Source organism: Megalopta genalis, chromosome 10 (genome assembly GCF_051020955.1).
Source record: "Megalopta genalis isolate 19385.01 chromosome 10, iyMegGena1_principal, whole genome shotgun sequence".
Classification (NCBI taxonomy): Eukaryota; Metazoa; Arthropoda; class Insecta; order Hymenoptera; family Halictidae; genus Megalopta; species Megalopta genalis.
In genome coordinates, this window is record NC_135022.1 from 6,056,843 (window position 1) to 6,128,931 (window position 72,089).

At 31.6% G+C, this 72,089-nt stretch overlaps 1 protein-coding gene across 1 annotated transcript; it reads left to right on the forward strand.

Annotated features, from left to right (window-relative positions):
• Nucleotides 1-48,281: 48,281 nt before the first annotated feature.
• Nucleotides 48,282-56,419, forward strand: LOC143260170 (uncharacterized). Its single transcript, XM_076524889.1, has 3 exons — nucleotides 48,282-48,418; nucleotides 53,963-55,835; nucleotides 56,405-56,419. Exons 1-3 carry the CDS (start codon nucleotides 48,282-48,284, stop codon nucleotides 56,417-56,419), a joined length of 2,025 nt encoding a protein of 674 aa, XP_076381004.1.
• The last annotated feature ends 15,670 nt before the right edge of the window (nucleotides 56,420-72,089 follow it).

Here is a 72,089-nt window from a genome sequence, read left to right on the forward strand (position 1 = left end):
ATTAGAATTAGGTATTGAGTACGAAATCTAATGACAGAAAATGGCACTTTACTCTTGTGATTTTTCGGTTTTTTCAATTTTCTGAAAAAACCTATCATTAGATTTTCTTCAAAGTACGATATTCCTGCTTAAATAACGTTTTTACATAGGGATTGGGCATTTAGAACGAAATCTAATGTCAGAAAATGACACTTTACTCTTGTGATTTTACGGTTTCTCCAATTTTCTGAAAAAACCTATCATCAGATTTTTTAAATACGAGAATCTTGCTTAACTAACGCTTTTACATTAGAATTAGGTATTGAGTACGAAATGTAATGTCAGAAAATGTCACTTTACTCTTGTGAATTTTCGGTTTTTTCTATTTTCTGAAAAAACCTATCATTAGATTTTCTTCAAAGTACGATATTCCTGCTTAAATAACGTTTTTACATAGGGATTGAGCAGTTAGGACGAAATCTAATGTCAGAAAATGGCACTTTACTCTTGTGATTTTTCTTTTTTTTTCAATTTTCTGAAAAATCCTATCATTAGATTTTCTTCAAAATACGATATTCGTGCTTAAATAACGTTTTTACATAGGGATTAAGCATTTAGAACGAAATGTAATGTCAGTAAATGGCACATTACTCTTGTGATTCTTCGGTTTTTTTCAAATTTCTGAAAAATCCTATCATTAGATTTTCTTCAAAATACGATATTCGTGCTTAAATAACGTTTTTACATAGGGATTAAGCATGTAGAACGAAATGTAACGTCAGAAAATGGCACTTTGCTCTAGTGATTTTTCGGTTTTTTCAATTATCTGAAAAGACCTATCATCAGATTTTTTAAATACGAGAATCTTGCTTAACTAACGCTTTTACATTAGAATTAGGTATTGTGTACGAAATGTAATGTCAGAAAATGTCACTTTACTCTTGTGAATTTTCGGTTTTTTCAATTTTCTGAAAAAACCTATCATTAGATTTTCTTCAAAGTACGATATTCCTGCTTAAATAACGTTTTTACATAGGGATTGAGCAGTTAGGACGAAATCTAATGTCAGAAAATGGTACTTTACTCTTGTGAATTTTCGGTTTTTTCAATTATCTGAAAAAACCTATCATTAGATTTTCTTCAAAGTACGATATTCCTGCTTAAATAACGTTTTTACATAGGGATTGGGCATTTAGAACGAAATCTAATGTCAGAAAATGACACTTTACTCTTGTGATTTTACGGTTTCTCCAATTTTCTGAAAAAACCTATCATCAGATTTTTTAAATACGAGAATCTTGCTTAACTAACGCTTTTACATTAGAATTAGGTATTGAGTACGAAATGTAATGTCAGAAAATGGCACTTTACTCTTGTGGTTTTTCTGTTTTTTTCAATTTTCTAAAAAATCCTATCATTAGATTTTCTTCAAAATACGATATTCGTGCTTAAATAACGTTTTTACATAGGGATTAAGCATTTAGAACGAAATGTAATGTCAGTAAATGGCACATTACTCTTGTGATTCTTCGGTTTTTTTCAAATTTCTGAAAAATCCTATCATTAGATTTTCTTCAAAATACGATATTCGTGCTTAAATAACGTTTTTACATAGGGATTAAGCATGTAGAACGAAATGTAACGTCAGAAAATGGCACTTTGCTCTTGTGATTTTTCGGTTTTTTCAATTATCTGAAAAGACCTATCATCAGATTTTTTAAATACGAGAATCTTGCTTAACTAACGCTTTTACATTAGAATTAGGTATTGTGTACGAAATGTAATGTCAGAAAATGTCACTTTACTCTTGTGAATTTTCGGTTTTTTCAATTTTCTGAAAAAACCTATCATTAGATTTTCTTCAAAGTACGATATTCCTGCTTAAATAACGTTTTTACATAGGGATTGAGCAGTTAGGACGAAATCTAATGTCAGAAAATGGTACTTTACTCTTGTGAATTTTCGGTTTTTTCAATTATCTGAAAAAACCTATCATTAGATTTTCTTCAAAGTACGATATTCCTGCTTAAATAACGTTTTTACATAGGGATTGAGCAGTTAGGACGAAATCTAATGTCAGAAAATGGCACTTTACTCTTGTGAATTTTCGGTTTTTTCAATTATCTGAAAAAACCTATCATCAGATTTTTTAAATACGAGAATCTAGCTTAACTAACGCTCTTACATTAGAATTAGGTATTGAGTACAAAATGTAATGTCAGAAAATGGCACTTTACTCTTGTGATTTTTCTGTTTTTTTCAATTTTCTGAAAAATCCTATCATTAGATTTTCTTCAAAATACGATATTCGTGCTTAAATAACGTTTTTACATAGGGATTAAGCATTTAGAACGAAATGTAATGTCAGAAAATGGCACTTTGCTCTTGTGATTTTTCGGTTTTTCCAATTTTCTGAAAAAACCTATCATTAGATTTTCTTCAAGACACAATATTCTTGCTTAGATAACGTTTTTACATAGGGATTAAGCATTTAGAACGAATTCTAACGTCAGAAAATTGCGCTTTACTCTAGTGATTTTTCGGTTTTTTCTAATTTCTGAAAGAATCAATCATTAGATTTTCTTCAAAGTACGATATTCTTGCTTAAATATCGTTTTTACATAGGGATTAGGCATTTAGAACGAAATCTAATGACAGAAAATGGCACTTTACTCTTGTGATTTTTCGGTTTTTTCAATTTTCTGAAAGAATCTATCATTAGATTTTTTAAATACGACAATCTTGCTTATATAACAATTTTACATTAGAATTAAGTTTTTAGAACGAAATGTAATGTCAGAAAATGTCACTTTACTCTTGTGAATTCTCGGTTTTTTCAATTTTCTGAAAAAACCTATCATTAGATTTTCTTCAAAGTACGATATTCCTGCTTAAATAACGTTTTTACATAGGGATTGAGCAGTTAGAACGAAATCTAATGTCAGAAAATGGCACTTTACTCTTGTGAATTTTCGGTTTTTTCAATTATCTGAAAAAACCTATCATCAGATTTTTTAAATACGAGAATCTTGCTTAACTAACACTTTTACATTAGAATTAGGTATTGAGTACGAAATGTAATGTCAGAAAATGGCACTTTACTCTTGTGATTTTTCTGTTTTTTTCAATTTTCTGAAAAATCGTATCATTAGATTTTCTTCCAAATACGATATTCGTGCTTAAATAACGTTTTTACATAGGGATTAAGCATTTAGAACGAAATCTAATGTCAGAAAATGGCACTTTTACTGTAGTGATTTTACGGTTTCTACAATTTTCTGAAAAAACCTATCATTAGAATTTTTAAATACGAGAATCTTGCTTAACTACCGATTTTACCTTAGAATTAAGTATTTAGAACGAAATATAATGTCAGAAAATGGCGCTTTACTCTAGTGATTTTTCGGTTTTTTCAACTTTCTGTAAAAACCAATCATTAGATTTTCTTCAAAGTACGATATTCTTGCTTAAATATCGTTTTTACATAGGGATTAAGCATGTAGAACGAAATGTAACGTCAGAAAATGGCACTTTGCTCTTGTGATTTTTCGATTTTTCCAATTATCTGAAAAAACCTATCATTAGATTTTCTTCAAGACACAGTATTCTTGCTTAGATAACGTTTTTACATAGGGATTGAGCAGTTAGGACGAAATCTAATGTCAGAAAATGGCACTTTACTCTTGTTAATTTTCGGTTTTTTCAATTATCTGAAAAAACCTGTCATCAGATTTTTTAAATACGAGAATCTTGCTTATCTAACGATTTTACATTAGAATTAGGTATTTAAGAACGAAATATAATGTCAGAAAATGGCACATTACTCTTGTGATTTTTCGGTTTTTTTCAATTTTCTGAAAAATCGTATCATTAGATTTTCTTCCAAATACGATATTCGTGCTTAAATAACGTTTTTACATAGGGATTAAGCATTTAGAACGAAATCTAATGTCAGAAACTGGCACTTTTACTGTAGTGATTTTACGGTTTCTACAATTTTCTGAAAAAACCTATCATTAGAATTTTTAAATACGAGAATCTTGCTTAACTACCGATTTTACCTTAGAATTAAGTATTTAGAACGAAATATAATGTCAGAAAATGGCGCTTTACTCTAGTGATTTTTCGGTTTTTTCAACTTTCTGTAAAAACCAATCATTAGATTTTCTTCAAAGTACGATATTCGTGCTTAAATAACGTTTTTACATAGGGATTAAGCATTTAGAACGAAATGTAATGTCAGAAAATGGCACATTACGCTTGTGATCTTTCGGTTTTTTCAACTTTCTGTAAAAACCACTCATTAGATTTTCTTCAAAGTACGATATTCTTGCTTAAATATCGTTTCTACATAGGAATTAGGCATTTAGAACGAAATCTAATGACAGAAAATGGCACTTTACTCTTGTGATGTTTCGGTTTTTTCAATTTTCTGAAAAAACCTATCATTAGATTTTCTTCAAAGTACGATATTCCTGCTTAAATAACGTTTTTACATAGGGATTGTGCATTTAGAACGAAATCTAATGTCAGAAAATGGCAGTTTACACTTTTGATTTTTCGGTTTTTTCAATTTTCTGAAAGAATCTATCATTTGATTTTCTTCAAAGTCCGATATTCTTGCTTAGATAATGTTTTTACATAGGGATTAAGCATTCAGAACGAAATCTAATGTTAGAAAATGGCACTTTACTCCTGTGATTTTTCGGTTTCCTCAATTTTCTGAAAAAACCTGTCATCAGATTTTTAAATTCGAGAATCTTGCTTAACTACCGATTTTACCTTAGCATTAAGTATTTAGAACGAAATGTAATGTCAGAAGATGGCGCTTTACTCTAGTGATTTTTCGGTTTTCTCAAATTTCTGAAAAATCCTAACATTAGATTTTCTTCAAAATACGATATTCGTGCTTAAATAACGTTTTTACATAGGGATTAAGCATGTAGAACGAAATGTAACGTCAGAAAATGGCACTTTGCTCTTGTGATTTTTCGGTTTTTTCAATTATCTGAAAAAACCTATCACCAGATTTTTTAAATACGAGAATCTTGCTTAACTAACGCTTTTACATTAGAATTAGGTATTGAGTACGAAATGTAATGTCAGAAAATGTCACTTTACTCTTGTGAATTTTCGGTTTTTTCAATTTTCTGAAAAAACCTATCATTAGATTTTCTTCAAAGTACGATATTCCTGCTTAAATAACGTTTTTACATAGGGATTGTGCCTTTAGAACGAAATCTAATGTCAGAAAATGGCAGTTTACACTTTTGATTTTTCGGTTTTTTCAATTTTCTGAAAGAATCTATCATTTGATTTTCTTCAAAGTCCGATATTCTTGCTTAGATAATGTTTTTACATAGGGATTAAGCATTTAGAACGAAATCTAATGTTAGAAAATGGCACTTTACTCCTGTGATTTTTCGGTTTCCTCAATTTTCTGAAAAAACCTGTCATCAGATTTTTAAATTCGAGAATCTTGCTTAACTACCGATTTTACCTTAGCATTAAGTATTTAGAACGAAATGTAATGTCAGAAGATGGCGCTTTACTCTAGTGATTTTTCGGTTTTCTCAAATTTCTGAAAAATCCTAACATTAGATTTTCTTCAAAATACGATATTCGTGCTTAAATAACGTTTTTACATAGGGATTAAGCATGTAGAACGAAATGTAACGTCAGAAAATGGCACTTTGCTCTTGTGATTTTTCGGTTTTTTCAATTATCTGAAAAAACCTATCACCAGATTTTTTAAATACGAGAATCTTGCTTAACTAACGCTTTTACATTAGAATTAGGTATTGAGTACGAAATGTAATGTCAGAAAATGGCGCTTTACTCTAGTGATTTTTCGGTTTATTCAATTTTCTGTAAAAACTACTCATTAGATTTTCTTCAAAGTCCGATATTCTTGCTTAGATAACGTTTTTACATTGGGATTAAGCATTTAGAACGAAATCTAATGTCAGAAAATGACACTTTACTCTTGTGATTTTTCGGTTTTTTCAATTTTCTGAAAGAATCTATCATTAGATTTTTTAAATACGACAATCTTGCTTATATAACAATTTTACATTGGAATTAAGTTTTTAGAACGAAATGTAATGTCAGAAAATGTCACTTTACTCTTGTGAATTTTCGGTTTTTTCAATTTTCTGAAAAAACCTATCATTAGATTTTCTTCAAAGTACGATATTCCTGCTTAAATAACGTTTTTACATAGGGATTGAGCAGTTAGGACGAAATCTAATGTCAGAAAATGGCACTTTACTCTTGTGAATTTTCGGTTTTTTCAATTATCTGAAAAAACCTATCATCAGATTTTTTAAATACGAGAATCTTGCTTAACTAACGCTTTTACATTAGAATTAGGTATTGAGTACGAAATGTAATGTCAGAAAATGGCACTTTACTCTTGTGATTTTTCTGTTTTCTTCAATTTTCTGAAAAATCCTATCATTAGATTTTCTTCAAAATACGATATTCGTGCTTAAATAACGTTTTTACATAGGGATTAAGCATTTAGAACGAAATGTAATGTCAGAAAATGGCACATTACTCTTGTGATTCTTCGGTTTTTTTCAATTTTCTGAAAAATCCTATCATTAGATTTTCTTCAAAATACGATATTCGTGCTTAAATAACGTTTTTACATAGGGATTAAGCATGTAGAACGAAATGTAACGTCAGAAAATGGCACTTTGCTCTTGTGATTTTTCGGTTTTTTCAATTATCTGAAAAAACCTATCATCAGATTTTTTAAATACGAGAATCTTGCTTAACTAACGCTTTTACATTAGAATTAGGTATTGAGTACGAAATGTAATGTCAGAAAATGTCACTTTACTCTTGTGAATTTTCGGTTTTTTCAATTTTCTGAAAAAACCTATCATTAGATTTTCTTCAAAATACGATATTCGTGCTTAAATAACGTTTTTACATAGGGATTAAGCATTTAGAACGAAATGTAATGTCAGAAAATGGCACTTTGCTCTTGTGATTTTTCGGTTTTTCCAATTTTCTGAAAAAACCTATCATTAGATTTTCTTCAAGACACAATATTCTTGCTTAGATAACGTTTTTACATAGGGATTAAGCATTTAGAACGAATTCTAACGTCAGAAAATTGCGCTTTACTCTAGTGATTTTTCGGTTTTTTCTAATTTCTGAAAGAATCAATCATTAGATTTTCTTCAAAGTACGATATTCTTGCTTAAATATCGTTTTTACATAGGGATTAGCCATTTAGAACGAAATCTAATGACAGAAAATGGCACCTTACTCTTGTGATTTTTCGGTTTTTTCAATTTTCTGAAAGAATCTATCATTAGATTTTTTAAATACGACAATCTTGCTTATATAACAATTTTACATTAGAATTAAGTTTTTAGAACGAAATGTAATGTCAGAAAATGTCACTTTACTCTTGTGAATATTCGGTTTTTTCAATTTTCTGAAAAAAACCTATCATTAGATTTTCTTCAAAGTACGATATTCGTGCTTAAATAACGTTTTTACATAGGGATTAAGCATTTAGATCGAAATGTAATGTCAGAAAATGGCACATTACGCTTGTGATTTTTCGGTTTTTTCAACTTTCTGTAAAAACCACTCATTAGATTTTCTTCAAAGTACGATATTCTTGCTTAAATATCGTTTCTACATAGGGATTAGGCATTTAGAACGAAATCTAATGACAGAAAATGGCACTTTACTCTTGTGATGTTTCGGTTTTTTCAATTTTCTGAAAAAACCTATCATTAGATTTTCTTCAAAGTCCGATATTCTTGCTTAGATAATGTTTTTACATAGGGATTAAGCATTTAGAACGAAATCTAATGTTAGAAAATGGCACTTTACTCCTGTGATTTTTCGGTTTTTTCAATTTTCTGAAAAAACCTGTCATCAGATTTTTAAATACGAGAATCTTGCTTAACTACCGATTTTACCTTAGCATTAAGTATTTAGAACGAAATGTAATGTCAGAAGATGGCGCTTTACTCTAGTGATTTTTCGGTTTTCTCAAATTTCTGAAAAATCCTAACATTAGATTTTCTTCAAAGTACGATATTCTTGCTTAGATAACGTTTCTACATAGGGATTAAGCATTTAGAACGAATTCTAATGTCAGAAAATTGCGCTTTACTCTAGTGATTTTTCGGTTTTTTCTAATTTCTGAAAGAATCAATCATTAGATTTTCTTCAAAGTACGATATTCTTGCTTAGCTAACGATTATACATTAGAATTAGGTATTGAGTACGAAATATAATGTCAGAAAATGGCGCTTTACTCTAGTGATTTTTCGGTTTTTTCAACTTTCTGTAAAAACCAATCATTAGATTTTCTTCAAAGTACGATATTCTTGCTTAAATATCGTTTTTACATAGGGATTCGGCATTTAGAAAGAAATCTAATGACAGAAAATGTCACTTTACTCTTGCGAATTCTCGGTTTTTTCAATTTTCTGAAAAAACCTATCATTAGATTTTCTTCAAAGTACGATATTCCTGCTTAAATAACGTTTTTACATAGGGATTGAGCAGTTAGGACGAAATCTAATGTCAGAAAATGGCACTTTACTCTTGTGAATTTTCGGTTTTTTCAATTATCTGAAAAAACCTGTCATCAGAATTTTTAAATACGAGAATCTTGCTTAACTAACGCTTTTACATTAGAATTAGGTATTGAGTACGAAATGTAATGTCAGAAAATGGCACTTTACTCTTGTGATTTTTCTGTTTTTTTCAATTTTCTGAAAAATCCTATCATTAGATTTTCTTCCAAATACGATATTCGTGCTTAAATAACGTTTTTACATAGGGATTAAGCATTTAGAACGAAATCTAATGTCTGAAAATGGCACTTTTACTGTAGTGATTTTACGGTTTCTACAATTTTCTGAAAAAACCTATCATTAGAATTTTTAAATACGAGAATCTTGCTTAACTACCGATTTTACCTTAGAATTAAGTATTTAGAACGAAATATAATGTCAGAAAATGGCGCTTTACTCTACTGATTTTTCGGTTTTTTCAACTTTCTGTAAAAACCAATCATTAGATTTTCTTCAAAGTACGATATTCTTGCTTAAATATCGTTTTTACATAGGGATTAAGCATGTAGAACGAAATGTAACGTCAGAAAATGGCACTTTGCTCTTGTGATTTTTCGATTTTTCCAATTATCTGAAAAAACCTATCATTAGATTTTCTTCAAGACACAGTATTCTTGCTTAGATAACGTTTTTACATAGGGATTGAGCAGTTAGGACGAAATCTAATGTCAGAAAATGGCACTTTACTCTTGTGAATTTTCGGTTTTTTCAATTATCTGAAAAAACCTGTCATCAGATTTTTTAAATACGAGAATCTTGCTTATCTAACGATTTTACATTAGAATTAAGCATTTAGAACGAAATCTAAAGTCAGAAAATGGCGCTTTACTCTAGTGATTTTTCGGTTTTTTCAAATTTCTGTAAAAACCTATCATCAGATTTTTTAAATACGAGAATCTTGCTTATCTAACGATTTTACATTAGAATTAGGTATTTAGAACGAAATGTAATGTCAGAAAATGCCACTTTACTCTTGTGATTTTTCGGTTTTTTCAACTTTCTGGAAAAACCTATCATTAGATTTTCTTCAAAGTACGATATTCTTGCTTAAATAACGTTTCTACATAGGGATTAAGCATTTAGAACGAATTCTAACGTCAGAGAATTGCGCTTTACTCTAGTGATTTTTCGGTTTTTTCTAATTTCTGAAAGAATCAATCATTAGATTTTCTTCAAAGTCCGATATTCTTGCTTAGATAACGTTTTTATATAGGGATTAAGCATGTAGAACGAAATGTAACGTCAGAAAATGGCACTTTGCTCTTGTGATTTTTCAATTTTTCCAATTTTTTGAAAAAACCTATCATTAGATTTTCTTCAAGACACAATATTCTTGCTTAGATAACGCTTTTACATAGGGATTAAGCATTTAGAACGGAATCTAATGTCAGAAAATGACACTTTACTCTTGTGATTTTACGGTTTTTCCAATTTTCTGAAAAACCTATCATCAGATTTTTTAAATACGAGAATCTTGCTTAACTAACGATTTTACATTAGAATTAGGTATTGAGTACGAAATATAATGACAGAAAATGGCACTTTACTCTTGTGATTTTTCGGTTTTTCAAAATTTTCTGAAAAAACCTATCATTAGATTTTCTTCAAAGTACGATATTCCTGCTTAAATAACGTTTTTACATAGGGATTGTGCATTTAGAACGAAATCTAATGTCAGAAAATGGCAGTTTACTCCTGTGATTTTTCGGTTTTTTCAATTTTCTGAAAAAACCTGTCATCAGATTTTTAAATACGAGAATCTTGCTTAACTACCGATTTTACCTTAGCATTAAGTATTTAGAACGAAATGTAATGTCAGAAGATGGCGCTTTACTCTAGTGATTTTTCGGTTTTCTCAAATTTCTGAAAAATCCTAACATTAGATTTTCTTCAAAGTACGATATTCTTGCTTAAATAACGTTTCTACATAGGGATTAAGCATTTAGAACGAATTCTAACGTCAGAAAATTGCGCTTTACTCTAGTGATTTTTCGGTTTTTTCTAATTTCTGAAAGAATCAATCATTAGATTTTCTTCAAAGTCCCATATTCTTGCTTAGATAACGTTTTTACATAGGGATTAAGCATGTAGAACGAAATGTAATGTCAGAAAATGGCACTTTGCTCTTGTGATTTTTCGGTTTTTCCAATTTTCTGAAAAAACCTATCATTAGATTTTCTTCAAGACACAATATTCTTGCTTAGATAACGTTTTTACATAGGGATTAAGCATTTAGAACGAAATCTAATGTCAGAAAATGACACTTTACTCTTGTGATTTTACGGTTTTTCCAATTTTCTGAAAAAACCTATCATCAGATTTTTTAAATACGAGGATCTTGCTTAACTAACGATTATACATTAGAATTAGGTATTGAGTACGAAATATAATGTCAGAAAATGGCGCTTTACTCTAGTGATTTTTCGGTTTTTTCAACTTTCTGTAAAAACCAATCATTAGATTTTCTTCAAAGTACGATATTCTTGCTTAAATATCGTTTTTACATAGGGATTAGGCATTTAGAAAGAAATCTAATGACAGAAAATGTCACTTTACTCTTGTGAATTCTCGGTTTTTTCAATTTTCTGAAAAAACCTATCATTAGATTTTCTTCAAAGTACGATATTCCTGCTTAAATAACGTTTTTACATAGGGATTGAGCAGTTAGGACGAAATCTAATGTCAGAAAATGGCACTTTACTCTAGTGAATTTTCGGTTTTTTCAATTATCTGAAAAAACCTGTCATCAGAATTTTTAAATACGAGAATCTTGCTTAACTAACGCTTTTACATTAGAATTAGGTATTGAGTACGAAATGTAATGTCAGAAAATGGCACTTTACTCTTGTGATTTTTCTGTTTTTTTCAATTTTCTGAAAAATCCTATCATTAGATTTTCTTCAAAATACGATATTCGTGCTTAAATAACGTTTTTACATAGGGATTAAGCATTTAGAACGAAATCTAATGTCAGAAAATGACACTTTACTCTTGTGATTTTACGGTTTTTCCAATTTTCTGAAAAAACCTATCATCAGATTTTTTAAATACGAGAATCTTGCTTAACTAACGATTTTACATTAGAATTAGGTATTGAGTACGAAATATAATGACAGAAAATGGCACTTTACTCTTGTGATTTTTCGGTTTTTTCAATTTTCTGAAAAAACCTATCATTAGATTTTCTTCAAAGTACGATATTCCTGCTTAAATAACGTTTTTACATAGGGATTGTGCATTTAGAACGAAATCTAATGTCAGAAAATGGCAGTTTACTCCTGTGATTTTTCGGTTTTTTCAATTTTCTGAAAAAACCTGTCATCAGATTTTTAAATACGAGAATCTTGCTTAACTACCGATTTTACCTTAGCATTAAGTATTTAGAACGAAATATAATGTCAGAAGATGGCGCTTTACTCTAGTGATTTTTCGGTTTTCTCAAATTTCTGAAAAATCCTAACATTAGATTTTCTTCAAAGTACGATATTCTTGCTTAAATAACGTTTTTACATAGGGATTAAGCATGTAGAACGAAATGCAATGTCAGAAAATGGCACTTTGCTCTTGTGATTTTTCGGTTTTTCCAATTTTCTGAAAAAACGTATCATTAGATTTTCTTCAAGACACAATATTCTTGCTTAGATAACGTTTTTACATAGGGATTAAGCATTTAGAACGACATCTAATGTCAGAAAATGACACTTTACTCTTGTGATTTTACGGTTTCTCCAATTTTCTGAAAAAACCTATCATCAGATTTTTCAAATACGAGAATCTTGCTTAACTTACGATTTTACATTAGAATTAGGTATTGTGTACGAAATATAATGTCAGAAAATGGCGCTTTACTCTAGTGATTTTTCGGTTTTTTCAACTTTCTGTAAAAACCAATCATTAGATTTTCTTCAAAGTACGATATTCTTGCTTAAATATCGTTTTTACATAGGGATTAGGCATTTAGAACGAAATCTAATGACAGAAAATGGCACTTTACTCTTGTGATTTTTCGGTTTTTTCAATTTTCTGAAAGAATCTATCATTAGATTTTTTAAATACGACAATCTTGCTTATATAACAATTTTACATTAGAATTAAGTTTTTAGAACGAAATGTAATGTCAGAAAATGTCACTTTACTCTTGTGAATTCTCGGTTTTTTCAATTTTCTGAAAAAACCTATCATCAGAATTTTTAAATACGAGAATCTTGCTTAACTAACGCTTTTACATTAGAATTAGGTATTGAGTACGAAATGTAATGTCAGAAAATGGCACTTTACTCTTGTGATTTTTCTGTTTTTTTCAATTTTCTGAAAAATCCTATCATTAGATTTTCTTCAAAATACGATATTCGTGCTTAAATAACGTTTTTACATAGGGATTAAGCATTTAGAACGAAATGTAATGTCAGAAAATGGCACATTACTCTTGTGATTTTTCGGTTTTTTTCAATTTTCTGAAAAATCCTATCATTAGATTTTCTTCAAAGTCCGATATTCTTGCTTAGATAACGGTTTTACATAGGGATTAAGCATGTAGAACGAAATGTAATGTCAGAAAATGGCACTTTGCTCTTGTGATTTTTCGGTTTTTCCAATTTTCTGAAAAAACCTATCATTAGATTTTCTTCGAGACACTATATTCTTGCTTAGATAACGTTTTTACATAGGGATTAAGCATTTAGAACGAAATCTAATGTCAGAAAATGACACTTTACTCTTGTGATTTTACGGTTTTTCCAATTTTCTGAAAAAACCTATCATGAGATTTTTTAAATACGAGAATCTTGCTTAACTAATGATTTTACACTAGAATTAGGTATTGAGTACGAAATATAATGTCAGAAAATGGCGCTTTACTCTAGTGATTTTTCGGTTTTTTCAACTTTCTGTAAAAACCAATCATTAGATTTTCTTCAAAGTACGATATTCTTGCTTAAATATCGTTTTTACATAGGGATTAAGCATTTAGAACGAAATCTAATGACAGAAAATGGCACTTTACTCTTGTGATTTTTCGGTTTTTTCAATTTTCTGAAAGAATCTATTATTAGATTTTTTAAATACGACAATCTTGCTTATATAACAATTTTACATTAGAATTAAGTTTTTAGAACGAAATGTAATGTCAGAAAATGTCACTTTACTCTTGTGAATTCTCGGTTTTTTCAATTTTCTGAAAAAACCTATCATTAGATTTTCTTCAAAGTACGATATTCCTGCTTAAATAACGTTTTTACATAGGGATTGAGCAGTTAGGACGAAATCTAATGTCAGAAAATGACAGTTTACTCTTGTGAATTTTCGGTTTTTTTCAATTATCTGAAAAAACCTGTCATCAGATTTTTTAAATACGAGAATCTTGCTTAACTAACGCTTTTACATTAGAATTAGGTATTGAGTACGAAATGTAATGTCAGAAAATAGCACTTTACTCTTGTGATTTTTCTGTTTTTTTCAATTTTCTGAAAAATCCTATCATTAGATTTTCTTCAAAATACGATATTCGTGCTTAAATAACGTTTTTACATAGGGATTAAGCATTTAGAACGAAATGTAATGTCAGAAAATGGCACATTACTCTTGTGATTTTTCGGTTTTTTTCAATTTTCTGAAAAATCCTATCATTAGATTTTCTTCAAAATACGATATTCGTACTTAAATAACGTTTTTACATAGGGATTAAGCATGTAGAACGAAATGTAAGTTCAGAAAATGGCACTTTGCTCTTGTGATTTTTCGGTTTTTCCAATTTTCTTAAAAAACCTATCATTAGATTTTCTTCGAGACACAATATTCTTGCTTAGATAACGTTTTTACATAGGGATTAAGCATTTAGAACGAAATCTAATGTCAGAAAATGACACTTTACTCTTGTGATTTTACGGTTTTTCCAATTTTCTGAAAAAACCTATCATCAGATTTTTTAAATACGAGAATCTTGCTTAACTAACGATTTTACATTAGAATTAGGTATTGAGTACGAAATATAATGACAGAAAATGGCACTTTACTCTTGTGATTTTTCGGTTTTTTCAATTTTCTGAAAAAACCTATCATTAGATTTTCTTCAAAGTACGATATTCCTGCTTAAATAACGTTTTTACATAGGGATTGTGCATTTAGAACGAAATCTAATGTCAGAAAATGGCAGTTTACTCCTGTGATTTTTCGGTTTTTTCAATTTTCTGAAAAAACCTGTCATCAGATTTTTAAATACGAGAATCTTGCTTAACTACCGATTTTACCTTAGCATTAAGTATTTAGAACGAAATGTAATGTCAGAAGATGGCGCTTTACTCTAGTGATTTTTCGGTTTTCTCAAATTTCTGAAAAATCCTAACATTAGATTTTCTTCAAAGTACGATATTCTTGCTTAAATAACGTTTTTACATAGGGATTAAGCATGTAGAACGAAATGTAATGTCAGAAAATGGCACTTTGCTCTTGTGATTTTTCGGTTTTTCCAATTTTCTGAAAAAACCTATCATTAGATTTTCTTCAAGACACAATATTCTTGCTTAGATAACGTTTTTACATAGGGATTAAGCATTTAGAACGAAATCAAATGTCAGAAAATGACACTTTACTCTTGTGATTTTACGGTTTTTCCAATTTTCTGAAAACACCTATCATCAGATTTTTTAAATACGAGAATCTTGCTTAACAAGCGATTTTACATTAGAATTAGGTATTGAGTACGAAATATAATGTCAGAAAATGGCGCTTTACTCTAGTAATTTTTCGGTTTTTTCAACTTTCTGTAAAAACCACTCATTAGATTTTCTTCAAGGTACGATATTCTTGCTTAAATATCGTTTTTACATAAGGATTAGGCATCTAGAACGAAATCTAGTGACAGAAAATGGCACTTTACTCTTGTGATTTTTCGGTTTTTTCAATTTTCTGAAAAAACCTATCATTAGATTTTCTTCAAAGTACGATATTCTTGCTTAAATAACGTTTCTACATAGGGATTAAGCATTTAGAACGAAATCTAATGTCAGAAAATGGCAGTTTACACATGTGATTTTTCGGTTTTTTCAATTTTCTGAAAAAACCTATCATTAGATTTTCTTCAAAGTACGATATTCCTGCTTAAATAACGTTTTTACATAGGGATTGTGCAATTTAGAACGAAATCTAATGTCAGAAAATGGCAGTTTACTCCTGTGATTTTTCGGTTTTTTCAATTTTCTGAAAAAACCTATCATCAGATTTTTCAAATACGAGAATCTTGCTTAACTACCGATTTTACCTTAGCATTAAGTATTTAGAACGAAATGTAATGTCAGAAGATGGCGCTTTACTCTAGTGATTTTTCGGTTTTCTCAAATTTCTGAAAAATCCTAACATTAGATTTTCTTCAAAGTACGATATTCTTGCTTAAATAACGTTTTTACATAGGGATTAAGCATGTAGAACGAAATGTAATGTCAGAAAATGGCACTTTGCTCTTGTGATTTTTCGGTTTTTCCAATTTTCTGAAAAAACCTATCATTAGATTTTCTTCAAGACACAATATTCTTGCTTAGATAACGTTTTTACATAGGGACTAAGCATTTAGAACGAAATCTAATGTCAGAAAATGACACTTTACTCTTGTGATTTTACGGTTTTTCCAATTTTCTGAAAAAACCTATCATCAGATTTTTCAAATACGAGAATCTTGCTTAACTAACGATTTTACGTTAGAATTAGGTATTGAGTACGAAATATAATGTCAGAAAATGGCGCTTTACTCTAGTGATTTTTCGGTTTTCTCAACTTTCTGTAAAAACCAATCATTAGATTTTCTTCAAAGTACGATATTCTTGCTTAAATATCGTTTCTACATAGGGATTAGGCATTTAGAACGAAATCTAATGACAGAAAATGGCACTTTACTCTTGTGATTTTTCGGTTTTTTCAATTTTCTGAAAAAACCTATCATCAGATTTTTTAAATACGAGAATCTTGCTTAACAAGCGATTTTACATTAGAATTAGGTATTGAGTACGAAATATAATGTCAGAAAATGGCGCTTTACTCTAGTAATTTTTCGGTTTTTTTAACTTTCTGTAAAAACCACTCATTAGATTTTCTTCAAAGTGCGATATTCTTGCTTATATATCGTTTTTACATAGGTATTAGGCATTTAGAATGAAATCTAGAGACAGAAAATGGCACTTTACTCTTGAGATTTTTCGGTTTTTTCAATTTTCTGAAAAAACCTATCATTAGATTTTCTTCAAAGTCCGATATTCTTGCTTAGATAACGTTTTTACATAGGGATTAAGCATTTAGAATGAAATCTAAAGTCAGAAAATGGCACTTTGCTCTTGTGATTTTTCGGTTTTTCCAATTTTCTGAAAAAACCTATCATTAGATTTTCTTCAAGACACAATATTCTTGCTTAGATAACGTTTTTACATAGGGATTAAGCATTTAGAACGAAATCAAATGTCAGAAAATGACACTTTACTCTTGTGATTTTACGGTTTTTCCAATTTTCTGAAAACACCTATCATCAGATTTTTTAAATACGAGAATCTTGCTTAACAAGCGATTTTACATTAGAATTAGGTATTGAGTACGAAATATAATGTCAGAAAATGGCGCTTTACTCTAGTAATTTTTCGGTTTTTTCAACTTTCTGTAAAAACCACTCATTAGATTTTCTTCAAGGTACGATATTCTTGCTTAAATATCGTTTTTACATAAGGATTAGGCATCTAGAACGAAATCTAGTGACAGAAAATGGCACTTTACTCTTGTGATTTTTCGGTTTTTTCAATTTTCAGAAAAAACCTATCATTAGATTTCCTTCAAAGTACGATATTCTTGCTTAAATAACGTTTCTACATAGGGATTAAGCATTTAGAACGAAATCTAATGTCAGAAAATGGCAGTTTACACTTGTGATTTTTCGGTTTTTTCAATTTTCTGAAAGAATCTATCATTTGATTTTCTTCAAAGACCGATATTCTTGCTTAAATGACGTTTTTACATAGGGATTATGCATTTAGAACGAAATCTAATGTCAGAAAATGGCACTTTACTCCTGTGATTTTTCGGTTTTTTCAATTTTCTGAAAAAACCTGTCATCAGATTTTTAAATACGAGAATCTTGCTTAACTACCGCTTTTACCTTAGCATTAAGTATTTAGAACGAAATGTAATGTCAGAAGATGGCGCTTTACTCTAGTGATTTTTCGGTTTTCTCAAATTTCTGAAAAATCCTAACATTAGATTTTCTTCAAAGTACGATATTCTTGCTTAAATAACGTTTCTACATAGGGATTAAGCATTTAGAACGAATTCTAACGACAGAAAATTGCGCTTTACTCGAGTGATTTTTCGGTTTTTTCTAATTTTTGAAAGAATCAATCATTAGATTTTCTTCAAAGTCCGATATTCTTGCTTAGATAACGTTTTTACATAGGGATTAAGCATGTAGAACGAAATGTAATGTCACAAAATGGCACTTTACTCTTGTGATTTTTCTGTTTTTTTCAATTTTCTGTAAAATCCTAACATTAGATTTTCTTCAAAGTACGATATTCTTGCTTAAATAACGTTTCTACATAGGGATTAAGCATTTAGAACGAAATCTAATGTCAGAAAATGACACTTTACTCTTGTGATTTTACGGTTTTTCCAATTTTCTGAAAAAACCTATCATCAGATTTTTTAAATACGAGAATCTTGCTTAACTAACGATTTTACATTAGAATTAGGTATTGAGTACGAAATATAATGTCAGAAAATGGCGCTTTACTCTAGTGATTTTTCGGTTTTTTCAACTTTCTGTAAAAACCAATCATTAGATTTTCTTCAAAGTACGATATTCTCCCTTAAATATCGTTTTTACATAGGGATTAGGCATTTAGAACGAAATCTAATGACAGAAAATGGCACTTTACTCTTGTGATTTTTCGGTTTTTTCAATTTTCTGAAAGAATCTATCATTAGATTTTTTAAATACGACAATCTTGCTTATATAACAATTTTACATTAGAATTAAGTTTTTAGAACGAAATGTAATGTCATAAAATGTCACTTTACTCTTGTGATTTTTCGGTTTTTCCAATTTTCTGAAAAAACCTATCATTAGATTTTCTTCAAGACACAATATTCTTGCTTAGATAACGTTTTTACATAGGGATTAAGCATTTAGAACGAAATCAAATGTCAGAAAATGACACTTTACTCTTGTGATTTTACGGTTTTTCCAATTTTCTGAAAACACCTATCATCAGATTTTTTAAATACGAGAATCTTGCTTAACAAGCGATTTTACATTAGAATTAGGTATTGAGTACGAAATATAATGTCAGAAAATGGCGCTTTACTCTAGTAATTTTTCGGTTTTTTCAACTTTCTGTAAAAACCACTCATTAGATTTTCTTCAAGGTACGATATTCTTGCTTAAATATCGTTTTTACATAAGGATTAGGCATCTAGAACGAAATCTAGTGACAGAAAATGGCACTTTACTCTTGTGATTTTTCGGTTTTTTCAATTTTCAGAAAAAACCTATCATTAGATTTTCTTCAAAGTACGATATTCTTGCTTAAATAACGTTTCTACATAGGGATTAAGCATTTAGAACGAAATCTAATGTCAGAAAATGGCAGTTTACACTTGTGATTTTTCGGTTTTTTCAATTTTCTGAAAGAATCTATCATTTGATTTTCTTCAAAGACCGATATTCTTGCTTAAATGACGTTTTTACATAGGGATTATGCATTTAGAACGAAATCTAATGTCAGAAAATGGCACTTTACTCCTGTGATTTTTCGGTTTTTTCAATTTTCTGAAAAAACCTGTCATCAGATTTTTAAATACGAGAATCTTGCTTAACTACCGCTTTTACCTTAGCATTAAGTATTTAGAACGAAATGTAATGTCAGAAGATGGCGCTTTACTCTAGTGATTTTTCGGTTTTCTCAAATTTCTGAAAAATCCTAACATTAGATTTTCTTCAAAGTACGATATTCTTGCTTAAATAACGTTTCTACATAGGGATTAAGCATTTAGAACGAATTCTAACGACAGAAAATTGCGCTTTACTCGAGTGATTTTTCGGTTTTTTCTAATTTTTGAAAGAATCAATCATTAGATTTTCTTCAAAGTCCGATATTCTTGCTTAGATAACGTTTTTACATAGGGATTAAGCATGTAGAACGAAATGTAATGTCACAAAATGGCACTTTACTCTTGTGATTTTTCTGTTTTTTTCAATTTTCTGTAAAATCCTAACATTAGATTTTCTTCAAAGTACGATATTCTTGCTTAAATAACGTTTCTACATAGGGATTAAGCATTTAGAACGAAATCTAATGTCAGAAAATGACACTTTACTCTTGTGATTTTACGGTTTTTCCAATTTTCTGAAAAAACCTATCATCAGATTTTTTAAATACGAGAATCTTGCTTAACTAACGATTTTACATTAGAATTAGGTATTGAGTACGAAATATAATGTCAGAAAATGGCGCTTTACTCTAGTGATTTTTCGGTTTTTTCAACTTTCTGTAAAAACCAATCATTAGATTTTCTTCAAAGTACGATATTCTCGCTTAAATATCGTTTTTACATAGGGATTAGGCATTTAGAACGAAATCTAATGACAGAAAATGGCACTTTACTCTTGTGATTTTTCGGTTTTTTCAATTTTCTGAAAGAATCTATCATTAGATTTTTTAAATACGACAATCTTGCTCATATAACAATTTTACATTAGAATTAAGTTTTTAGAACGAAATGTAATGTCATAAAATGTCACTTTACTCTTGGGAATTTTCGGTTTTTTCAATTTTCTGAAAAAACCTATCATTAGATTTTCTTCAAAGTACGATATTCGTGCTTAAATAACGTTTTTACATAGGGATTAAGCATGTAGAACGAAATCTAGTGACAGAAAATGGCACTTTACTCTTGTGATTTTTCGGTTTTTTCAATTTTCAGAAAAAACCACTCATTAGATTTTCTTCAAAGTGCGATATTCTTGCTTATATATCGTTTTTACATAGGGATTAGGCATTTAGAATGAAATCTAGTGACAGAAAATGGCACTTTACTCTTGAGATTTTTCGGTTTTTTCAATTTTCTGAAAAAACCTATCGTTAGATTTTCTTCAAAGTCCGATATTCTTGCTTAGATAACGTTTTTACATAGGGATTAAGCATTTAGAATGAAATCTAAAGTCAGAAAATGGCACTTTGCTCTTGTGATTTTTCGGTTTTTCCAATTTTCTGAAAAAACCTATCATTAGATTTTCTGCAAGACACAATATTCTTGCTTAGATAACGTTTTTACATAGGGATTAAGCATTTAGAACGAAATCAAATGTCAGAAAATGACACTTTACTCTTGTGATTTTACGGTTTTTCCAATTTTCTGAAAACACCTATCATCAGATTTTTTAAATACGAGAATCTTGCTTAACAAGCGATTTTACATTAGAATTAGGTATTGAGTACGAAATATAATGTCAGAAAATGGCGCTTTACTCTAGTAATTTTTCGGTTTTTTCAACTTTCTGTAAAAACCACTCATTAGATTTTCTTCAAGGTACGATATTCTTGCTTAAATAACGTTTCTACATAGGGATTAAGCATTTAGAACGAAATCTAATGACAGAAAATGGCACTTTACTCTTGTGATTTTTCGGTTTTTTCAATTTTCTGGAAAAACCTATCATTAGATTTTCTTCAAGACACAATATTCTTGCTTAGATAACGTTTTCACATAGGGATTAAGCATTTAGAACGAAATCAAATGTCAGAAAATGACACTTTACTCTTGTGATTTTACGGTTTTTCCAATTTTCTGAAAACACCTATCATCAGATTTTTTAAATACGAGAATCTTGCTTAACAAGCGATTTTACATTAGAATTAGGTATTGAGTACGAAATATAATGTCAGAAAATGGCGCTTTACTCTAGTAATTTTTCGGTTTTTTTAACTTTCTGTAAAAACCACTCATTAGATTTTCTTCAAAGTGCGATATTCTTGCTTATATATCGTTTTTACATAGGTATTAGGCATTTAGAATGAAATCTAGTGACAGAAAATGGCACTTTACTCTTGAGATTTTTCGGTTTTTTCAATTTTCTGAAAAAACCTATCATTAGATTTTCTTCAAAGTCCGATATTCCTGCTTAGATAACGTTTTTACATAGGGATTAAGCATTTAGAATGAAATCTAAAGTCAGAAAATGGCACTTTGCTCTTGTGATTTTTCGGTTTTTCCAATTTTCTGAAAAAACCTATCATTAGATTTTCTTCAAGACACAATATTCTTGCTTAGATAACGTTTTTACATAGGGATTAAGCATTTAGAACGAAATCAAATGTCAGAAAATGACACTTTACTCTTGTGATTTTACGGTTTTTCCAATTTTCTGAAAACACCTATCATCAGATTTTTTAAATACGAGAATCTTGCTTAACAAGCGATTTTACATTAGAATTAGGTATTGAGTACGAAATATAATGTCAGAAAATGGCGCTTTACTCTAGTAATTTTTCGGTTTTTTCAACTTTCTGTAAAAACCACTCATTAGATTTTCTTCAAGGTACGATATTCTTGCTTAGATATCGTTTTTACATAAGGATTAGGCATCTAGAACGAAATCTAGTGACAGAAAATGGCACTTTACTCTTGTGATTTTTCGGTTTTTTCAATTTTCAGAAAAAACCTATCATTAGATTTTCTTCAAAGTACGATATTCTTGCTTAAATAACGTTTCTACATAGGGATTAAGCATTTAGAACGAAATCTAATGTCAGAAAATGGCAGTTTACACTTGTGATTTTTCGGTTTTTTCAATTTTCTGAAAAAACCTATCATCAGATTTTTCAAATACGAGAATCTTGCTTAACTAACGATTTTACGTTAGAATTAGGTATTGAGTACGAAATATAATGTCAGAAAATGGCGCTTTACTCTAGTGATTTTTCGGTTTTCTCAACTTTCTGTAAAAACCAATCATTAGATTTTCTTCAAAGTACGATATTCTTGCTTAAATATCGTTTCTACATAGGGATTAGGCATTTAGAACGAAATCTAATGACAGAAAATGGCACTTTACTCTTGTGATTTTTCGGTTTTTTCAATTTTCTGAAAGAATCTATCATTAGATTTTTTAAATACGACAATCTTGCTTATATAACAATTTTACATTAGAATTAAGTTTTTAGAACGAAATGTAATGTCATAAAATGTCACTTTACTCTTGGGAATTTTCGGTTTTTTCAATTTTCTGAAAAAACCTATCATTAGATTTTCTTCAAAGTACGATATTCGTGCTTAAATAACGTTTTTACATAGGGATTAAGCATGTAGAACGAAATCTAGTGACAGAAAATGGCACTTTACTCTTGTGATTTTTCGGTTTTTTCAATTTTCAGAAAAAACCTATCATTAGATTTTCTTCAAAGTACGATATTCTTGCTTAAATAACGTTTCTACATAGGGATTAAGCATTTAGAACGAAATCTAATGTCAGAAAATGGCAGTTTACACTTGTGATTTTTCGGTTTTTTCAATTTTCTGAAAAAACCTATCATCAGATTTTTCAAATACGAGAATCTTGCTTAACTAACGATTTTACGTTAGAATTAGGTATTGAGTACGAAATATAATGTCAGAAAATGGCGCTTTACTCTAGTGATTTTTCGGTTTTCTCAACTTTCTGTAAAAACCAATCATTAGATTTTCTTCAAAGTACGATATTCTTGCTTAAATATCGTTTCTACATAGGGATTAGGCATTTAGAACGAAATCTAATGACAGAAAATGGCACTTTACTCTTGTGATTTTTCGGTTTTTTCAATTTTCTGAAAAAACCTATCATTAGATTTTCTTCAAGACACAATATTCTTGCTTAGATAACGTTTTCACATAGGGATTAAGCATTTAGAACGAAATCAAATGTCAGAAAATGACACTTTACTCTTGTGATTTTACGGTTTTTCCAATTTTCTGAAAACACCTATCATCAGATTTTTTAAATACGAGAATCTTGCTTAACAAGCGATTTTACATTAGAATTAGGTATTGAGTACGAAATATAATGTCAGAAAATGGCGCTTTACTCTAGTAATTTTTCGGTTTTTTCAACTTTCTGTAAAAACCACTCATTAGATTTTCTTCAAGGTACGATATTCTTGCTTAAATATCGTTTTTACATAAGGATTAGGCATCTAGAACGAAATGTAGTGACAGAAAATGGCACTTTACTCTTGTGATTTTTCGGTTTTTTCAATTTTCAGAAAAAACCACTCATTAGATTTTCTTCAAAGTGCGATATTCTTGCTTATATATCGTTTTTACATAGGGATTAGGCATTTAGAATGAAATCTAGTGACAGAAAATGGCACTTTACTCTTGAGATTTTTCGGTTTTTTCAATTTTCTGAAAAAACCTATCGTTAGATTTTCTTCAAAGTCCGATATTCTTGCTTAGATAACGTTTTTACATAGGGATTAAGCATTTAGAATGAAATCTAAAGTCAGAAAATGGCACTTTGCTCTTGTGATTTTTCGGTTTTTCCAATTTTCTGAAAAAACCTATCATTAGATTTTCTGCAAGACACAATATTCTTGCTTAGATAACGTTTTTACATAGGGATTAAGCATTTAGAACGAAATCAAATGTCAGAAAATGACACTTTACTCTTGTGATTTTACGGTTTTTCCAATTTTCTGAAAACACCTATCATCAGATTTTTTAAATACGAGAATCTTGCTTAACAAGCGATTTTACATTAGAATTAGGTATTGAGTACGAAATATAATGTCAGAAAATGGCGCTTTACTCTAGTAATTTTTCGGTTTTTTCAACTTTCTGTAAAAACCACTCATTAGATTTTCTTCAAGGTACGATATTCTTGCTTAAATAACGTTTCTACATAGGGATTAAGCATTTAGAACGAAATCTAATGACAGAAAATGGCACTTTACTCTTGTGATTTTTCGGTTTTTTCAATTTTCTGGAAAAACCTATCATTAGATTTTCTTCAAGACACAATATTCTTGCTTAGATAACGTTTTCACATAGGGATTAAGCATTTAGAACGAAATCAAATGTCAGAAAATGACACTTTACTCTTGTGATTTTACGGTTTTTCCAATTTTCTGAAAACACCTATCATCAGATTTTTTAAATACGAGAATCTTGCTTAACAAGCGATTTTACATTAGAATTAGGTATTGAGTACGAAATATAATGTCAGAAAATGGCGCTTTACTCTAGTAATTTTTCGGTTTTTTTAACTTTCTGTAAAAACCACTCATTAGATTTTCTTCAAAGTGCGATATTCTTGCTTATATATCGTTTTTACATAGGTATTAGGCATTTAGAATGAAATCTAGTGACAGAAAATGGCACTTTACTCTTGAGATTTTTCGGTTTTTTCAATTTTCTGAAAAAACCTATCATTAGATTTTCTTCAAAGTCCGATATTCCTGCTTAGATAACGTTTTTACATAGGGATTAAGCATTTAGAATGAAATCTAAAGTCAGAAAATGGCACTTTGCTCTTGTGATTTTTCGGTTTTTCCAATTTTCTGAAAAAACCTATCATTAGATTTTCTTCAAGACACAATATTCTTGCTTAGATAACGTTTTTACATAGGGATTAAGCATTTAGAACGAAATCAAATGTCAGAAAATGACACTTTACTCTTGTGATTTTACGGTTTTTCCAATTTTCTGAAAACACCTATCATCAGATTTTTTAAATACGAGAATCTTGCTTAACAAGCGATTTTACATTAGAATTAGGTATTGAGTACGAAATATAATGTCAGAAAATGGCGCTTTACTCTAGTAATTTTTCGGTTTTTTCAACTTTCTGTAAAAACCACTCATTAGATTTTCTTCAAGGTACGATATTCTTGCTTAGATATCGTTTTTACATAAGGATTAGGCATCTAGAACGAAATCTAGTGACAGAAAATGGCACTTTACTCTTGTGATTTTTCGGTTTTTTCAATTTTCAGAAAAAACCTATCATTAGATTTTCTTCAAAGTACGATATTCTTGCTTAAATAACGTTTCTACATAGGGATTAAGCATTTAGAACGAAATCTAATGTCAGAAAATGGCAGTTTACACTTGTGATTTTTCGGTTTTTTCAATTTTCTGAAAAAACCTATCATCAGATTTTTCAAATACGAGAATCTTGCTTAACTAACGATTTTACGTTAGAATTAGGTATTGAGTACGAAATATAATGTCAGAAAATGGCGCTTTACTCTAGTGATTTTTCGGTTTTCTCAACTTTCTGTAAAAACCAATCATTAGATTTTCTTCAAAGTACGATATTCTTGCTTAAATATCGTTTCTACATAGGGATTAGGCATTTAGAACGAAATCTAATGACAGAAAATGGCACTTTACTCTTGTGATTTTTCGGTTTTTTCAATTTTCTGAAAGAATCTATCATTAGATTTTTTAAATACGACAATCTTGCTTATATAACAATTTTACATTAGAATTAAGTTTTTAGAACGAAATGTAATGTCATAAAATGTCACTTTACTCTTGGGAATTTTCGGTTTTTTCAATTTTCTGAAAAAACCTATCATTAGATTTTCTTCAAAGTACGATATTCGTGCTTAAATAACGTTTTTACATAGGGATTAAGCATGTAGAACGAAATCTAGTGACAGAAAATGGCACTTTACTCTTGTGATTTTTCGGTTTTTTCAATTTTCAGAAAAAACCTATCATTAGATTTTCTTCAAAGTACGATATTCTTGCTTAAATAACGTTTCTACATAGGGATTAAGCATTTAGAACGAAATCTAATGTCAGAAAATGGCAGTTTACACTTGTGATTTTTCGGTTTTTTCAATTTTCTGAAAAAACCTATCATCAGATTTTTCAAATACGAGAATCTTGCTTAACTAACGATTTTACGTTAGAATTAGGTATTGAGTACGAAATATAATGTCAGAAAATGGCGCTTTACTCTAGTGATTTTTCGGTTTTCTCAACTTTCTGTAAAAACCAATCATTAGATTTTCTTCAAAGTACGATATTCTTGCTTAAATATCGTTTCTACATAGGGATTAGGCATTTAGAACGAAATCTAATGACAGAAAATGGCACTTTACTCTTGTGATTTTTCGGTTTTTTCAATTTTCTGAAAAAACCTATCATTAGATTTTCTTCAAGACACAATATTCTTGCTTAGATAACGTTTTCACATAGGGATTAAGCATTTAGAACGAAATCAAATGTCAGAAAATGACACTTTACTCTTGTGATTTTACGGTTTTTCCAATTTTCTGAAAACACCTATCATCAGATTTTTTAAATACGAGAATCTTGCTTAACAAGCGATTTTACATTAGAATTAGGTATTGAGTACGAAATATAATGTCAGAAAATGGCGCTTTACTCTAGTAATTTTTCGGTTTTTTCAACTTTCTGTAAAAACCACTCATTAGATTTTCTTCAAGGTACGATATTCTTGCTTAAATATCGTTTTTACATAAGGATTAGGCATCTAGAACGAAATGTAGTGACAGAAAATGGCACTTTACTCTTGTGATTTTTCGGTTTTTTCAATTTTCAGAAAAAACCTATCATTAGATTTTCTTCAAAGTACGATATTCTTGCTTAAATATCGTTTCTACATAGGGATTAGGCATTTAGAACGAAATCTAATGACAGAAAATGGCACTTTACTCTTGTGATTTTTCGGTTTTTTCAATTTTCTGAAAAAACCTATCATTAGATTTTCTTCAAGACACAATATTCTTGCTTAGATAACGTTTTCACATAGGGATTAAGCATTTAGAACGAAATCAAATGTCAGAAAATGACACTTTACTCTTGTGATTTTACGGTTTTTCCAATTTTCTGAAAACACCTATCATCAGATTTTTTAAATACGAGAATCTTGCTTAACAAGCGATTTTACATTAGAATTAGGTATTGAGTACGAAATATAATGTCAGAAAATGGCGCTTTACTCTAGTAATTTTTCGGTTTTTTCAACTTTCTGTAAAAACCACTCATTAGATTTTCTTCAAGGTACGATATTCTTGCTTAAATATCGTTTTTACATAAGGATTAGGCATCTAGAACGAAATGTAGTGACAGAAAATGGCACTTTACTCTTGTGATTTTTCGGTTTTTTCAATTTTCAGAAAAAACCTATCATTAGATTTTCTTCAAAGTACGATATTCTTGCTTAAATAACGTTTCTACATAGGGATTAAGCATTTAGAACGAAATCTAATGTCAGAAAATGGCAGTTTACACTTGTGATTTTTCGGTTTTTTCAATTTTCTGAAAAAACCTGTCATCAGATTTTTAAATACGAGAATCTTGCTTAACTACCGCTTTTACCTTAGCATTAAGTATTTAGAACGAAATGTAATGTCAGAAGATGGCGCTTTACTCTAGTGATTTTTCGGTTTTCTCAAATTTCTGAAAAATCCTAACATTAGATTTTCTTCAAAGTACGATATTCTTGCTTAAATAACGTTTCTACATAGGGATTAAGCATTTAGAACGAATTCTAACGACAGAAAATTGCGCTTTACTCGAGTGATTTTTCGGTTTTTTCTAATTTTTGAAAGAATCAATCATTAGATTTTCTTCAAAGTCCGATATTCTTGCTTAGATAACGTTTTTACATAGGGATTAAGCATGTAGAACGAAATGTAATGTCACAAAATGGCACTTTACTCTTGTGATTTTTCTGTTTTTTTCAATTTTCTGTAAAATCCTAACATTAGATTTTCTTCAAAGTACGATATTCTTGCTTAAATAACGTTTCTACATAGGGATTAAGCATTTAGAACGAAATCTAATGTCAGAAAATGACACTTTACTCTTGTGATTTTACGGTTTTTCCAATTTTCTGAAAAAACCTATCATCAGATTTTTTAAATACGAGAATCTTGCTTAACTAACGATTTTACATTAGAATTAGGTATTGAGTACGAAATATAATGTCAGAAAATGGCGCTTTACTCTAGTGATTTTTCGGTTTTTTCAACTTTCTGTAAAAACCAATCATTAGATTTTCTTCAAAGTACGATATTCTCGCTTAAATATCGTTTTTACATAGGGATTAGGCATTTAGAACGAAATCTAATGACAGAAAATGGCACTTTACTCTTGTGATTTTTCGGTTTTTTCAATTTTCTGAAAGAATCTATCATTAGATTTTTTAAATACGACAATCTTGCTTATATAACAATTTTACATTAGAATTAAGTTTTTAGAACGAAATGTAATGTCATAAAATGTCACTTTACTCTTGGGAATTTTCGGTTTTTTCAATTTTCTGAAAAAACCTATCATTAGATTTTCTTCAAAGTACGATATTCGTGCTTAAATGACGTTTTTACATAGGGATTAAGCATGTAGAACGAAATGTAACGTCAGAAAATGGCACTTTGCTCTTGTGATTTTTCGGTTTTTCCAATTTTCTGATAAAACCTATCATTAGATTTTCTTCAAGACACAATATTCTTGCTTAGATAACGTTTTTACATAGGGATTAAGCATTTAGAACGAAATCAAATGTCAGAAAATGACACTTTACTCTTGTGATTTTACGGTTTTTCCAATTTTCTGAAAAAACCTATCATCAGATTTTTTAAATACGAGAATCTTGCTTAACTAACGCTTTTACATTAGAATTAGGTATTGAGTACGAAATATAATGTCAGAAAATGGCGCTTTACTCTAGTGATTTTTCGGGTTTTTCAACTTTCTGTAAAAACCAATAATTAGATTTTCTTCAAAGTACGATATTCTTGCTTAAATATCGTTTTTACATAGGGATTAGGCATTTAGAACGAAATCTAATGACAGAAAATGGCACTTTACTCTTGTGATTTTTCGGTTTTTTCAATTTTCTGAAAGAATCTATCATTAGATTTTTTAAATACGACAATCTTGCTTATATAACAATTTTACATTAGAATTAAGTTTTTAGAACGAAATGTAATGTCAGAAAATGTCACTTTACTCTAGTGAATTTTCGGTTTTTTCAATTTTCTGAAAAAACCTATCATTAGATTTTCTTCAAAGTCCGATATTCTTGCTTAGATAACGTTTTTACATAGGGATTAAGCATTTAGAATGAAATCTAAAGTCAGAAAATGGCACTTTGCTCTTGTGATTTTTCGGTTTTTCCAATTTTCTGAAAAAACCTATCATTAGATTTTCTTCAAGACACAATATTCTTGCTTAGATAACGTTTTTACATAGGGATTAATCATTTAGAACGAAATCTAATGTCAGAAAATGACACTTTACTCTTGTGATTTTACGGTTTTTCCAATTTTCTGAAAAAACCTATCATCAGATTTTTCAAATACGAGAATCTTGCTTAACTAACGATTTTACATTAGAATTAGGTATTGAGTACGTAATATAATGTCAGAAAATGGCGCTTTACTCTAGTGATTTTTCGGTTTTTTCAACTTTCTGTAAAAACCAATGATTAGATTTTCTTCAAAGTACGATATTCTTGCTTAAATATCGTTTTTACATAGGGATTAGGCATTTAGAACGAAATCTAATGTCAGAAAATTGCGCTTTACTCTAGTGATTTTTCGGTTTTTTCAATTATCTGAAAAAACCTATCACCAGATTTTTTAAATACGAGAATCTTGCTTAACTAACGCTTTTACATTAGAATTAGGTATTGAGTACGAAATGTAATGTCAGAAAATGGCACTTTACTCTTGTGATTTTTCTGTTTTTTTCAATTTTCTGTAAAATCCTAACATTAGATTTTCTTCAAAGTACGATATTCTTGCTTAAATAACGTTTCTACATAGGGATTAAGCATTTAGAACGAATTCTAACGTCAGAAAATTGCGCTTTACTCGAGTGATTTTTCGGTTTTTTCTAATTTTTGAAAGAGTCAATCATTAGATTTTCTTCAAGACACAATATTCTTGCTTAGATAACGTTTTTACATAGGGATTAAGCATTTAGAACGAAATCAAATGTCAGAAAATGACACTTTACTCTTGTGATTTTTCGGTTTTTTCAATTTTCTGAAAAAACCTATCATCAGATTTTTCAAATACGAGAATCTTGCTTAACTAACGATTTTACGTTAGAATTAGGTATTGAGTACGAAATATAATGTCAGAAAATGGCGCTTTACTCTAGTGATTTTTCGGTTTTCTCAACTTTCTGTAAAAACCAATCATTAGATTTTCTTCAAAGTACGATATTCTTGCTTAAATATCGTTTCTACATAGGGATTAGGCATTTAGAACGAAATCTAATGACAGAAAATGGCACTTTACTCTTGTGATTTTTCGGTTTTTTCAATTTTCTGAAAAAACCTATCATTAGATTTTCTTCAAGACACAATATTCTTGCTTAGATAACGTTTTCACATAGGGATTAAGCATTTAGAACGAAATCAAATGTCAGAAAATGACACTTTACTCTTGTGATTTTACGGTTTTTCCAATTTTCTGAAAACACCTATCATCAGATTTTTTAAATACGAGAATCTTGCTTAACAAGCGATTTTACATTAGAATTAGGTATTGAGTACGAAATATAATGTCAGAAAATGGCGCTTTACTCTAGTAATTTTTCGGTTTTTTCAACTTTCTGTAAAAACCACTCATTAGATTTTCTTCAAGGTACGATATTCTTGCTTAAATATCGTTTTTACATAAGGATTAGGCATCTAGAACGAAATGTAGTGACAGAAAATGGCACTTTACTCTTGTGATTTTTCGGTTTTTTCAATTTTCAGAAAAAACCTATCATTAGATTTTCTTCAAAGTACGATATTCTTGCTTAAATATCGTTTCTACATAGGGATTAGGCATTTAGAACGAAATCTAATGACAGAAAATGGCACTTTACTCTTGTGATTTTTCGGTTTTTTCAATTTTCTGAAAAAACCTATCATTAGATTTTCTTCAAGACACAATATTCTTGCTTAGATAACGTTTTCACATAGGGATTAAGCATTTAGAACGAAATCAAATGTCAGAAAATGACACTTTACTCTTGTGATTTTACGGTTTTTCCAATTTTCTGAAAACACCTATCATCAGATTTTTTAAATACGAGAATCTTGCTTAACAAGCGATTTTACATTAGAATTAGGTATTGAGTACGAAATATAATGTCAGAAAATGGCGCTTTACTCTAGTAATTTTTCGGTTTTTTCAACTTTCTGTAAAAACCACTCATTAGATTTTCTTCAAGGTACGATATTCTTGCTTAAATATCGTTTTTACATAAGGATTAGGCATCTAGAACGAAATGTAGTGACAGAAAATGGCACTTTACTCTTGTGATTTTTCGGTTTTTTCAATTTTCAGAAAAAACCTATCATTAGATTTTCTTCAAAGTACGATATTCTTGCTTAAATAACGTTTCTACATAGGGATTAAGCATTTAGAACGAAATCTAATGTCAGAAAATGGCAGTTTACACTTGTGATTTTTCGGTTTTTTCAATTTTCTGAAAAAACCTGTCATCAGATTTTTAAATACGAGAATCTTGCTTAACTACCGCTTTTACCTTAGCATTAAGTATTTAGAACGAAATGTAATGTCAGAAGATGGCGCTTTACTCTAGTGATTTTTCGGTTTTCTCAAATTTCTGAAAAATCCTAACATTAGATTTTCTTCAAAGTACGATATTCTTGCTTAAATAACGTTTCTACATAGGGATTAAGCATTTAGAACGAATTCTAACGACAGAAAATTGCGCTTTACTCGAGTGATTTTTCGGTTTTTTCTAATTTTTGAAAGAATCAATCATTAGATTTTCTTCAAAGTCCGATATTCTTGCTTAGATAACGTTTTTACATAGGGATTAAGCATGTAGAACGAAATGTAATGTCACAAAATGGCACTTTACTCTTGTGATTTTTCTGTTTTTTTCAATTTTCTGTAAAATCCTAACATTAGATTTTCTTCAAAGTACGATATTCTTGCTTAAATAACGTTTCTACATAGGGATTAAGCATTTAGAACGAAATCTAATGTCAGAAAATGACACTTTACTCTTGTGATTTTACGGTTTTTCCAATTTTCTGAAAAAACCTATCATCAGATTTTTTAAATACGAGAATCTTGCTTAACTAACGATTTTACATTAGAATTAGGTATTGAGTACGAAATATAATGTCAGAAAATGGCGCTTTACTCTAGTGATTTTTCGGTTTTTTCAACTTTCTGTAAAAACCAATCATTAGATTTTCTTCAAAGTACGATATTCTCGCTTAAATATCGTTTTTACATAGGGATTAGGCATTTAGAACGAAATCTAATGACAGAAAATGGCACTTTACTCTTGTGATTTTTCGGTTTTTTCAATTTTCTGAAAGAATCTATCATTAGATTTTTTAAATACGACAATCTTGCTTATATAACAATTTTACATTAGAATTAAGTTTTTAGAACGAAATGTAATGTCATAAAATGTCACTTTACTCTTGGGAATTTTCGGTTTTTTCAATTTTCTGAAAAAACCTATCATTAGATTTTCTTCAAAGTACGATATTCGTGCTTAAATGACGTTTTTACATAGGGATTAAGCATGTAGAACGAAATGTAACGTCAGAAAATGGCACTTTGCTCTTGTGATTTTTCGGTTTTTCCAATTTTCTGATAAAACCTATCATTAGATTTTCTTCAAGACACAATATTCTTGCTTAGATAACGTTTTTACATAGGGATTAAGCATTTAGAACGAAATCAAATGTCAGAAAATGACACTTTACTCTTGTGATTTTACGGTTTTTCCAATTTTCTGAAAAAACCTATCATCAGATTTTTTAAATACGAGAATCTTGCTTAACTAACGCTTTTACATTAGAATTAGGTATTGAGTACGAAATATAATGTCAGAAAATGGCGCTTTACTCTAGTGATTTTTCGGGTTTTTCAACTTTCTGTAAAAACCAATAATTAGATTTTCTTCAAAGTACGATATTCTTGCTTAAATATCGTTTTTACATAGGGATTAGGCATTTAGAACGAAATCTAATGACAGAAAATGGCACTTTACTCTTGTGATTTTTCGGTTTTTTCAATTTTCTGAAAGAATCTATCATTAGATTTTTTAAATACGACAATCTTGCTTATATAACAATTTTACATTAGAATTAAGTTTTTAGAACGAAATGTAATGTCAGAAAATGTCACTTTACTCTAGTGAATTTTCGGTTTTTTCAATTTTCTGAAAAAACCTATCATTAGATTTTCTTCAAAGTCCGATATTCTTGCTTAGATAACGTTTTTACATAGGGATTAAGCATTTAGAATGAAATCTAAAGTCAGAAAATGGCACTTTGCTCTTGTGATTTTTCGGTTTTTCCAATTTTCTGAAAAAACCTATCATTAGATTTTCTTCAAGACACAATATTCTTGCTTAGATAACGTTTTTACATAGGGATTAATCATTTAGAACGAAATCTAATGTCAGAAAATGACACTTTACTCTTGTGATTTTACGGTTTTTCCAATTTTCTGAAAAAACCTATCATCAGATTTTTCAAATACGAGAATCTTGCTTAACTAACGATTTTACATTAGAATTAGGTATTGAGTACGTAATATAATGTCAGAAAATGGCGCTTTACTCTAGTGATTTTTCGGTTTTTTCAACTTTCTGTAAAAACCAATCATTAGATTTTCTTCAAAGTACGATATTCTTGCTTAAATATCGTTTTTACATAGGGATTAGGCATTTAGAACGAAATCTAATGTCAGAAAATTGCGCTTTACTCTAGTGATTTTTCGGTTTTTTCAATTATCTGAAAAAACCTATCACCAGATTTTTTAAATACGAGAATCTTGCTTAACTAACGCTTTTACATTAGAATTAGGTATTGAGTACGAAATGTAATGTCAGAAAATGGCACTTTACTCTTGTGATTTTTCTGTTTTTTTCAATTTTCTGTAAAATCCTAACATTAGATTTTCTTCAAAGTACGATATTCTTGCTTAAATAACGTTTCTACATAGGGATTAAGCATTTAGAACGAATTCTAACGTCAGAAAATTGCGCTTTACTCGAGTGATTTTTCGGTTTTTTCTAATTTTTGAAAGAGTCAATCATTAGATTTTCTTCAAGACACAATATTCTTGCTTAGATAACGTTTTTACATAGGGATTAAGCATTTAGAACGAAATCAAATGTCAGAAAATGACACTTTACTCTTGTGATTTTACGGTTTCTCCAATTTTCTGAAAAAACCTATCATCAGATTTTTTAAATACGAGAATCTTGCTTAACAAGCGATTTTACATTAGAATTAGGTATTGAGTACGAAATATAATGTCAGAAAATGGCGCTTTACTCTAGTAATTTTTCGGTTTTTTCAACTTTCTGTAAAAACCAATCATTAGATTTTCTTCAAAGTACGATATTCTTGCTTAAATATCGTTTTTACATAGGGATTAGGCATTTAGAACGAAATCTAGTGACAGAAAATGGCACTTTGCTCTTGTGATTTTTCGGTTTTTCCAATTTTCTGAAAAAACCTATCATTAGATTTTCTTCAAGACACAATATTCTTGCTTAGATAACGTTTTCACATAGGGATTAAGCATTGAGAACGAAATCTAATGTCAGAAAATGACACTTTACTCTTGTGATTTTACGGTTTTTCCAATTTTCTGAAAAAACCTATCATCAGATTTTTTAAATACGAGAATCTTGCTTAACTAACGATTTTACATTAGAATTAGGTATTGAGTACGAAATATAATGTCAGAAAATGGCGCTTTACTCTAGTGATTTTTCGGTTTTTTCAACTTTCTGTAAAAACCAATCATTAGATTTTCTTCAAAGTACGATATTCTTGCTTAAATATCGTTTTTACATAGGGATTAGGCATTTAGAACGAAATCTAATGACAGAAAATGGCACTTTACTCTTGTGATTTTTCGGTTTTTTCAATTTTCTGAAAGAATCTATCATTAGATTTTTTAGATACGACAATCTTGCTTATATAACAATTTTACATTAGAATTAAGTTTTTAGAATGAAATGTAATGTCAGAAAATGTCACTTTACTCTTGGGAATTTTCGGTTTTTTCAATTTTCTGAAAAAACCTATCATTAGATTTTCTTCAAAGTACGATATTCGTGCTTAAATAACGTTTTTACATAGGGATTAAGCATGTAGAACGAAATGTAACGTCAGAAAATGGCACTTTGCTCTTGTGATTTTTCGGTTTTTCCAATTTTCTGATAAAACCTATCATTAGATTTTCTTCAAGACACAATATTCTTGCTTAGATAACGTTTTTACATAGGGATTAAGCATTTAGAACGAAATCAAATGTCAGAAAATGACACTTTACTCTTGTGATTTTACGGTTTTTCCAATTTTCTGAAAAAACCTATCATCAGATTTTTTAAATACGAGAATCTTGCTTAACTAACGCTTTTACATTAGAATTAGGTATTGAGTACGAAATATAATGTCAGAAAATGGCGCTTTACTCTAGTGATTTTTCGGTTTTTTCAATTTTCTGAAAAAACCTATCATTAGATTTTCTTCAAAGTACGATATTCTTGCTTAAATATCGTTTTTACATAGGGATTAGGCATTTAGAACGAAATCTAATGTCAGAAAATTGCGCTTTACTCTAGTGATTTTTCGGTTTTTTCAATTATCTGAAAAAACCTATCACCAGATTTTTTAAATACGAGAATCTTGCTTAACTAACGCTTTTACATTAGAATTAGGTATTGAGTACGAAATGTAATGTCAGAAAATGGCACTTTACTCTTGTGATTTTTCTGTTTTTTTCAATTTTCTGTAAAATCCTAACATTAGATTTTCTTCAAAGTACGATATTCTTGCTTAAATAACGTTTCTACATAGGGATTAAGCATTTAGAACGAATTCTAACGTCAGAAAATTGCGCTTTACTCGAGTGATTTTTCGGTTTTTTCTAATTTTTGAAAGAGTCAATCATTAGATTTTCTTCAAAGTCCGATATTCTTGCTTAGATAACGTTTTTACATAGGGATTAAGCATGTAGAACGAAATGTAATGTCAGAAAATGGCACTTTGCTCTTGTGATTTTTCGGTTTTTCCAATTTTCTGAAAAAACCTATCATTAGATTTTCTTCAAGACACAATATTCTTGCTTAGATAACGTTTTTACATAGGGATTAAGCATTTAGAACGAAATCAAATGTCAGAAAATGACACTTTACTCTTGTGATTTTACGGTTTCTCCAATTTTCTGAAAAAACCTATCATCAGATTTTTTAAATACGAGAATCTTGCTTAACAAGCGATTTTACATTAGAATTAGGTATTGAGTACGAAATATAATGTCAGAAAATGGCGCTTTACTCTAGTAATTTTTCGGTTTTTTCAACTTTCTGTAAAAACCAATCATTAGATTTTCTTCAAAGTACGATATTCTTGCTTAAATATCGTTTTTACATAGGGATTAGGCATTTAGAACGAAATCTAGTGACAGAAAATGGCACTTTGCTCTTGTGATTTTTCGGTTTTTCCAATTTTCTGAAAAAACCTATCATTAGATTTTCTTCAAGACACAATATTCTTGCTTAGATAATGTTTTCACATAGGGATTAAGCATTGAGAACGAAATCTAATGTCAGAAAATGACACTTTACTCTTGTGATTTTACGGTTTTTCCAATTTTCTGAAAAAACCTATCATCAGATTTTTTAAATACGAGAATCTTGCTTAACTAACGATTTTACATTAGAATTAGGTATTGAGTACGAAATATAATGTCAGAAAATGGCGCTTTACTCTAGTGATTTTTCGGTTTTTTCAACTTTCTGTAAAAACCAATCATTAGATTTTCTTCAAAGTACGATATTCTTGCTTAAATATCGTTTTTACATAGGGATTAGGCATTTAGAACGAAATCTAATGACAGAAAATGGCACTTTACTCTTGTGATTTTTCGGTTTTTTCAATTTTCTGAAAGAATCTATCATTAGATTTTTTAGATACGACAATCTTGCTTATATAACAATTTTACATTAGAATTAAGTTTTTAGAATGAAATGTAATGTCAGAAAATGTCACTTTACTCTTGGGAATTTTCGGTTTTTTCAATTTTCTGAAAAAACCTATCATTAGATTTTCTTCAAAGTACGATATTCGTGCTTAAATAACGTTTTTACATAGGGATTAAGCATGTAGAACGAAATGTAACGTCAGAAAATGGCACTTTGCTCTTGTGATTTTTCGGTTTTTCCAATTTTCTGATAAAACCTATCATTAGATTTTCTTCAAGACACAATATTCTTGCTTAGATAACGTTTTTACATAGGGATTAAGCATTTAGAACGAAATCAAATGTCAGAAAATGACACTTTACTCTTGTGATTTTACGGTTTTTCCAATTTTCTGAAAAAACCTATCATCAGATTTTTTAAATACGAGAATCTTGCTTAACTAACGCTTTTACATTAGAATTAGGTATTGAGTACGAAATATAATGTCAGAAAATGGCGCTTTACTCTAGTGATTTTTCGGTTTTTTCAATTTTCTGAAAAAACCTATCATTAGATTTTCTTCAAAGTACGATATTCTTGCTTAAATATCGTTTTTACATAGGGATTAGGCATTTAGAACGAAATCTAATGTCAGAAAATTGCGCTTTACTCTAGTGATTTTTCGGTTTTTTCAATTATCTGAAAAAACCTATCACCAGATTTTTTAAATACGAGAATCTTGCTTAACTAACGCTTTTACATTAGAATTAGGTATTGAGTACGAAATGTAATGTCAGAAAATGGCACTTTACTCTTGTGATTTTTCTGTTTTTTTCAATTTTCTGTAAAATCCTAACATTAGATTTTCTTCAAAGTACGATATTCTTGCTTAAATAACGTTTCTACATAGGGATTAAGCATTTAGAACGAATTCTAACGTCAGAAAATTGCGCTTTACTCGAGTGATTTTTCGGTTTTTTCTAATTTTTGAAAGAGTCAATCATTAGATTTTCTTCAAAGTCCGATATTCTTGCTTAGATAACGTTTTTACATAGGGATTAAGCATGTAGAACGAAATGTAATGTCAGAAAATGGCACTTTGCTCTTGTGATTTTTCGGTTTTTCCAATTTTCTGAAAAAACCTATCATTAGATTTTCTTCAAGACACAATATTCTTGCTTAGATAACGTTTTTACATAGGGATTAAGCATTTAGAACGAAATCTAATGTCAGAAAATGACACTTTACTCTTGTGATTTTACGGTTTCTCCAATTTTCTGAAAAAACCTATCATCAGATTTTTTAAATACGAGAATCTTGCTTAACAAGCGATTTTACATTAGAATTAGGTATTGAGTACGAAATATAATGTCAGAAAATGGCGCTTTACTCTAGTAATTTTTCGGTTTTTTCAACTTTCTGTAAAAACCAATCATTAGATTTTCTTCAAAGTACGATATTCTTGCTTAAATATTGTTTTTACATAGGGATTAGGCATTTAGAACGAAATCTAGTGACAGAAAATGGCACTTTGCTCTTGTGATTTTTCGGTTTTTCCAATTTTCTGAAAAAACCTATCATTAGATTTTCTTCAAGACACAATATTCTTGCTTAGATAACGTTTTCACATAAGGATTAAGCATTGAGAACGAAATCTAATGTCAGAAAATGACACTTTACTCTTGTGATTTTACGGTTTTTCCAATTTTCTGAAAAAACCTATCATCAGATTTTTTAAATACGAGAATCTTGCTTAACTAACGATTTTACATTAGAATTAGGTATTGAGTACGAAATATAATGTCAGAAAATGGCGCTTTACTCTAGTGATTTTTCGGTTTTTTCAACTTTCTGTAAAAACCAATCATTAGATTTTCTTCAAAGTACGATATTCTTGCTTAAATATCGTTTTTACATAGGGATTAGGCATTTAGAACGAAATCTAATGACAGAAAATGGCACTTTACTCTTGTGATTTTTCGGTTTTTTCAATTTTCTGAAAGAATCTATCATTAGATTTTTTAGATACGACAATCTTGCTTATATAACAATTTTACATTAGAATTAAGTTTTTAGAACGAAATGTAATGTCAGAAAATGTCACTTTACTCTTGGGAATTTTCGGTTTTTTCAATTTTCTGAAAAAACCTATCATTAGATTTTCTTCAAAGTACGATATTCGTGCTTAAATAACGTTTTTACATAGGGATTAAGCATGTAGAACGAAATGTAACGTCAGAAAATGGCACTTTGCTCTTGTGATTTTTCGGTTTTTCCAATTTTCTGATAAAACCTATCATTAGATTTTCTTCAAGACACAATATTCTTGCTTAGATAACGTTTTTACATAGGGATTAAGCATTTAGAACGAAATCAAATGTCAGAAAATGACACTTTACTCTTGTGATTTTACGGTTTTTCCAATTTTCTGAAAAAACCTATCATCAGATTTTTTAAATACGAGAATCTTGCTTAACTAACGCTTTTACATTAGAATTAGGTATTGAGTACGAAATATAATGTCAGAAAATGGCGCTTTACTCTAGTGATTTTTCGGTTTTTTCAATTTTCTGAAAAAACCTATCATTACATTTTCTTCAAAGTACGATATTCTTGCTTAAATATCGTTTTTACATAGGGATTAGGCATTTAGAACGAAATCTAATGACAGAAAATGGCACTTTACTCTTGTGATTTTTCGGTTTTTTCAATTTTCTGAAAGAATCTATCATTAGATTTTTTAAATACGACAATCTTGCTTATATAACAATTTTACATTAGAATTAAGTTTTTAGAACGAAATGTAATGTCAGAAAATGTCACTTTACTCTAGTGAATTTTCGGTTTTTTCAATTTTCTGAAAAAACCTATCATTAGATTTTCTTCAAAGTCCGATATTCTTGCTTAGATAACGTTTTTACATAGGGATTAAGCATTTAGAATGAAATCTAAAGTCAGAAAATGGCACTTTGCTCTTGTGATTTTTCGGTTTTTCCAATTTTCTGAAAAAACCTATCATTAGATTTTCTTCAAGACACAATATTCTTGCTTAGATAACGTTTTTACATAGGGATTAATCATTTAGAACGAAATCTAATGTCAGAAAATGACACTTTACTCTTGTGATTTTACGGTTTTTCCAATTTTCTGAAAAAACCTATCATCAGATTTTTCAAATACGAGAATCTTGCTTAACTAACGATTTTACATTAGAATTAGGTATTGAGTACGAAATATAATGTCAGAAAATGGCGCTTTACTCTAGTGATTTTTCGGTTTTTTCAACTTTCTGTAAAAACCAATCATTAGATTTTCTTCAAAGTACGATATTCTTGCTTAAATATCGTTTTTACATAGGGATTAGGCATTTAGAACGAAATCTAATGACAGAAAATGGCACTTTACTCTTGTGATTTTTCGGTTTTTTCAATTTTCTGAAAAAACCTATCATTAGATTTTTTAAATACGACAATCTTGCTTAACTAACGATTTTACATTAGAATTAGGTATTGAGTACGAAATATAATGTCAGAAAATGGCGCTTTACTCTAGTGATTTTTCGGTTTTTTCAACTTTCTGTAAAAACCAATCATTAGATTTTCTTCAAAGTACGATATTCTTGCTTAAATATCGTTTTTACATAGGGATTAGGCATTTAGAACGAAATCTAATGACAGAAAATGGCACTTTACTCTTGTGATTTTTCGGTTTTTTCAATTTTCTGAAAGAATCTATCATTAGATTTTTTAGATACGACAATCTTGCTTATATAACAATTTTACATTAGAATTAAGTTTTTAGAACGAAATGTAATGTCAGAAAATGTCACTTTACTCTTGGGAATTTTCGGTTTTTTCAATTTTCTGAAAAAACCTATCATTAGATTTTCTTCAAAGTACGATATTCGTGCTTAAATAACGTTTTTACATAGGGATTAAGCATGTAGAACGAAATGTAACGTCAGAAAATGGCACTTTGCTCTTGTGATTTTTCGGTTTTTCCAATTTTCTGATAAAACCTATCATTAGATTTTCTTCAAGACACAATATTCTTGCTTAGATAACGTTTTTACATAGGGATTAAGCATTTAGAACGAAATCAAATGTCAGAAAATGACACTTTACTCTTGTGATTTTACGGTTTTTCCAATTTTCTGAAAAAACCTATCATCAGATTTTTTAAATACGAGAATCTTGCTTAACTAACGCTTTTACATTAGAATTAGGTATTGAGTACGAAATATAATGTCAGAAAATGGCGCTTTACTCTAGTGATTTTTCGGTTTTTTCAATTTTCTGAAAAAACCTATCATTAGATTTTCTTCAAAGTACGATATTCTTGCTTAAATATCGTTTTTACATAGGGATTAGGCATTTAGAACGAAATCTAATGACAGAAAATGGCACTTTACTCTTGTGATTTTTCGGTTTTTTCAATTTTCTGAAAGAATCTATCATTAGATTTTTTAGATACGACAATCTTGCTTATATAACAATTTTACATTAGAATTAAGTTTTTAGAACGAAATGTAATGTCAGAAAATGTCACTTTACTCTTGGGAATTTTCGGTTTTTTCAATTTTCTGAAAAAACCTATCATTAGATTTTCTTCAAAGTACGATATTCGTGCTTAAATAACGTTTTTACATAGGGATTAAGCATGTAGAACGAAATGTAACGTCAGAAAATGGCACTTTGCTCTTGTGATTTTTCGGTTTTTCCAATTTTCTGATAAAACCTATCATTAGATTTTCTTCAAGACACAATATTCTTGCTTAGATAACGTTTTTACATAGGGATTAAGCATTTAGAACGAAATCAAGTGTCAGAAAATGACACTTTACTCTTGTGATTTTACGGTTTTTCCAATTTTCTGAAAAAACCTATCATCAGATTTTTTAAATACGAGAATCTTGCTTAACTAACGCTTTTACATTAGAATTAGGTATTGAGTACGAAATATAATGTCAGAAAATGGCGCTTTACTCTAGTGATTTTTCGGTTTTTTCACCTTTCTGTAAAAACCAATCATTAGATTTTCTTCAAAGTACGATATTCCTGCTTAAATAACGTTTTTACATAGGGATTGGGCATTTAGAACGAAATCTAATGTCAGAAAATGGCACTTTACTCTTGTGAATTTTCGGTTTTTCAATTATCTGAAAAAACCTATCATCAGATTTTTTAAATACGAGAATCTTGCTTAACTAACGCTTGTACATTAGAATTAGGTATTGAGTACGAAATGTAATTTCAGAAAATGGCACTTTACTCTTGTGATTTTTCTGTTTTTTTCAATTTTCTGAAAAATCCTAACATTAGATTTTCTTCAAAGTACGATATTCTTGCTTAAATAACGTTTCTACATAGGGATTAAGGGCACGGGTCGCCGCACACTATGACGACCCACACATAGAAGAAAACCATATACGTATATTAGTTTAGAGGTTTCTATCGACCAAAACTGACGCTTTAATATCGAAGTATGCAGTTCACAAGTGGAAAATTTAGATTCCGGAAAGACTAAACGACTGGGCTTCGGATGTAGAAATATCCGTTTTGCAGTTATTGCGGAGATATTTGCAATATTCGGCCAGAGTGGTGTCAATCTCACGAGCATGACGTCATAAGATGGCCGCCGCTAACAGTTTTTCGTAAATATCGAGAGATATAGAGCTCGAATCGAAAATTCACAACCGAAGCCCAGTAGATAAGGCACGTACAAAGGCAATGGAGTGTATTTTCAGTTGATTTCTTAGTTAATTAAGACACAGGAGTAGTTGATAGGAATTGTATCCGAAACACCAACTCGAGCTTCCGACATTTCTCACTACTAGCGTCACAGTTCTCTTCCAACCAACAAGCTACACCACAGCGAGCTTGCCGGTATAGTTACTTATAGTCGATAATACCAATCGACACAAATTACATAGTTTTATACTTCCATTCCAAATATTTTGACCATTACTAGACCAGGGGAAGGTGGCGTGCGGGGCAGTCGTGAGCGGCGCGGCAGTTGCAGCAAGAACGCTCGTCGAATATTGTAAATATCTCAACAATAATAAAGAAATGGTCATTTCTACAACCGAAGCCCAATAGCTTAGACTTTTCTGAATCGAAATATCCAACTCCCAAACTGCTCACTGGAATATTGGCACGTCCATCTTGGTTGATACGAACAGTTGTCACGAAGATATTCTGCCGCGCGCTAGGTCACTAGACCAGGGGAAGGTGGCGTGCGGGGCAGTCGTGAGCGGCGCGACAGTTCCAGCAAGAACGCTCGTCGAATATTGTAAATATCTGAACAATTATAAAAAAATGGTCCTTTCTACAACCGAAGCCCAACAGCTTAGACTTTTCTGAATCGAAATATCCAACTCCCAAACTGCTCACTGGTATATTGGCACGTCCATCTTGGTTGATACGAACAGTTGTCACGAAGATATTCTGCCGCGCGCTAGGTCACTAGACCAGGGGAAGGTGGCATGCGGGGCAGTCGTGAGCGGCGCGGCAGTTCCAGCAAGAACGCTCGTCGAATATTGTAAATATCTCAACAATAATAAAGAAATGGTCATTTCTACAACCGAAGCCCAACAGCTTAGACTTTTCTGAATCGAGATGTCCAACTCCCGAACTGCTCACTGGAATATTGGCACGTCCATCTTGGTTGATACGAACAGTTGTCACGAAGATATTCTGCCGCGCGCTAGGTCACTAGACCAGGGGAAGGTGGCATGCGGGGCAGTCGTGAGCGGCGCGGCAGTTCCAGCAAGAACGCTCGTCGAATATTGTAAATATCTCAACAATAATAAAGAAATGGTCATTTCTACAACCGAAGCCCAACAGCTTAGACTTTTCTGAATCGAGATGTCCAACTCCCGAACTGCTCACTGGAATATTGGCACGTCCATCTTGGTTGATACGAACAGTTGTCACGAAGATATTCTGCCGCGCGCTAGGTCACTAGACCAGGGGAAGGTGGCATGCGGGGCAGTCGTGAGCGGCGCGGCAGTTCCAGCAAGAACGCTCGTCGAATATTGTAAATATCTCAACAATAATAAAGAAATGGTCATTTCTACAACCGAAGCCCAACAGCTTAGACTTTTCTGAATCGAGATGTCCAACTCCCGAACTGCTCACTGGAATATTGGCACGTCCATCTTGGTTGATACGAACAGTTGTCACGAAGTTAGGGTGGATTGGTGTTTATTTCATCTTGTTTATTAATTTATTATCAAAATAAAAATGGATTAAATTCTGTGTTAGTATTCGTGGTGCTCCTTGTGAGCGTCGAGCTTTGTAGAAGTTTGCACGTGGTGTGCCGTCCGAGTAATATGGTTTTTCTGTCTTGTGAGTCCCTTATGGTCTCGTGTGTGGTGAGTCCCTTGTGGCCTCGCGTGTAGCGAGTCCCTTGTGGCCTCGTGTGTAGTGAACCGTCGGTGCTGACGAGGTTCTTCTCCTGACTGGGTTGTCTTGTCTCTACTCTTGTCTGTCCCTCTTGTCTGTTCCGCTAGTCTGTCTTGTCTAGTCTGTCCCGCTTGTCTGTTCCGCTAGTCTGTTTTGTCTGTTTTCTAGAGGACCGGAGTCATGCCTAATATCACCTCGGTCCTCCCTACTTCTCTTAACCTAGGGTGGACGGCAAGGAATTACGGTCCAATCACTGCAATCCCAAATCCAGTGAGACTGCCCCAAAACGGTGGGCCGGGAGTTAGGAGGGAGAGTGGCAAAATAACTCCTGCTAGACATCCCGCGTTGATGGGCCTACGTGCCCGAACAATGCCAGACCCAACTGTAATTGACTGGACCGTAATGGAGGCCAAGGACCAGGAGACGTTATGACGGTGCCGCACGTGCCCGGGAACGGGCCAGGACAGACCCATACCGTCCGGGTACCCAAGCACATGGCCCCTGCCATAAATCCTGGCCACTTGGCCGTAACATTCTGGGACTCTAACAATTTTAAGTAATCGGGTTGGTGATGTAGGAATTTTAATATTGATTGGTATTATTTCTATTTATGCTTCTTGACATTTATTATTGTATAGGTTAAGATTTTTATGTATATAGTTCGTTTATTTAAAAAAGTGAGGGTGATGGAGCAATTCGGAAGTAAAATAAATAACAGGAATGATAAAAATTATGTTTTATTCATAAGAATGAATTAAAATTAATCCTTTGCGCTCGAGCGGCGCCGATACGGCGCCCGGCCGATTTGAAGTGTCACCTCGGGTAGCGCTGCTGCGGCACCCGGCTGATTTGAAGTCTCAAATTGCGGGACGCTCTTGCGGCAAGTGTCAACTCGAGCGATGCTGCTACGTCGCTATGGTCGTTTGTAACTCGATCTGCTTATTTACGATGAGCGATAAGATATTTTTCTCGGAAATACTTTCGTGGACTAGGCTTGGCTGGCATTGTAGCCAAATCTTAGCTCAGTTTAGTTAGTCTCAGCGTTGCATTCGCTTGAAACAGTCTTGCCAGTAAAAATAGTAGCTAAAAAGTGTTTGAGCCCTAAAAATATGGAGGAAGAACAAATCAGCTCAAGTTCGGACGAATTCGATTTTGCCGCTTTGGATGAAAAAATTACGCTGATTTCCGACGGATTACGCCGTGAAACGAACGAATCCAGTGAAGATAGTGATACAGTAAGAGGTGTGAGAGGGCGAAAAATTAGAATTATAGAGAGCGACAGTGAAGTTGAAAGTGATGCTGAAAGAGAAATTGAAAATGAAGCTGCGGAAGGTGCAAGCAGTTCAGCATGGGTACTTTGCGAAGACTACGACGAATCTCTCTAATAAACAAATGCTTTACATCCCTTAACGCGATTATTTATTATTAAATCAGCTTTGCAAATCATTCGTTGAATTCTGTTCGTACATGGAATTATTCAAATTAAAAAGATAATTAAAAGATAATTAAAAACACTAACTTTATTTTAATTAACCCTGATAGAAAAAGTACAAAAATCACTTTTACTTATATTACTTTATTATATTACTAAAACAAAATCAATAAAAAAATAAATAAAACAAAAATTAATAGAAATTTACTACGTATTTTGCGCTCCCTCCTCTCCCTCCTCTTCCTCCCCTTCCTCCCCTTCCTCCTCTTCCTCCTCTTCCTCCTCTTCCTCCTCTTCCTCCTCTTCCTCTTTCCCCTTTTTTGCCCCTCTTTTGGGGGCCATACATAGTTTTTTTTAATAGCTTTTTCAGCTCTCTCTGCAACGTATAAGTATATATTATTATTATTATTTGTTATTATACATATTACTATATTATATTATATATAAAAGTATTTTTCATTTACTTACATTTGCAGCCACTAGGTTGGCCAGGTTAGGCCTAGCTGTCCCCCGTGCCAGCTGGCCTAATATATTTCGCCACTGCGACTGTAACACAACAGCAGAAATAGAAGTATATATATTATAAATATACATTCTGTTTTGTACACATATATTGCATATACTTACAGCTCTCCCGGACTCGTACGCGGCAGCGATTTCTCGCTGCCGCGCTAGAATTACGTCAAGCGACTCGTTTGCGGCGTTCCCCGCTGCCGCGGTTGCTGGTGTCGGCGCGGAGCTTGTCTCCGCTGCTGCGGTTGCTGGATCAGTGGCGGAGGTTGTCTCCGCTGCTGTGGCCGTGTTATTCGAAATGTTTATTTTCTTCATCTCAATCGTGATTTGTTTTTCCATAGTTCTAAAAAAAAAAAATAATATGAACACATTGCGGACGGCTCACGAGATATCTCGTGGCAACAAGCAACCAGCCGCAAATATTTCTGTTACGTAACCATGGTAACGAAGCCTCTCGCATTACTAAGTAATTGTAGCGAAGCAAATGAATCATTCCAAGAATGTAAAAAATCTTATATAGTAAACAGATATATAAACTATGTATATATAGTATTATTTAAGAATACTAAATGCAAATTAGAAATGTGTGTTAAAATAAATTGCTACAATTACTAGAACAAATTTCTACAAACGTTTACGCACATTTCTAATTTGCATTTAGTATTCTTAAATAATATTATATATACATAGTTTATATATCTGTTTATTATATAAGATTTTTTACATTCTTGGAATGATTCATTTGCTTCGCTACAATTACTTAGGAATGCGAGAGGCTTCGTTACCATGGTTATGTAACAGAAATTGTATGTACTTACATGTAATCCTACGTCTGCAAGACTTGAACGTTGAATGAAACTGCGACCCTTTGAAATAATATCATTGCTTGTCTGCCAATTGTTCAAATAATATCATTGGTTGTCTGCCAAGGGTTCAAGTAATATCATTGGTCGTCTGTCAATTGTTCAAATAATATCATTGGTTGTCTGCCAATTGTTCAAATAATATCATTGGTTGTGTGCCAATGGCAATGTCCAATGGTAGCATCGCAAGCATAACCTGCGTTTTTACGTCGCGTTCGATCGTAATTTGTTCTCCAAGTGATACGGTCTAGGAGTGCAAAGCGTGCGATTTCTATTTCTTATAATTTTAGATTTTTTCTATTTCATTCTATTTCATGCTATTTCATTCTATTTCATTCTATTTCATTCTATTTCATTCTATTTCATTCTATTTCATTCTATTTTATTCTATTTAATTCTATTCTTTTTGATTCTACTTTTATATTCTACTCTATTCGGCATTATTCTACTACATTTCATTGTAAACAATAGAAACAGATAAATTTAACAATTTCAAAAGTGTAGCGAAACGATGCCAAAGGTTGTGAATTCAATGAATTGGGAGGATGTGGTTTCTTCCCAATTGTTCAGATGTATGAAGGGAGGTGCATCGAAACACCTGACCTTGACCAGACCAAGATACAGCAAAAGAAAAATTATGAAGGAGAGGTAAGTGAGCATTTTGTTTCGTTACTATGATTTCGGTAATATGTTTCGATATAATTTAAATGGTAAGTTCTCATTTCTGCTGGAAATACATTTTTTCGCTTTCTCGCTTTTGTACTTTCATTTCTCGGATTTTTATGATATTGACATATGCTGTAGTCCATATTCAATCATTCGAATGAAGTTGTAAAACAAAATCGACGGGTCGAAGTAGCTGATTAGTGTCATTTATACGTTATTTATATTTCACGTAAATTTCTGTATCATCGAAAGCACTGACATCGAGATATCCCTTCCTTTTTCTTGGGATCTTCGTCACGTACAAATGCTTTCCCGGTTGTATGGACGTATGTTCGTATTGTTTGACGAACAGATGGGGTCGAAAGGAAATTTTAGGATTATTGTCGTAAAGAAAGCTGATTGCCTTCGTGTGTCCCTAAAGAAAGAAATTAGAAGGCCGAGGATCTGGAACTCGTTGCTTTTACGAGCGGTCCTTGAGACCCGGCCGCGTACGGCACACAGATGGGAAGGTTACAATTTCCGCGTCCGACAATTCATTCCCTCCCACGGTGAGGGCCCACTGCAGATATTATTTCAATACGTATTCTGCATTTGTTTGCAACAAACGTTTTCTCTTCAATCTTCTGCAAAGAGCGTAGCCGACTCAAGATGGTCAAAATTGTCCTTACAGGTTTTTCAATGAGTACTATACCGTTCGATCTAAATAAATTGATATTATTAATTAAATAATGCGAGCCAGAGAGAGTCACTGTGCCGTTGCAACCATTTCGAATCATAACCTGGAGTAAGCCGTTCAATCTTTCCATTTTAATTGAACACTTGCAAATGATAACGATGACAATACAAGTAGCAACGATTTGTTGCATAGCAATACGGCCCACCGGTCAACAAAAACCTAGCTGCGCAAAATTTCGACCCGGTTGCAAGCTGTGGTTATCTCTGACTATCACGAAGTCAAATAATATTAATGCGCCATTGGAGTTCAGTAATGATGTAGCACAAATCTAAGCTCAATCAAAATTTATTGTACGTATCTATTATTTAAAAAATATAATATTATATATTAGAACTTAGACTTATATGTGGGATTAATTTATAATAGAGTTGAATATAATTTTTATTTTGATTTCTCGGTTCGAGAGATATGAAATTATCTAATTGAATAATTGAATTTGATTTCTAATATACAGTTACGGGGTAATTTTCTTAGAAATAAATAATTGGGTTATAGTTAATTAGTACTATGATTGTAATAATATAATTTATTTTATTTAGGTTTATTTGATTGAATTATATTGAACTGTTAATTATATGAATCAATTTGCTTTGTTGGAGTGAGAATATATATAGATATATATATATATATTATTCTAATTGCGGCTAAAAAATTGGCTACAAAATATTTTTCATACATACAATTTATGAATTCATCTAAAAATTTAGATAGTTTTCATACGAGTGACAAGTGGAGATTAATTTTTAATATTACATGAAAGTTTGAATAAGAAATTTAAATTAAATAATGGTAAAAATTCAGTGCGCCAGCACCAACGGTTCGACTGCTGTTGTTCGTTAATTTTAAGAATTTTTAGGGGCTGCAGTTATCTCGATGGTAAATTTTAATAATTATCTGGGTTGAATAAATTTATGCGAACCGTACAAATCGCACGTCGCTTTCATTATAAATGGACTAAGTCGTAACGGTGTAAAAGTATGGGACAATGTTTTCATTAAAATTTTAGTTTAACAATAAGTGTTTCATTTACATTGAAAGGATTCTGAATGAGGAAAATTATATTATTTGCACAAATTATAAATATTATTGATTTCTTAATTTAATACATTTGAGAAAGGGAATTACATGATTATAAGTTATAGTATTTATTTACGAATAAATTTAATGATTTTAAAATGTGTGTGCGTGTGTTGTAGAAGAAGAAAGTAATATTAGTATAAGTAAAAGTGATTTTTTCGTACTTTTTGTATCAGGGTTAATTAAAATAAAGTTAGTGTTTTTAATGATCTCGAAAGTAAAAGAGTTAATTTAATATTTCTGTTATGTATCATAATAGTTATTAATAATGAATTGATGAGTTTATGTTGGAAGAAAATCCTAACTTTGGCATTGTTAGTTGTTACATTTTGTATTGGAATCTTTGTTTTTTCTTTTCTTTTTTACGGACATTATTCTTTCATACTTTTAAATATATTTATTCATTTATCCTACATCAAATTGAATTGGTTAGTGTTGAAATTTTAGCCTCGGACAAAAATTCATCTATAGTTTATTTAGTACTAAGATACTACGATATCGGTTTACATTTTCGCCGGTTCCGTCAGCGGGCAACGACGGTGATGTAAACTGTATATAGTAGATACCGCGATACATCATCACCGGTACCATTAGATATACATCGTGCCCTGACTGTTTGGGGGTCCCAGCGTCACGTATACAATGTGAAACGCGAATATTTAAATTTTTATTACTATTAATCAGTAAAATTAAATTATTTGTATTTCATAACAATTTTATTACTTTGTTGTAATATAATTTAACTTGACTGGATAAATTTAATGTAATACTAATTTAAAATTGGACTTTTAAAATTAGAATATTTAAATTTTCAGTAGTTTTAATCAATAAAATTAAATATTTTGTATTATGATAATTAGACCGCATTTCCAAGATTTTCACGTGGCCCGCGGGTGGTCTGGTCTGCCGATAGGACCCACGGTGGATAGTCGCATGAATTGGGGAAAACCGTAATTCGTTTTTTATGGCCATAAATCCGGTCGACGGGCTAACGATGCATACTGTCAATGTCGTACTAAGAGAAAGAAACAGTTGTGCGTTTGTCGTAAATTATGTTGAGTGCGAGCGGCGATTGTGTCGCGCCTTCGACTGACGATATACACACGACCATGCACTCGAGGTCCCAATAGTGTTTGGTTTCCTGGATCGCAGACAAAATATATATATATTGCCGGGTAAGTGGCCGAGGACTGTCGCGTGGTTTTCCACAGATCAGTTTGTTTTTCCTTTAGAGAATCGCGGGCCTCGGGGCATTCGTTGAATTATTAGGGGCTGCAGTAATCTGGTATGCCCCGAGGCCCGCGATTCTCTAAAGGAAAAACAAACTGATCTGTGGAAAACCACGCGACAGTCCTCGGCCACTTACCCGGCAATATATATATATTTTGTCTGCGATCCAGGAAACCAAACACTATTGGGACCTCGAGTGCATGGTCGTGTGTATATCGTCAGTCGAAGGCGCGACACAATCGCCGCTCGCACTCAACATAATTTACGACAAACGCACAACTGTTTCTTTCTCTTAGTACGACATTGACAGTATGCATCGTTAGCCCGTCGACCGGATTTATGGCCATAAAAAACGAATTACGGTTTTCCCCAATTCATGCGACTATCCACCGTGGGTCCTATCGGCAGACCAGACCACCCGCGGGCCACGTGAAAATCTTGGAAATGCGGTCTAATTATCATAATACAAAATATTTAATTTTATTGATTAAAACTACTGAAAATTTAAATATTCTAATTTTAAAAGTCCAATTTTAAATTAGTATTACATTAAATTTATCCAGTCAAGTTAAATTATATTACAACAAAGTAATAAAATTGTTATGAAATACAAATAATTTAATTTTACTGATTAATAGTAATAAAAATTTAAATATTCGCGTTTCACATTGTATACGTGACGCTGGGACCCCCAAACAGTCAGGGCACGATGTATATCTAATGGTACCGGTGATGATGTATCGCGGTATCTACTATATACAGTTTACATCACCGTCGTTGCCCGCTGACGGAACCGGCGAAAATGTAAACCGATATCGTAGTATCTTAGTACTAAATAAACTATAGATGAATTTTTGTCCGAGGCTAAAATTTCAACACTAACCAATTCAATTTGATGTAGGATAAATGAATAAATATATTTAAAAGTATGAAAGAATAATGTCCGTAAAAAAGAAAAGAAAAAACAAAGATTCCAATACAAAATGTAACAACTAACAATGCCAAAGTTAGGATTTTCTTCCAACATAAACTCATCAATTCATTATTAATAACTATTATGATACATAACAGAAATATTAAATTAACTCTTTTACTTTCGAGATCATTAAAAACACTAACTTTATTTTAATTAACCCTGATACAAAAAGTACGAAAAAATCACTTTTACTTATACTAATATTACTTTCTTCTTCTACAACACACGCACACACATTTTAAAATCATTAAATTTATTCGTAAATAAATACTATAACTTATAATCATGTAATTCCCTTTCTCAAATGTATTAAATTAAGAAATCAATAATATTTATAATTTGTGCAAATAATATAATTTTCCTCATTCAGAATCCTTTCAATGTAAATGAAACACTTATTGTTAAACTAAAATTTTAATGAAAACATTGTCCCATACTTTTACACCGTTACGACTTAGTCCATTTATAATGAAAGCGACGTGCGATTTGTACGGTTCGCATAAATTTATTCAACCCAGATAATTATTAAAATTTACCATCGAGATAACTGCAGCCCCTAAAAATTCTTAAAATTAACGAACAACAGCAGTCGAACCGTTGGTGCTGGCGCACTGAATTTTTACCATTATTTAATTTAAATTTCTTATTCAAACTTTCATGTAATATTAAAAATTAATCTCCACTTGTCACTCGTATGAAAACTATCTAAATTTTTAGATGAATTCATAAATTGTATGTATGAAAAATATTTTGTAGCCAATTTTTTAGCCGCAATTAGAATAATATATATATATATATATCTATATATATTCTCACTCCAACAAAGCAAATTGATTCATATAATTAACAGTTCAATATAATTCAATCAAATAAACCTAAATAAAATAAATTATATTATTACAATCATAGTACTAATTAACTATAACCCAATTATTTATTTCTAAGAAAATTACCCCGTAACTGTATATTAGAAATCAAATTCAATTATTCAATTAGATAATTTCATATCTCTCGAACCGAGAAATCAAAATAAAAATTATATTCAACTCTATTATAAATTAATCCCACATATAAGTCTAAGTTCTAATATATAATATTATATTTTTTAAATAATAGATACGTACAATAAATTTTGATTGAGCTTAGATTTGTGCTACATCATTACTGAACTCCAATGGCGCATTAATATTATTTGACTTCGTGATAGTCAGAGATAACCACAGCTTGCAACCGGGTCGAAATTTTGCGCAGCTAGGTTTTTGTTGACCGGTGGGCCGTATTGCTATGCAACAAATCGTTGCTACTTGTATTGTCATCGTTATCATTTGCAAGTGTTCAATTAAAATGGAAAGATTGAACGGCTTACTCCAGGTTATGATTCGAAATGGTTGCAACGGCACAGTGACTGGCTCACATTATTTAATTAATAATATCAATCTATTTAGATCGAACGGTATAGTACTCATTTGAAAACCTTTATTTTTGTTTGTATATTTTGCATTTATAGAACTCAACAAGCTGCAGCGGCAAGGAAGATGCGCACCGAGAAGATCGAAGCAGCGGAGGTAAGTCAAGAAATGCCCCATTTCATCATCGAGCCAGGAACGCAAGAGCAATCATGTGCACAGCCAATCATCGATGAAGGATTAACCATAACGGACTTCCGGTTCGTGGTGGAGCAGGTACTACTGATAGGGTACCACTCGGCAACGTTCGAATGTACCACGCAACATTTGCAAGTGATCGGGATGAAGCGCTCGGGATTGTTAGCAACGATAACTCTGAAGTGCAAGATGTGCCAATATGAAGCGGAAGTGCACAGTCAAACGGCAGACAACAAAACAATGGACTTGAATTATACTACGACCCTCGCTGCAATCACTTCTGGAGGTGGTTACGCAAAGATGGAAGAAATGTTTGCAACAATGAACATTCCATGCATGTCAAGGACGGAATATCGAAGACGTCATGACGACATTGTTGAAGATTTGGTGAGTCTTGCTGAAGCAGAAATGCTAGCAGCGGCAGAAGAGGAGAAACAATTAGCCGTCCGAAGAGGCGACGTTTCAGTTTCCGGTATCCCTTTCATCCCCGTCGTGGCTGACGGCAGCTGGATGAAAAGATCGTACCATACTGGAAGGCATGACTCCTTGTCCGGTATTGGTGCAATAGCGGGATACCACACAAAAAAAGTGTTATTTGCAGGTGTGAAAAATAAAGTGTGTTTGATTTGCCACAACGCTTCGAAGAGGAAGGAAAGCCCCAGAGAACATAGATGCTTCAAGAACTGGGGACGAAATGAGACATCCACGAGAATGGAGAGTGCTGCAATTGCTGAGGGTTTCCAGACCAGCATAGAAAAAAGAGGTCTGATATATAATATATTGATTGCCGATGGCGACAGCAGCGTATATAAAAGGATTTTGGATTGTGATCCATACAAGGCAGAGATGGTTCGTGTGAAAAAGATTGAGTGCACGAACCATTTATTGCGCAATTTTTGCAACAAACTGAAAGATGTTGTAAAGAAGACTCCACCTGGCATTTATCGAAAAGCCGTGGAAAATAACATTCGTAGACTGCGCACGGATGTTGTGAAGGCTGCAGTTTACAGATCGAAGGAAAATCTTCCGACCCACCAAAGAATAAAAAATTTGCAAACGGATCTACTAAATATTCCCAGCCACGTTTTCGGAGAGCACAAGGAGTGTCGAAGACTAGGATATTTCTGCGACCGCCCAGAAAACACGGGAGAAGACAACTTGGTACCGCATCTCAAGAAAATCGGCACATATAACCGGATGCATGAGATCTTCCGTCCATTGATGGCTCATGCTGAAAGTTTGTTACATAATACTACAAACAATTCAGTTGAGAACCTCAATGCAATCATTGCAAAATATACCGGTGGGAAAAGGTTAAATTGGGGCCAGAGAGGGTCATATTCTGCGAGATGTGCAGCTGCTGTTGTACAGCACAACACGCAAAAACTAATATCAAAGGTAATAGAGGGCAAGGGTGTGAAGCCGCCGAAATTGATAGAACAATTAGAAGAAAGAAGGAAAGGCATTAATGAAAAAGGAAACGAAAGGAAAAGAAAGTCTCCGAAGAAGGTGAGAAACCCGTTTTGTTCAGCAATGGACCCGGATTATGGAGTTAGCGCAGAGAAACCGGATATGGAGCAACATCTATTTAGCTTTGAAAAAGAAAGGCACATGGAGATGCTGCAGGACTGGCAAACGAATCGAAAGAAAATAGAGAGGGATACGGTAGAACAAAATAAAAGCCACGAGTGGCATACATACCGATCCAAATTACTTACAGCGTCGAACTTTGGCAAAGTGTGTCGGCAAAGGAAAACAACCAAGTGTGGAAATTTGGTAAAGTCACTGCTGTATCCAAACATATTGCAGCTGCCTGCCATTGAATATGGTCGGCAGTGTGAGAATATTGCCCGCGAACAACTTGCGAAGGAGGAAGACGTGGAAATCCGCAAATGCGGTCTCTTCATTGATGCAGAGATACCATTTTTGGGGGCAACTCCGGACGGCATAATTGACGACGACGGTATCGTGGAAATTAAATGCCCGAAGACGGCAGAAAAATTCTCGCCAGAAGAAGCGATAAAAAATATTCAACCACTACGAAGAATATTTGAAGATGATGCAGGTACTGCATTACGCAGAACCCATCACTATTTTTACCAAGTGCAGGGACAACTGCACATAACAGGTCGACAATATTGTCTGTTTTGTTTGTGGACACCAAAGGGTATGAAAACTATAAAAGTAACCAAAGACGACACATTTTGGCAGAACGAAATGAAATCGAAATTGTCGCGATTCTACGTCCATTGTATGTTGCACGAAATATTGGACAGCCGCTACATTAGGAACATGAGTATCCGAGAGGCCACAGAAACGGAGTACAAAAAACTAATTGTGATTAGCACAAAACTAATTAAAAAACCTGAAGCGAACCCACACAATGTCGGGTTGCACACATAGTGTGCGCCTTCGCTGATTATTTCAGCGAAGGAAATTTAAAACAGATCTGAGCTCGCGAGTCATTAGATTCGCTCGAGCGTACCCACGCAATGTCGGGTTGCACACTTAGTGTGCGCCTTCGCTGATTATTTCAGCGAAGGAAATTTAAAACAGATCTGAGCTCGCGAGTCATTAGATTCGCTCGAGCGTACCCACGCAATGTCGGGTTGCACACTTCGTGTGCGCCTTCGCTGATTATTTCAGCGAAGGAAATTTAAAACAGATCTGAGCTCGCGAGTCATTAGATTCGCTCGAGCGTACCCACGCAATGTCGGGTTGCACACTTCGTGTGCGCCTTCGCTGATTATTTCAGCGAAGGAAATTTAAAACAGATCTGAGCTCGCGAGTCATTAGATTCGCTCGAGCGTACCCACGCAATGTCGGGTTGCACACTTCGTGTGCGAATTTTTCCTTGCATGTTGCAGATGATGTTCACGCGGATCGGCAGTGAGGTGTGCTTGCGATGCTACCATTGACAGCGCCACTGCGGTTGAGGGAACGACCGACAATGTTCTGGCCAGAAGGAAAGAAGTCGCTCTGGCATTCAACGCCGGGAAAACTGTATGTATTTGCAATATGTATGTACGATGAAATGCTTATTCATAATGTATGTACTTCTAATTCCACGTCTATGTTACAGGCAAGTATGAAGACAGTTCTTGCTAAATTGGCTCGGTAGGCGGAAACCACCTTCCATTTGACCGGAGGGAGAGAAGTCGCTCTGGCATTCAACGCCGGGAAAACTGTAGGTATATGCAATATATATGTACGATGAAATGTATATTCATAATATATATACTTCTAATTCTGCTGTTATGTTACAGTCGCAGTGGCGAAATATGTTAGGCCAGCTGGCTCGGAGGACAGCTAGGCCTAACCTGGCGAACCTAGTGGCTGCTAATGTAAGTAAATGAAAAATACTTTTATATATAATTTAATATAGTAATATATGTATAATAACAAATAATAATAATAATATATACTTATACGTTGCAGAGAGAGCTGAAAAAACTTTTTAAAAGAACTGTTTATGGCCCCCAGAAGAGGGGCAATGAAAAAAGAAGAGGAAGAGGAGGAAGAGGAGGAAGAGGAGGAAGGGGAGGAAGAGGAGGAAGAGGTGGAAGAGGAGGGAGAGGAGGGAGCGCCAAATATATCGTTAATTTTTATTAAATGTAAGTTTGAATAAAAAATTTAAATTAAATAATGGTAAATTTAGTGCCAGCACCAACGGTTAAACTACTGTTATTCGTTAATTTTAAGAATTTTTAAATTTTTAAAGACTGATTTGGTATTAAGTAATTTTTGGGGGCTGTTGCCCGTCACTTTCGTTATAAATGGAATAAGTCAGTTTTCTTTAAAATTTTAGTTTAACAATAAGTGTTTCATTTACATTGAAAGGATTCTGAATAAGGAAAATTTTATTATTTGTACGAATTATAAATATTATTGATTTCTCTCTTAATTTAATATAGTTGAAACCTGATTACCTGATTATAAGTTATAGTATTTATTTGCGTGTGTTGTAGAAGAAGAAAGTAATATTAATATAAGTAAAAGTGATTTTTATACTTTTTGTATCAGGGTTAATTAAAATAAAGTTAGTGTTTTTAATTATCTTTTAATTATCTTTTTAATTTGAATAATTCCATGTACGAACAGAATTCAACGAATGATTTGCAAAGCTGATTTAATAATAAATAATCGCGTTAAGGGACGTAAAGCATTTGTTTATTAGAGAGATATGAAAAATATTATCAGTAAGAAACTCACCCATTCAGTTGAGGATACATTTGCTGGCTGAAATTCACGATGTCGAAGGGCACTGACCTTGTACAACGTACAGCTGATCTTTCACTGCACTGTCACCAAACACTGATCACTTAATTAATCACTGATAATCCGAAACATTTGTGGATATTACGAAAGATGACTGAGACGCGTTTGCAGATAATCGTTTGTACGACACGTTCGCGGGTAATCGTTTATTCGACGTGTTCGTTCGGCAGTCGTCGTTTCACTGCCAAAAAATCGAGGCCTCGACCGTGGGCCCTTGTCGTTCGTCGTTCGGCCGTCCGAGGAAATGACACTCGATACCGCAGGGTGACAGCGAGGCGGACACAGTTTACGTCTCGGCATATCTTGTTTATTTCATTTGGTGGTACCCTGCGCTTCGAAGAAAATGGTATCGGGTGTTATTTCCTCGGACGGCCGAAAGACGAACAAGGGCCCACGGTCGATATTATATTTGAAAAAAGGAATTACCTGATTATAAGTTATAGTATTTATTTAAGAATAAATGTAATGATTTTAAAATGTGTGTGCGTGTGTTGTAGAAGAAGAAAGTAATATTAACCCTTTGCACTCGAGGCCTTTTTCGCTTGCGCAAACCAGCAACTCGAGACGATTTCGGACAAATTATGCAAATATTTTAGAAGTAGTTTACAAATATTTATTAACAAATAAATGTATAAAAATAATAATATTTCACTAGTTTACTTATTTATACGTTGAAAACAATAAACTTTGATAAATATTACACTCTGTAATTAGTTTTGGTGTGACATCTTGTAAAACAATATCCTATATTATATAATATAATATAGTAATATATATAATAACAAATAATAATAATAATATATACTTATACGTTGCAGAGAGAGCTGACAAAATTATTCAAATGAACCATTTATGGCCCCCAGAAGAGGGGCAAGGAAAGAAGAAGAGGAAGAGGAGGAAGAGGAGGAAGAGGAGGGAGAGGAGGGGGAGGAGGGGGAGTTCTAAATATGTTTTGAACTTTTATTAATAAAAAAATCGTTTTTATCATTTCTGTTGTTCATTTTATTTACGAATTGCTCCATCACCATCAGTTTTTTAAATAAACGAACTACATTTAAATTATTTGTTTACTTCGCATTATCTACATATCACATCCAATCCCACTAGCACTGTCCGACGATTCAGAAAAGTCTAAGCTGTTGGGCTTCGGTTGTAGAAAGGACCATTTTTTTATAATTGTTCAGATATTTACAATATTCGACGAGCGTTCTTGCTGCAACTGCCGCGCCGCTCACGACTGCCCCGCACGCCACCTTCCCCTGGTCTAGTGACCTAGCGCGCGGCAGAATATCTTCGTGACAACTGTTCGTATCAACCAAGATGGACGTGCCAATATACCAGTGAGCAGTTTGGGAGTTGGATATTTCGATTCAGAAAAGTCTAAGCTGTTGGGCTTCGGTTGTAGAAAGGACCATTTTTTTATAATTGTTCAGATATTTACAATATTCGACGAGCGTTCTTGCTGCAACTGCCGCGCCGCTCACGACTGCCCCGCACGCCACCTTCCCCTGGTCTAGTGACCTAGCGCGCGGCAGAATATCTTCGTGACAACTGTTCGTATCAACCAAGATGGACGTGCCAATATTCCAGTGAGCAGTTTGGGAGTTGGATATTTCGATTCAGAAAAGTCTAAGCTGTTGGGCTTCGGTTGTAGAAATGACCATTTCTTTATTATTGTTGAGATATTTACAATATTCGACGAGCGTTCTTGCTGCAACTGCCGCGCCGCTCACGACTGCCCCGCACGCCACCTTCCCCTGGTCATGTGACCTAGCGCGCGGCAGAACGGGCTCATGAAGCAGGAATCAGTTTCATGAAACTCAGTTTGTGAAACGGTTTTGACGACATGGCAACATTGCGGCGAGGAATGAAATGTGGCAACCATGTTTAGTCGCTATCCTTCCCTTTCAGCTTTCTTTCTCTCTTACGTCACATTTTTACCGACACCCGTGATAACAGAAACATATGCGTTGTGCCACCTGACGGTCGAAAATGTTTTTATTTTGGTTTGGCTAATGTCCGTTCGCACAACTGTAGCGCGACGATCAACTCGGAGTGCTGGCTGATCTGACCCGGCCCCTTAAGCATTTAGAACGAATTCTAACGTCAGAAAATTGCGCTTTACTCTAGTGATTTTTCGGTTTTTTCTAATTTCTGAAAGAATCAATCATTAGATTTTCTTGAAAGTCCGATATTCTTGCTTAGATAACGTTTTTACATAGGGATTAAGCATGTTGAACGAAATGTAATGTCAGAAAATGGCACTTTGCTCATGTGATTTTTCGGTTTTTCCAATTTTCTGAAAAAACCTATCATCAGATTTTTAAATACGAGAATCTTGCTTAACTAACGATTTTACATTAGAATTAGGTATTGAGTACGAAATATAATGTCAGAAAATGGCGCTTTACTCTAGTGATTTTTCGGTTTTTTCAACTTTCTGTAAAAACCAATCATTAGATTTTCTTCAAAGTACGATATTCTTGCTTAAATAACGTTTCTACATAGGGATTAAGCATTTAGAACGAATTCTAACGTCAGAAAATTGCGCTTTACTCTAGTGATTTTTCGGTTTTTTCTAATTTCTGAAAGAATCAATCATTAGATTTTCTTCAAAGTCCGATATTCTTGCTTAGATAACGTTTTTACATAGGGATTAAGCATTTAGAATGAAATCTAACGTCAGAAAATGGCACTTTGCTCTTGTGATTTTTCGGTTTTTTCAATTTTCTGAAAAAACCTATCATTAGATTTTCTTCAAGACACAATATTCTTGCTTAGATAACGTTTTACATAGGGATTAAGCATTTAGAACGAAATCTAATGTCAGAAAATGACACTTTACTCTTGTGATTTTACGGTTTTTCCAATTTTCTGAAAAAACCTATCATCAGATTTTTTAAATACGAGAATCTTGCTTAACTAACGATTTTACATTAGAATTAGGTATTGAGTACGAAATATAATGTCAGAAAATGGCGCTTTACTCTAGTGATTTTTCGGTTTTTTCAACTTTCTGTAAAAACCAATCATTAGATTTTCTTCAAAGTACGATATTCTTGCTTATATATCGTTTTTACATAGGGATTAGGCATTTAGAACGAAATCTAATGACAGAAAATGGCACTTTACTCTTGTGATTTTTCGGTTTTTTCAATTTTCTGAAAGAATCTATCATTAGATTTTCTTCAAAGTACGATATTCCTGCTTAAATAACGTTTTTACATAGGGATTGGGCATTTAGAACGAAATCTAATGTCAGAAAATGGCACTTTACTCTTGTGAATTTTCGGTTTTTTCAATTATCTGAAAAAACCTATCATCAGATTTTTTAAATACGAGAATCTTGCTTAACTAACGCTTGTACATTAGAATTAGGTATTGAGTACGAAATGTAATTTCAGAAAATGGCACTTTACTCTTGTGATTTTTCTGTTTTTTTCAATTTTCTGAAAAATCCTAACATTAGATTTTCTTCAAAGTACGATATTCTTGCTTAAATAACGTTTCTACATAGGGATTAAGCATTTAGAACGAATTCTAACGTCAGAAAATGGCGCTTTACTCTAGTGATTTTTCGGTTTTTTCAACTTTCTGTAAAAACCAATCATTAGATTTTCTTCAAAGTACGATATTCTTGCTTAAATATCGTTTTTACATAGGGATTAGGCATTTAGAACGAAATCTAATGACAGAAAATGGCACTTTACTCTTGTGATTTTTCGGTTTTTTCAATTTTCTGAAAGAATCTATCATTAGATTTTCTTCAAAGTACGATATTCTTGCTTAAATATCGTTTTTACATAGGGATTAGGCATTTAGAACGAAATCTAATGTCAGAAAATTGCGCTTTACTCTAGTGATTTTTCGGTTTTTTCAATTATCTGAAAAAACCTATCATCAGATTTTTTAAATACGAGAATCTTGCTTAACTAACGCTTTTACATTAGAATTAGGTATTGAGTACGAAATGTAATGTCAGAAAATGGCACTTTACTCTTGTGATTTTTCTGTTTTTTTCAATTTTCTGAAAAATCCTAACATTAGATTTTCTTCAAAGTACGATATTCTTGCTTAAATAACGTTTCTACATAGGGATTAAGCATTTAGAACGAAATCTAATGTCAGAAAATGACACTTTACTCTTGTGATTTTACGGTTTTTCCAATTTTCTGAAAAAACCTATCATCAGATTATTTAAATACGTGAATCTTGCTTAACTAACGCTTTTACATTAGAATTAGGTATTGAGTACGAAATGTAATGTCAGAAAATGGCACTTTACTGTTGTGATTTTTCTGTTTTTTTTCAATTTTCTGAAAAATCCTAACATTAGATTTTCTTCAAAGTACGATATTCTTGCTTAAATAACGTTTCTACATAGGGATTAAGCATGTAGAATGAATTCCAACGTCAGAAAATTGCGCTTTACTCCAGTGATTTTTCGGTTTTTTCTAATTTCTGAAAGAATCAATCATTAGATTTTCTTCAAGACACAATATTCTTGCTTAGATAACGTTTTTACATAGGGATTAAGCATTTAGAACGAAATCTAATGTCAGAAAATGACACTTTACTCTTGTGATTTTACGGTTTTTCCAATTTTCTGAAAAAACCTATCATCAGATTATTTAAATACGAGAATCTTGCTTAACTAACGCTTTTACATTAGAATTAGGTATTGAGTACGAAATGTAATGTCAGAAAATGGCACTTTACTGTTGTGATTTTTCGGTTTTTTCAACTTTCTGTAAAAACCAATCATTAGATTTTCTTCAAAGTACGATATTCTTGCTTAAATATCGTTTTTACATAGGGATTGGGCATTTAGAACGAAATCTAATGTCAGAAAATTGCGCTTTACTCTAGTGATTTTTCGGTTTTTTCAATTATCTGAAAAAACCTATCATCAGATTTTTTAAATACGAGAATCTTGCTTAACTAACGCTTTTACATTAGAATTAGGTATTGAGTACGAAATGTAATGTCAGAAAATGGCACTTTACTCTTGTGATTTTTCTGTTTTTTTCAATTTTCTGAAAAATCCTAACATTAGATTTTCTTCAAAGTACGATATTCTTGCTTAAATAACGTTTCTACATAGGGATTAAGCATGTAGAATGAATTCTAACGTCAGAAAATTGCGCTTTACTCCAGTGATTTTTCGGTTTTTTCTAATTTCTGAAAGAATCAATCATTAGATTTTCTTCAAAGTCCGATATTCTTGCTTAGATAACGTTTTTACATAGGGATTAAGCATGTTGAACGAAATGTAATGTCAGAAAATGGCACTTTGCTCTTGTGATTTTTCGGTTTTTCCAATTTTCTGAAAAAACCTATCATTAGATTTTCTTCAAGACACAATATTCTTGCTTAGATAACGTTTTTACATAGGGATTAAGCATTTAGAACGAAATCTAATGTCAGAAAATGACACTTTACTCTTGTGATTTTACGGTTTTTCCAATTTTCTGAAAAAACCTATCATCAGATTTTTCAAATACGAGAATCTTGCTTAACTAACGATATTACATTAGAATTAGGTATTGAGTACGAAATATAATGTCAGAAAATGGCGCTTTACTCTAGTGATTTTTCGGTTTTTTCAACTTTCTGTAAAAACCAATCATTAGATTTTCTTCAAAGTACGATATTCTTGCTTAAATATCGTTTTTACATAGGGATTAGGCATTTAGAACGAAATCTAATGTCAGAAAATTGCGCTTTACTCTAGTGATTTTTCGGTTTTTTCAATTATCTGAAAAAACCTATCATCAGATTTTTTAAATACGAGAATCTTGCTTAACTAACGCTTTTACATTAGAATTAGGTATTGAGTACGAAATGTAATGTCAGAAAATGGCACTTTACTGTTGTGATTTTTCTGTTTTTTTCAATTTTCTGTAAAATCCTAACATTAGATTTTCTTCAAAGTACGATATTCTTGCTTAAATAACGTTTCTACATAGGGATTAAGCATTTAGAACGAAATCTAATGTCAGAAAATGACACTTTACTCTTGTGATTTTACGGTTTTTCCAATTTTCTGAAAAAACCTATCATCAGATTTTTTAAATACGAGAATCTTGCTTAACTAACGCTTTTACATTAGAATTAGGTATTGAGTACGAAATGTAATGTCAGAAAATGGCACTTTACTCTTGTGATTTTTCTGTTTTTTTCAATTTTCTGAAAAATCCTAACATTAGATTTTCTTCAAAGTACGATATTCTTGCTTAAATAACGTTTCTACATAGGGATTAAGCATTTAGAACGAATTCTAACGTCAGAAAATTGCGCTTTACTCTAGTGATTTTTCGGTTTTTTCTAATTTCTGAAAGAATCAATCATTAGATTTTCTTCAAAGTCCGATATTCTTGCTTAGATAACGTTTCTACATAGGGATTAAGCATGTTGAACGAAATGTAATGTCAGAAAATGGCACTTTGCTCTTGTGATTTTTCGGTTATTCCAATTTTCTGATAAAACCTATCATTAGATTTTCTTCAAGACACAATATTCTTGCTTAGATAACGTTTTTACATAGGGATTAAGCATTTAGAACGAAATCAAATGTCAGAAAATGACACTTTACTCTTGTGATTGTACGGTTTTTCCAATTTTCTGAAAAAACCTATCATCAGATTATTTAAATACGAGAATCTTGCTTAACTAACGCTTTTACATTAGAATTAGGTATTGAGTACGAAATGTAATGTCAGAAAATGGCACTTTACTGTTGTGATTTTTCTGTTTTTTTCAATTTTCTGAAAAATCCTAACATTAGATTTTCTTCAAAGTACGATATTCTTGCTTAAATAACGTTTCTACATAGGGATTAAGCATGTAGAATGAATTCTAACGTCAGAAAATTGCGCTTTACTCCAGTGATTTTTCGGTTTTTTCTAATTTCTGAAAGAATCAATCATTAGATTTTCTTCAAAGTCCGATATTCTTGCTTAGATAACGTTTTTACATAGGGATTAAGCATGCTGAACGAAATGTAATGTCAGAAAATGGCACTTTGCTCTTGTGATTTTTCGGTTTTTCCAATTTTCTGAAAAAACCTATCATTAGATTTTCTTCAAGACACAATATTCTTGCTTAGATAACGTTTTTACATAGGGATTGGGCATTTAGAACGAAATCTAATGTCAGAAAATGGCACTTTACTCTTGTGAATTTTCGGTTTTTTCAATTATCTGAAAAAACCTATCATCAGATTTTTTAAATACGAGAATCTTGCTTAACTAACGCTTTTACATTAGAATTAGGTATTGAGTACGAAATGTAATGTCAGAAAATGGCACTTTACTCTTGTGATTTTTCTGTTTTTTTCAATTTTCTGTAAAATCCTAACATTAGATTTTCTTCAAAGTACGATATTCTTGCTTAAATAACGTTTCTACATAGGGATTAAGCATTTAGAACGAAATCTAATGTCAGAAAATGACACTTTACTCTTGTGATTTTACGGTTTTTCCAATTTTCTGAAAAAACCTATCATCAGATTTTTTAAATACGAGAATCTTGCTTAACTAACGCTTTTACATTAGAATTAGGTATTGAGTACGAAATGTAATGTCAGAAAATGGCACTTTACTCTTGTGATTTTTCTGTTTTTTTCAATTTTCTGAAATATCCTAACATTAGATTTTCTTCAAAGTACGATATTCTTGCTTAAATAACGTTTCTACATAGGGATTAAGCATTTAGAACGAATTCTAACGTCAGAAAATTGCGCTTTACTCTAGTGATTTTTCGGTTTTTTCTAATTTCTGAAAGAATCAATCATTAGATTTTCTTCAAAGTCCGATATTCTTGCTTAGATAACGTTTTTACATAGGGATTAAGCATGTTGAACGAAATGTAATGTCAGAAAATGGCACTTTGCTCTTGTGATTTTTCGGTTTTTCCAATTTTCTGATAAAACCTATCATTAGATTTTCTTCAAGACACAATATTCTTGCTTAGATAACGTTTTTACATAGGGATTAAGCATTTAGAACGAAATCAAATGTCAGAAAATGACACTTTACTCTTGTGATTTTACGGTTTTTCCAATTTTCTGAAAAAACCTATCATCAGATTATTTAAATACGAGAATCTTGCTTAACTAACGCTTTTACATTAGAATTAGGTATTGAGTACGAAATGTAATGTCAGAAAATGGCACTTTACTGTTGTGATTTTTCTGTTTTTTTCAATTTTCTGAAAAATCCTAACATTAGATTTTCTTCAAAGTACGATATTCTTGCTTAGATAACGTTTCTACATAGGGATTAAGCATGTAGAATGAATTCTAACGTCAGAAAATTGCGCTTTACTCCAGTGATTTTTCGGTTTTTTCTAATTTCTGAAAGAATCAATCATTAGATTTTCTTCAAAGTCCGATATTCTTGCTTAGATAACGTTTTTACATAGGGATTAAGCATGTTGAACGAAATGTAATGTCAGAAAATGGCACTTTGCTCTTGTGATTTTTCGGTTTTTCCAATTTTCTGAAAAAACCTATCATTAGATTTTCTTCAAGACACAATATTCTTGCTTAGATAACGTTTTTACATAGGGATTAAGCATTTAGAACGAAATCTAATGTCAGAAAATGACACTTTACTCTTGTGATTTTACGGTTTTTCCAATTTTCTGAAAAAACCTATCATCAGATTTTTCAAATACGAGAATCTTGCTTAACTAACGATTTTACATTAGAATTAGGTATTGAGTACGAAATATAATGTCAGAAAATGGCGCTTTACTCTAGTGATTTTTCGGTTTTTTCAACTTTCTGTAAAAACCAATCATTAGATTTTCTTCAAAGTACGATATTCTTGCTTAAATATCGTTTTTACATAGGGATTAGGCATTTAGAACGAAATCTAATGTCAGAAAATTGCGCTTTACTCTAGTGATTTTTCGGTTTTTTCAATTATCTGAAAAAACCTATCATCAGATTTTTTAAATACGAGAATCTTGCTTAACTAACGCTTTTACATTAGAATTAGGTATTGAGTACGAAATGTAATGTCAGAAAATGGCACTTTACTCTTGTGATTTTTCTGTTTTTTTCAATTTTCTGTAAAATCCTAACATTAGATTTTCTTCAAAGTACGATATTCTTGCTTAAATAACGTTTCTACATAGGGATTAAGCATTTAGAACGAATTCTAACGTCAGAAAATTGCGCTTTACTCTAGTGATTTTTCGGTTTTTTCTAATTTCTGAAAGAATCAATCATTAGATTTTCTTCAAAGTCCGATATTCTTGCTTAGATAACGTTTTTACATAGGGATTAAGCATTTAGAATGAAATCTAACGTCAGAAAATGGCACTTTGCTCTTGTGATTTTTCGGTTTTTCCAATTTTCTGAAAAAACCTATCATTAGATTTTCTTCAAGACACAATATTCTTGCTTAGATAACGTTTTACATAGGGATTAAGCATTTAGAACGAAATCTAATGTCAGAAAATGACACTTTACTCTTGTGATTTTACGGTTTTTCCAATTTTCTGAAAAAACCTATCATCAGATTTTTTAAATACGAGAATCTTGCTTAACTAACGATTTTACATTAGAATTAGGTATTGAGTACGAAATATAATGTCAGAAAATGGCGCTTTACTCTAGTGATTTTTCGGTTTTTTCAATTTTCTGAAAGAATCTATCATTAGATTTTCTTCAAAGTACGATATTCCTGCTTAAATAACGTTTTTACATAGGGATTGGGCATTTAGAACGAAATCTAATGTCAGAAAATGGCACTTTACTCTTGTGAATTTTCGGTTTTTTCAATTATCTGAAAAAACCTATCATCAGATTTTTTAAATACGAGAATCTTGCTTAACTAACGCTTTTACATTAGAATTAGGTATTGAGTACGAAATGTAATGTCAGAAAGTGGCACTTTACTCTTGTGATTTTTCTGTTTTTTTCAATTTTCTGTAAAATCCTAACATTAGATTTTCTTCAAAGTACGATATTCTTGCTTAAATAACGTTTCTACATAGGGATTAAGCATTTAGAACGAAATCTAATGTCAGAAAATGACACTTTACTCTTGTGATTTTACGGTTTTTCCAATTTTCTGAAAAAACCTATCATCAGATTTTTTAAATACGAGAATCTTGCTTAACTAACGCTTTTACATTAGAATTAGGTATTGAGTACGAAATGTAATGTCAGAAAATGGCACTTTACTCTTGTGATTTTTCTGTTTTTTTCAATTTTCTGAAATATCCTAACATTAGATTTTCTTCAAAGTACGATATTCTTGCTTAAATAACGTTTCTACATAGGGATTAAGCATTTAGAACGAATTCTAACGTCAGAAAATTGCGCTTTACTCTAGTGATTTTTCGGTTTTTTCTAATTTCTGAAAGAATCAATCATTAGATTTTCTTCAAAGTCCGATATTCTTGCTTAGATAACGTTTTTACATAGGGATTAAGCATGTTGAACGAAATGTAATGTCAGAAAATGGCACTTTGCTCTTGTGATTTTTCGGTTTTTCCAATTTTCTGATAAAACCTATCATTAGATTTTCTTCAAGACACAATATTCTTGCTTAGATAACGTTTTTACATAGGGATTAAGCATTTAGAACGAAATCAAATGTCAGAAAATGACACTTTACTCTTGTGATTTTACGGTTTTTCCAATTTTCTGAAAAAACCTATCATCAGATTATTTAAATACGAGAATCTTGCTTAACTAACGCTTTTACATTAGAATTAGGTATTGAGTACGAAATGTAATGTCAGAAAATGGCACTTTACTGTTGTGATTTTTCTGTTTTTTTCAATTTTCTGAAAAATCCTAACATTAGATTTTCTTCAAAGTACGATATTCTTGCTTAAATAACGTTTCTACATAGGGATTAAGCATGTAGAATGAATTCTAACGTCAGAAAATTGCGCTTTACTCCAGTGATTTTTCGGTTTTTTCTAATTTCTGAAAGAATCAATCATTAGATTTTCTTCAAAGTCCGATATTCTTGCTTAGATAACGTTTTTACATAGGGATTAAGCATGTTGAACGAAATGTAATGTCAGAAAATGGCACTTTGCTCTTGTGATTTTTCGGTTTTTCCAATTTTCTGAAAAAACCTATCATTAGATTTTCTTCAAGACACAATATTCTTGCTTAGATAACGTTTTTACATAGGGATTAAGCATTTAGAACGAAATCTAATGTCAGAAAATGACACTTTACTCTTGTGATTTTACGGTTTTTCCAATTTTCTGAAAAAACCTATCATCAGATTTTTCAAATACGAGAATCTTGCTTAACTAACGATTTTACATTAGAATTAGGTATTGAGTACGAAATATAATGTCAGAAAATGGCGCTTTACACTAGTGATTTTTCGGTTTTTTCAACTTTCTGTAAAAACCAATCATTAGATTTTCTTCAAAGTACGATATTCTTGCTTAAATATCGTTTTTACATAGGGATTAGGCATTTAGAACGAAATCTAATGTCAGAAAATTGCGCTTTACTCTAGTGATTTTTCGGTTTTTTCAATTATCTGAAAAAACCTATCATCAGATTTTTTAAATACGAGAATCTTGCTTAACTAACGCTTTTACATTAGAATTAGGTATTGAGTACGAAATGTAATGTCAGAAAATGGCACTTTACTCTTGTGATTTTTCTGTTTTTTTCAATTTTCTGTAAAATCCTAACATTAGATTTTCTTCAAAGTACGATATTCTTGCTTAAATATCGTTTTTACATAGGGATTAAGCATTTAGAACGAATTCTAACGTCAGAAAATTGCGCTTTACTCTTGTGATTTTTCGGTTTTTTCAATTTTCTGAAAAAACCTATCATGAGATTTTCTTCAAAGTACGATATTCCTACTTAAATAACGTTTTTACATAGGGATTGTGCATTTAGAACGAAATCTAATGTCAGAAAATGTCACTTTACTCTTGGGAATTTTCGGTTTTTTCAATTTTCTGAAAAAACCTATCATTAGATTTTCTTCAAAGTCCGATATTCTTGCTTAGATATCGTTTTTACATAGGGATTAAGCATGTAGAACGAAATGTAATGTCAGAAAATGGCACTTTGCTCTTGTGAGTTTTCGGTTTTTCCAATTTTCTGAAAAAACCTATCATCAGATTTTTCAAATACGAGAATCTTGCTTAACTAACGCTTTTACATTAGAATTAGGTATTGAGTACGAAATGTAATGTCAGAAAATTGCACTTTACTCTTGTGATTTTTCTGTTTTTTTCAATTTCCTGTAAAATCCTAACATTAGATTTTCTTCAAAGTACGATATTCTTGCTTAAATAACGTTTCTACATAGGGATTAAGCATTTAGAACGAATTCTAACGTCAGAAAATTGCGCTTTACTCTAGTGATTTTTCGGTTTTTTCTAATTTCTGAAAGAATCAATCATTAGATTTTCTTCAAAGTCCGATATTCGTGCTTAAATAACGTTTTTACATAGGGATTAAGCATTTAGAACGAAATGTAATGTCAGAAAATGGCACATTACTCTTGTGATTTTACGGTTTTTCCAATTTTCTGAAAAAACCTATCATCAGATTTTTTAAATACGAGAATCTTGCTTAACTAACGATTTTACATTAGAATTAGGTATTGAGTACGAAATATAATGTCAGAAAATGGCGCTTTACTCTAGTGATTTTTCGGTTTTTTCAACTTTCTGTAAAAACCAATCATCAGATTTTCTTCAAAGTACGATATTCTTGCTTAAATATCGTTTTTACATAGGGATTAGGCATTTAAAACGAAATCTAATGACAGAAAATGGCACTTTATTCTTGTGATTTTTCGGTTTTCTCAATTTTCTGAAAGAATCTATCATTAGATTTTTTAAATACGACAATCTTGCTTATATAACAATTTTACATTAGAATTAAGTTTTTAGAACGAAATGTAATGTCAGAAAATGTCACTTTACTCTTGTGAATTCTCGGTTTTTTCAGTTTTCTGAAAAAACCTATCATTAGATTTTCTTCAAAGTACGATATTCCTGCTTAAATAACGTTTTTACATAGGGATTGAGCAGTTAGGACGAAATCTAATGTCAGAAAATGGCACTTTACTCTTGTGAATTTTCGGTTTTTTCAATTATCTGAAAAAACCTATCATCAGATTTTTTAAATACGAGAATCTTGCTTAACTAACGCTTTTACATTAGAATTAGGTATTGAGTACGAAATGTAATGTCAGAAAATGGCACTTTACTCTTGTGATTTTTCTGTTTTTTTCAATTTTCTGAAAAATCCTATCATTAGATTTTCTTCAAAATACGATATTCGTGCTTAAGTAACGTTTTTACATAGGGATTATGCATTTAGAACGAAATGTAATGTCAGAAAATGGCACATTACTCTTGTGATTTTTCGGTTTTTTCCAATTTTCTGAAAAAACCTATCATCAGATTTTTCAAATACGAGAATCTTGCTTATCTAACGATTTTACATTAGAATTAGGTATTGAGTACGAAATATAATGTCAGAAAATGGCGCTTTACTCTAGTGATTTTTCGGTTTTTTCAACTTTCTGTAAAAACCAATCATTAGATTTTCTTCAAAGTACGATATTCTTGCTTAAATATCGTTTTTACATAGGGATTAGGCATTTAGAACGAAATCTAATGACAGAAAATGGCACTTTACTCTTGTGATTTTTCGGTTTTTTCAATTCTCTGAAAAAACCTATAATTAGATTTTCTTCAAAGTACGCTATTCTTGCTTAAATATCGTTTTTA

What these genes read in the sequence shown, in the direction of transcription:
- LOC143260170 (XM_076524889.1), top strand. Translation starts at nt 48,282, where the DNA reads ATGCCAAAGGTTGTGAATTCAATGAATTGGGAGGATGTGGTTTCTTCC. An exon ending in AGAAAAATTATGAAGGAGAG is followed by an intron (nt 48,419 to 53,962) that starts GTAAGTGAGCAT and finishes TTGCATTTATAG; the next exon opens with AACTCAACAAGCTGCAGCGG.